We start from the raw sequence: 60,959 nt of genomic DNA on the forward strand, positions 1-60,959 counted from the left end.
AGTGGTGATGCAGTGTTAAAAACTCTTAGTTGTCTGTGCTATTAGAAAAAAATCGTCACTGTCGTGACTGGAGAAGAGTTCTGATACTGAACTCACTGCCTGTAACTCCATGCATTTTTCACAGTATTTTACCAGAAGGTTCCTGGTTTAACTTTGTTAGGTCCATTTCTAGGCTTCCATTTCTTCACCTTTGCAACTGTGAAGGAATGCTGCTTCTGAGTGGCAGTGTAAATAAAGCAAAGCCCCCTGAACATTCAGTAGGTGTCTCTAGCAACTTGCAGGGCAGACTGCCATCACAAACTGGGTAAGGGGAAAAGGTGCCCTTTTCCTTTACTGCTTTGGAAAATGTTTAAGAAGAAATAGTGAGCAGAGGAAGATGCTCTTCAAGTAAAGTTTGAGAATTAAGGCCATTGCCTGAATTCCCAGCACGGGCAGCAGTGGAGGTGGATTCCAGGCTCTGAAAGTGCTGACTGCTTTAGTTCTTCAAAGCTGAGGTGCTTTCTGGCCCTGAACAACTGTAGGACTCTCAGTACTATGTTGGGCTCTATCCATCAAAATCCTTGACCAGACCATTGCTCGCTCACTCTTCCTGCTGGAGCAGCTGGCAACACGTCAGCAGTACAGTGAACACTTCAAGTTGAAGGGAGGGAGGGAGAGGGAAGGACCTGTGAAGAAGAGGACAAAGGGCTGCCCAGGTGAGTTTGTCCAGCTTCATGTGTTACTCTGTATTCCCTTGGCTCCTCTGTGCTCTCTCCCTGAAAACAGCTGGAACCTAGAAGCTCAATTGAACACTATGAGATGGCTCTGGGTGCTGCTGAACAAGTGCTGTCCAGTTCTTGCACCAGAGCCATGGGCTCAGCTAAAGGTTCTGACAAGTGAACAGCAATGCCCATGGCCCTGGTGCAAGAACTGTGCTGAGGCAGCAACAAGGCTTTTGGTGCTTGGTGGGGGGAAAGGGAGTGCAACCCCTTTCTCCTTCTGTGGGAATGTGAGCCAGTGCGTGGCCACAGGGCAATGGGAGGAGGTGGGGAGAAGAGGGAAAGGCAGCCTTCCCTTTAAGTAGTAGCCCAAACCAAAATTATATGCACTGTTGAGTTTACTAACTTAACCCACAGCTGAGCCTGTGCTGCTCCCGTTCTCCCCTGCTGCTATCACAGGCTAGCTTGCAGTTTTACTTGACCTTCACTTCTTTACTACCAGAGCCTAAAAGAAACAGAGGGAAGAGAAAGTGGACTATGGCTCTATGGCAGTGCCAGAGAGGAAGCCAAGTCCTTGGCTGCTACCTCCTGAGCTGTGTTTTTACACTTATTTTTTTCCTCTCTGTTAATAGTAAAACTGAAAGCTGAAAGCCATCATCTCCACTCATCCATCCCTGTCTTCCAGTCGCAACGGGGGAGGGGGGGGAAGAAAAGTTCGGAGCTGCTGAGGTGACTGCAGCTGCCCGCAGGCAGTATAGGGGAGAGCTGGGGTTGAAGGCTGTGGCTCACATGCAAAATACGGCTGCAGTAAGATGCGTGTTATCTGGGGAACAACTGCATCCTTCACCGAGCCCGGAAGGGGGGGGGTGGGGGGGGGGAGCACTGGATGGCTCCTGCCTGAGCTGACGCTGGCTGCTGCTGGAGCAAGGCAGGAGCATCTTTTGCATGTGAATGCCCTGCATTCCTGGGGGGCGGGGAAGGGCAGGGAAGAATATTCTCTATTCAGGGCCTGGGACCACACAGGGAGCATCTTTTAACCTTTTTTGTATTTCATCAGTCAATCTACTTTGACTTGAGGGATGTATCAGGTCCCTTTCTTCCTTCTTTCAGAAAACTGATTTCTACCTATTTTTTACTGATTTTTTTTTTTTTTATTATTCCTACTATTTCTAAATTGCTTGCCCCTAGCTGAGGACAGGGTCTGTGCCACCTCCTGTAGTAATAGAAAAGTTACTGAAAGAGGCAGCTACTTGGTCGTTGCTCTGAAAGGCATGAAAAACAGGGAAGCCAGTTATCTAACAGGAGGGCTAGTAGCAGGTCCCAAGCTTGCTGATGTACTGCTTCCTGCAGGAGACACATCTGTGCTCATTCCACAACTTGCACATTGTTCAGTACTCACTGTTCTGCTTCTGTCAGTTGTGGCTTGTTTCTTCAAGATCAAGGACACAAACCCAAGACTACGCTGCTGCCTTCCTCTGCTGCACACATCTGCACTGCCTCATGCTCGAGACTGAGCACAGAACTTGCAGGCCTCACATCCCAGGTGCTGCTTGGAAAAGTGATTTTCTTGGTGGTGCCTGGAGGCAAAGTACAATGCCAGCAGCACCAGGAGATAAGGTGTTAGCTCAGCTCTATCCTGGAGATTATCAGGGCAAAGGCTCAAATAGCTGGAACAGCACAAAACAGCCCAGGAGAGAATGTGAGGAGAGGTGCTGGGCTCCATGCTGGGCACCAATTATCTTATGCCCGCATTAAGTCCCCAAGGCAGGATGGCTCACTGCTTTGCCTGTGCTTGCAATGAGTAACCAGAGAGTCCTTGATTATCTTACAACCTCTTGGTTTGAGTAAAAGGCAGATTTTATTTTTTCCTGAGAGGTATTCCTCTACAGTGGAAACTGCATTTGAAAAAAAAAACAGAAAACAGAACACCTTTTTCTTACAGCCAAGCACTTTTCCACTGTACCTGCACCATTAACATCTTTCTTTTGGGTGAAGAAAACCAGGGAGAAGAAAACCAACCAAAAAAAAAAGCCAACAGGCCTCCCTCCAGCTAAAGTGCTACTGTTGCCCAGCACTGACAAACCCTTTGCAGGTGCTGATCCATTATTTTGGCAAACAGCCTTTGACTGCTCCTCCTGTCTCTACAGCAACACAGGGGGCAAGAGCTTAGAGTCCCTCCAGTGTGAGAGGGAAGCACTGTTGAAGGGGCATTCACCTAACAGCACAGCCCCCCACCCGGACCCCCCCCCATCCCACCAGTACACTCTCCCTCAGGCATCATCCACCCCCACAGCTGAAGAGGCAGCTTCATCAATGGCAGGGCCCCAACTCCCAGCTTCTGCAGGGTAGAGGACTGTAGCTACATCAAGTTGGGCAAAGGCCTCTTCTTTGAGGAATATCAAGGCTCACAGGTGTTAAAACACAGCAGCCAACACAACAGCTCAACTGGTCTTTCAAGAACTTTAGTTTAAGTAAATGATTTTCTCCTTCCAGTCACTTCCCTCCCCCCCTTCTCTTCAAAAAGAGCTGAATTACACACTTGGTTAACCAATTCTTCTTGGTAAGTAACGTGCCACTCCATTCAAAGCAGATACCCATCTCTCATTGTTCACGAAATAACCTTTAAAACAAGTGGTTTGTTTATATGTTTTATTAAAAATTTACATAAACACACTCCAGCAATTGGGTTATTCAGGTGTCCTAGGTTAAAAAAATATACAAAATCCCAAGCCCTCATGGGCACAGCAGCAGCAAGTTGAAGAACAACCTCACTTCCTTTGAACAGTAGTGAAAGCTGGCATCTGAATGGGCTGGATTGAGTGGACTGGCTGGAAAACAGGCTTTTTCCGCACGTCAGAGAGTGTTTTCACGGAAGGAAGCAGCTGGTTCCTCTTGATGATCTGCAGTGCCAGCTGCGTGTTACCTACAAGACAAATTTGATTTAAAAAAACCAAAATACCATTTTATGACTTATGAATCGCTGTTCTAGGGACAGAGCTGATGCGCCAGCCCTGAGCCTGGCCCACAGACTCCAGCAGTCTTCCTAGTCAGTGAAATGCTGACATGGACGTGAAAAGCATTAGAAAACAGTTAACTTGAAAAAAATACTTCTGCTTGAGTCTACCTATTCTTAGCTGAAGACATCAATTTTTTACCTCAGGGCTGGAAGATGCCAGAGCACCTTCTATATTCCTGAAGGGCACCTCTTCCCTCTCCCAGCTGTGTTGTTAGACTCTAGATCTCACACAAAATGCCCTCACATTGTGACATTGCAGACAGTAATGCAACTGTTGAGGGTGTATATAAAACATTTTTAAAACAAGAAGATTCATTTTCAACTGTATGCATGGCCCATCAACTAAATACCAACATAAATAGAAAACCTATTCTTTGTTAAAAATTAAACCTGTACAATTTAGGAGAAAAGATGCTGAGTTCTGAAGGAATATTTCTCTCTCTTACAAATACTTTTCTTTCACTGAAGTTTTAGTTTCAGAAGAGAGTGTTGTCATTTATAGAACAAAAAATGTCTTCAGACTTTTTTTGTTATATACTTAAAAAGGGGGTGGGAGATGTAAATCCCACTTTCTACTCTCTTCTGCTCCATCCATCTTTTTGCAGAAAGAAAGGTTTCCAAAATTCCAATTTAGAAATATCTTTGTAAGAAAAGCTTTGCAGAAGTCTCAATTCTGAATGCAAATACTCGAGTCCTCTGCCTGCCTGCAATGCAAGACAACTGAAGGAGAACAGAACATTTCACAACACTTGGATATTAAGCCCCAAGGGGCACAGATCTGCAACCATGACAGCTTCAAGCAGCAGCTGCACCAGTCTGCTCACACTGCAGAATTCAGATGCAACCTTTCCAGTTTCCCATTATGTAGAGTTTTTCCCCCATACAAACACAGTGAACCTTCAAAAGGAAGCATTTTGGAAGAGTGAGTTGTCAATATTACAAGCTTTGCTGCTATACTTGCTACATAGGCCTTGACATGGCTTCTTTGGGAAACTGGATTGTGGTTGTCTTTTAATGGAAAGCCTTTCAAACCCTCTTTATAGTATATACCTCATCAAAGGTTTTAATAGGCTATCCAATTCTGCACAAAGCATAGAAGACTTCAGGCAATGAATGTGGAGTGTGTAAGAACAGGACAGCAATAAACTGCAGAAATGAAGGTGTGGATACATAGATCCATAGCAGTCTAAAATGGAGGCAGGGTTCTAAAGGGTATAATCAAAACAACTGGCACATTTCTCTGTAGAGTAGGAATAATGACTACTGCCTCTTCCCTTTGTATCCCAAATTTAGGTTGACAAAACATTTCCAGACTTACATTCTGTAATTCCAGATATACAGCCAGCAGGATAGCTTCTGGAGGGGATCTCTTTGGGGTGGATCAGCGAAGCAGCCTTATTAAAAAAGAAGAGGGTGGGAGAGAAAAGTGCTTAAGAGAAAGATCCAGCACAAAGAAAGTGTCCCTTGACAAGATTGCTACCACCATCTTAGGTAACAAAACCAAGGAAAATAATTCATTAACTAAGATCACATTTTTTCAAACTAATACACTCTATCAGGTTGAAGCATGCAAGGAGAGACCACAAGATTATCTGCACGGCAAGACTGTTTCACACTAATTAGCAAGACCATCTGCTGTATGCTTATGTTCCTATGCATCTGTAATTCTTGGGCCAGCCTACTGTGGTTTCTTGGTGAGATAACAGGTGAAAGAGGTAACCTCCACTGCTCCAAAGCTCAGAATACAATAACAAGGATCATTCATTAGCTTTCCAGATACAACTATTTTTCAGCTATGAAGTCAATGAATTTGTTGTAGATGCAGAGACCTATATTTTACATCCATGGGTGGCCTTGCACTCCTTTGGGCTTTACACAGGTGCTACAGAGCCTGAGCACAGGTAAGAAGCACCAGGAGGAAAAAGAGCTGAACAACTACCTTAAGTAATTGAGAGCCTCACAGAATTCGAATCTGTTCACCTACACAACTAATGTGAAGTAATTTGGAAGACTGCTATTGCTGTGTGTAGCTCAACAATGCATCCGAATAGTCTTCCTGACAGACAGGAGTGGCTGCAGAAAGAGACAAACATCATCACTGAAAGAGGTGAGTCCCAGCCATGAGAAAGACCAAGTGACATGACACAGGCTAAGTGAAGACAGCATTTCAAAAGCAGTACTTGAAAATTCTTGAGACAAGAGGGAGACAAGGAACATACTTCTAGTGGAATTGCAGTTTATTCTCACAGCCCTAAAGATAGTATCTCTGATGGTGAGTTATTAACTAACTAGGGAGGAAAACCGCCTGCAAAATATAATAATTACATTGGACCATTAAAAATCCACAAAAAAATCCAAACAAGCAAACTTAGAAAAAGTGGAAAAGGCTTCCTAGTCATATTCCCCTATTTTGATATGACCTAAGGGGGAAAAAAGCTTCCTATGATGGTGCTGAACTTTTTACACAAGTAAGAAATTTGGAATCCTGCATTTTATGTAACTAATAGAGACTGGTCATAAAGACAGAAGAGAGTCACCACCTCAGCAAAGTCCACAAATAGACCTGGGCTACGAATCACCAGAATTTGCTGTGATCTAAATGGCACTCTGAAGGAAGTACATTTGTCCTAATGCTGCCTTGAGATTTGTTTTTCCCTACCTGATGAAGACACTTTCTAGCTTTGTCATATTCACTTCTCAAACAGTAAGCACTTCCAAGGTTAACTAACATCATTGTTCGTGCAGACGTGACCCGAACTGGGTAGCACTGTGGGGTCGCTTGCCAGCTGCAATAAAAAAAATTTTTTTTTCTTACACTTTTATTCCAAACTGGCCAAGTAAATTCTTGTATTCTGCTGAATACAGTGGTCTGGTACTTACAAGATTCCATTGCCCTCATTCTCTCCTTTGTCAGACCTGCAAAGAAAAAAAAAGAAAAACCAACCACAAAACCCATCATGTTCTGTGAGCTTTTTTAAAGCTTATTACAAAATAATACAAAGATACAAATTTGCTCCTCTCTTCACAGTCTAACATTAAAGAGGGAAAACATATCAATCTGCTCAAGAGTTTATGTCACTTAAGACTTCCTATCTTCAGTGTTGCAGTTTTAGATTTGCAGATGAGTACAGTGAAGTTTAAACTGCAGACATGTCACTGAAATCAGAGCTGTTGTAGACTTCCTTATACAGATGGACTCTGACGTATTTTTCTCTTAAGAATACACACCCATCAAGAAAGCTAAGATGTAGATTAACTAATTCTCCCAACTTCATCTCTCACTAAAGTAGATTTCACTGGTACTCCAAAGCCTGGTTTTGAGACTAAAAGGCTGGAAGAGACAGTATGAAGCCCAAACGTAACCATAACTGCACATTTCTTAAAGCAGCTTTCTGAAGTTCCCTTCAACAAGCCAGAATGCTACAATATACAGTTCTATTTTAAATTACAGACTTAACCACCCTCATAGAACAGGGAAAAGACACACCAAACACAAAGTAGGAACTAAAGCCAGGAAACTGAAAACTCACCCAACACAAACCACAACCAACTCCCCCACCCCGAACAACCTATGGTCTTAAAACAAGTGTCTTAATCATCATGATATTGTGTCTAGAAAGTTACAGCAGTAAGGCAGTTGAAAGCATAACAGTTGTAATGAAGTGTGGATGCATTAACCTTGATCCTGCTCATTTGAAGAGATCCCAAGGGAAACATCAGTGACATTCTCAGGATTCAAGGTGAGTGATAGCATCAGATATTCTGTCTAGAGAGATGAGAGCTTTGCTGCATACAGATGCCCGAGAAACCTACAACAGCAAAGGGCTTAGGTACAAATATCAGCACAGCAATCCCCACAGTTTGTTATGCAAGATAAACTGAATGCAGTTTTTAACATGAGCACATGGAAACTATTACTTGAAACACTTGCATGGAAGTTAACTTGCTTCATAAAATATTGTTATAATATCCAGTTCTACTATTTACTGCTTTAAGGCACTAAAGCTGTAAAAAAAAAAATCTGCACCTCAGTAAAGACAATCCATGCACAGGAATTGCCATTCCACAAAGAAAGTATCTTGGTATGAGTTTATCTCAGAGAATTAAAAAAAGCCACCCCAGCATACAGATATATCTATAATTTAAAGTGTTAAATGACTTCAGATTCAATTAAAAAAGCCTATTTTCCTGAGATCAAGACATATGGCTCTTTGTCTTTGGGAAAAAAACTGTCATTTAGGATTTCTTGCATTACATAATGGTAACATAAAATTATGTGTTACCTTGCAAACTCCTCAAAAATCTTGCTTGTACAATGACTGTGCAAAAAGATGAGCTCCTGCAGTAGTCTGAACCACAGGAGCCAATGAATTTAATTGGCATGGACCATTTTAAAAGCATGCTGCCAGCATATAAAAATAATCAAAAGTTACCTTGCCTTCTACAAGTACATAACCAGTTTTGAAAAATATTACTACCTTAAAACCCCTGCTATATTTTACCCTGTGTATGACATAGGTATTAAATGGACAAACAAGGTCAGAAGGATGGGGCTAAAGTTGCCTTTTTTGAATTTGTAGAGCTGTATGACAACTGGTGGGTAGAAACAGAATAAGCTTTGAATATCCTTCAAAAAATACAGTGTCAAATGAGAGCTGAAGAAGACAAACAGAAGAATGGAACCTATATAAGCAACGGTAGCAGGTGAAGTGACAGTCCTGCACACACAAGATCTGGTACCCAAGTGACTGAGCAAATCTTCCCCTCCAAGGCTGTAGTTTCATAGTGATCTTTCAACAGCATGCTGGTTTGGGCTGGTTTGCCTACTCCCAGCTGCACGTTCCTGCCCCTTGTGCTGTGCCAACACAAGCACGTGCAATCCCACAGTGAATCGCGACAGAGACCTGATGGTCCTGCTGTGGCATGGGACCCAGAGCTGGAAAAACAGCAACAAAAGCAGCAATAGATTCTGAATTACATGGAATTCATACACAAAGAAGGGGATTCATGTTGCTGTGTGTCAATGGACATTCAGTCAGGGCTTCAACAAGAACAGGAGCAGGCCAAGCAATTCTTTGCATCAGATACAGAATTGGCAAGCAACTGCAGACATTTGAAGCTTCAACTCAGAACTCGCCAGCAAAAAGAAGGGCTGAGAAAGAAGGAATTACCCCATCAGACTTACTTAAGAGACCCTGACAGCTTTGGTTGCTGAAGAAGTTTATCTGCGTGATTCAATGCCATAAGGTTATCCCCCAAAGCCAGAGCCACGTAAGCACTACACGCAAGTATTGAGCACCTGGAGGGAAACAGACAAAAAAAAAAAGAAAAAAAAAGGGAAGGGGAGAAAGAAAATATGTTAAATGAAGAATTCTGTGATTCCAAAAGCAGCTGTTCAATTTTCTTTCTTGTTAAGTACTGAAGAAATAAATCACAAACTTTCAATAATCACTTTAATAGTGTTCATTACCTAGGGGCTCAATTGTTCTACAGTATAAACCAAGGATCACCATGGTGTGCTAAATAAGATTTTGCAGTTTTGATCATAAATATCAGATTAAAAAAAGAGGGACTTCACCATGTGTCATTTTTCTCATGGACAGTTTCCCTTTCTTACGCTCTTATTATTGTTTTACCTTGGACTCTCATTTGTACTTCCCTGCCCTCACCTTCTGCTGCAGCAAAGGGTAGCAGATTTTTAGATGTCTGTAAGGCACAACCTACAGACACAGTAGCAATCAGTTAAGCTGTAACATATTTCACTCTTCTATTGTACAGTGTCTTCACAGAGGGAGACACTAAACACTGGAGAATTGGTTTCCAGTTTTGTGTTCACTGAGACCTGTAACCCGGTGCTAAGATTCTGATTGATCCATGCCATTTGTTGCTGTCACAGAAGACTTTTTTGTCTTTCCAAAACCACAAAATCACTGCCAGTTCCTGTAACGAAATCTGAACTACTCACATTTTCCACCTTCAAACAATAACCCAACGTCAGGATGCGATCATTAGGCCAAGCTTCACACTTTGTAATAACTCCCCCCCCTCCCCAAACACAGCACTTGGGGATATTTTCCACTTGGTAAAACATCATTCAGTGCAGGCTGCCTTGTCCTCAGGGCACAAGCCTCTGTCCACAACACCCTGCTGTGAGCAGGACTCTGTTCTTCTCCAGGGAGAACAAGTGGATCCTCTGAGTGGGGTCTCACGTTGGGAGCGATGGGAGGAGAGCCTTCACCTCTCCCGCTGGTAGGCGGGCTATTATTATGCCAACCTTCTGGCAACTGTCAAGCCCACTTTCGGTCCAGCAGTAAGTCATGTAATTCGTGGCAGGACCTGGGGTGTCTTTATTCCCCTTTCCAGGAGGCATGCTCCTTATTATGCACAAGCAGGATAAGAAACTTCTCCAGTGTTTCTCCCTACCCCCCACTTCCTCTCCACTGTGCCCAGATGTCACATCAAATCTGAACACATACAAAAGCTTGAGAGAGGGAGAGGAAAGCTTCCCCAGCTCAAGTCCCAAACCTAAAATATTTCTGAAAGGTTGTGACTGGGGAAGGGGGATGGAACTGGGAAACAAAATCTCTGTAATAACAGCCTGCTTCTAACTAGCCTCTTTTTGTCTTTGCCTCAAGGAAGCACAGTGCAAATCAGCAGAGATGCTGAGTGTCACCAGCAAAATACTCTTAGACAAGTCAGGCCCTGCAGAGTGGGTTGCTACTGCCCTTTACATCAGTGTGTTTTATATTTCCCACAACTTTGTTAAAGTCTATTTTTATTTCTGAAGGTGTAAATTCAATCACAAGACATGCTCCAATCACACCATAGGCAAGTCCAGCAAAACTGAAACCTACTCCTCTGCTCTAAGGCTCATCACTGTTTAAAGCTACATAAGAGCTGGCGAAATTCTTCAGCAACAGCCATCTGAAGAGGGAAATATCCAGGTTTCTTCCCTGCAGTAATGTTCCTGCACACTTGGATCCATTGTTGAGTTGGCTGAACCAAATGCTCAGGAGAGCTGACAGCTAACCGGAGCAGAAGAATTGCACCACAAGGGAAAAGACAAACTAGTTTTTCACCCCGGTCAGGATTCTGACAAAACTCCACAGGTCGCCTTTGAGCACGGCAGACTTCCAGCATCACCGAGCCTCCGCATGCCCTAAATAAAACTGCCTTTGCAGTAGGAAAAAGAAAAATGTTTTTTTAAACTGCCAGATTATGTCAAACAGCCTCTTGTGTAGGTCTAGGCAACAAGATTTGTCAGCCCACACAGACTGCAAGTTTATGGAACCTGAACTCCACATCTGACTTGCCTTATTTCTCAGGAAAAGGGTGAGCCGGAGCCAATCTAGTTCTTCAAAACTTACCAAAAATGACACTTATAAACCATTTGAGAACATCACTAACCTGAAGTAATTTCAAATACCTAACTAAGCACAACAGTGCTATCTACTTTTTATGTTTCAACACACGCAAACAATAGAAAATGCTAAGAAATACAGAATGTAGACTGTGTTTAGTCAATGGGGAAATCCAGCACCAGCAAAGGGGAGATGGGGAAGAACTACAGTGTCTGAGTGAGGAAGAAAAGTGTGAAACAGCTACAGGTGATGATCATTGTAAGCTTTCAGTATTGTGACAGGGCCAAACAGACCACTGCAACCTTTAAACGGAGAAAGAAGGTGAAACTGGGAAGGTATGGAGAAGAGATAATGCATACTGGTGGGCAGTGGTAGTTCTTACAAACTTACCTGTAAAGTTATTAGCAATGTCAGTGATGCTCTTGGAATACCATATACAATACCGGGTATATATGCTTGAAAATATAAGTAAGCAAATGAAATAAATAAAGGATAATGATGAACTTGAAATGGCCAATGGAAGAGTCAAAGAGAAGAAAAAAAGGGTCAAATTGGATCACATGCCTTATAGCAAGGGCTTGCAGATCAAATCTATTCAAGACAAACTGGGTGATCAAATGATTCCTTTATTTCCAGCTGCTTTGAAGGGTAAATTTAACGTTCTCACACAAAGACCTTCAATCTAGGGAGAAAAGATTACAAGAAGTCTGTTGCTGTCCACCTTAACTTTTATAATAAAATCCGAAACATTTTCCAAATGTAGCACTGTGGTCTACCAGAACTCCTTTACTCTCAAAGTACCCTAACAGTGTTGGGTTGTTCTGGTGTGCTGAAACATACACAGGCTGAGAGCAGAACAGGGAGTTGGCTTCTTGGAGGATGAGAAGCAACAAGGAGGAGAATTGTTTAGAAGAAACTCAGAAGAAAAATCTGGAGTTTCTACTTTGAATGCATAAATTCTTAGCAATGTTTGGTGTACTTAGACTTCCGCTTGTTATTTTTAAAAACCCTGCAATTGAATTGCCGCTTATTATGAGAACAGTCCATCAAGGAATTCAGGCACAAGTACCGACACACATATGACATGTAAACTTTTCTAGATGATATTTTTAATTTTTTAAGAACTGTTCAGGGGTAAAGTTAACTCAGTCATTTTGAACTCTTACCAGGATGCGCAACTTCACAAAATCATGAAAAAAGGGCACTTAATTGCCTGTTTCAGTTCTAGAAGCAATAGAGGTTTTCAGTCCAGTGACTTAAGAGGGAAAAACTGAATTCAATAGACACTTATTCCTTAGGATAATCCTTGACAATATCCAGAATTTTTTCTTAATTTTCCCTGACTCGACAAGAATTTAAATTTTCTCACTTAGCTCCTTAATGAGCAAGACTACAGGAACACTCTAACTATATACAATATATACATACAAGTCTACTATTTGAGTGTAACATATTTGCTTTTCACAACTATCTTCAGAAATTTAGAAATAGTTCAGCAGAATCACTTTCTAGGGATGTCAAGTCCTCAAAATTAAACCAAGCAAGTAGTGCAAAAAAATAAATCAATGCTTTCCTTTCCTTATATGATGTTCTTGCATCAAGAAGTGTACTTTTTGCTAAACTGATAGGTTTTTTCTGATATGTTGTCAGACTTCATTGGTAGATAACAAAAGCTGATTGTGAAAGAAAAGACTACGTATTAAAAAAAAAAATAATCACAAAGTGACACCACGTAATTTTGACACATGGCAGCCACATTTTCAACAGTCAGGAGGAGAAAAAAAACACAAAAAGCCCACAAACCCCACAACCAACCCACATCACTGTTTTTTAATCTAGTGCTTTCTATTTCGGGTAGCACACTTGCACCACTTCAGAATAAATAATCAAAGTCTCAGTAGCGTCTCCTCAGAGATTCCTTCTAAGGTGCTTTTAAGTGAACACAAGTAGATTTGCTACACATAGGGAGCAAAGTAAAGGTTAAGCTGGTCATTATGAAATACAAGTTACCTGGAGCTAGGCTGGAACAGAGTGTTTACTCAAGAGTTCAAGTGGGAAATTACTGTATGAAAACCAGTATATAGAAACTTAAAACAGATTTCTTTTTTCTTAACAGGTGCAAGCTTTATCGTAAGAGATTTTCAATGGGCTGGCAGCCACCTGGAATAATTAACATTGTCAGCAAATTATAATCTTGTTGTGGACAAGTAAAGAGGTTCCAGATAATGTCATGCTTATGTAGACACATGCAAGTTACTCTGTTTGGAGAACACTATGACTGCTGAAAAAGTAGTTTGAGGATCTTTGAGAACACAAAAAAATCTACAGTCAAATTTTACCAATGTTGTCCCATGGTAAGAAAGTCAAATGCTGGGATAGAGGCATTTTTGTTTTCTATTTATCCAAACTGCTGAAAGGAACACCATTCTCATTGGTTAAAGTAGCTATGCCGCTTTCCCGCTTTCGTTTCTTTTCCCATCCAACTAGTGTATAAAGTGGGGAATGAATTCCAAACTAGCCTTATCATAGCTTCAAAGGGAAAAAGTACCATACAATACTTTCCATCCCTTCCACCAATGACAACAGCCATTGTCAGGGGTTTAGTTTTGTTCTTTATGGAACGTGATATTAGTTTTGCCCAATATATAGCACCGAACTTCCAATAGTGGGATCAAACAGATTTATCTACCTCCTAAATTGAAATTCTGGATGGCTTCTATTTGTTTAGACTCAAAGCCCAGAAGAAAGGAAGCACACACATTTCAAAAGAGATTATGCTAACAGCTACAATTCAACGTGTCAAGTGCCTACAAAAAAAGCTGGGAATCACAGTTTAGGGGGAGGTTCATTTAGTGGTGAATATTTTATATTATTTACTTGCCTTAAATTCTCTAATTCCTGTTTCTTCAAAGGCGAAGAAGGAGGAGCTGCAATGAATTTATCCCCTTCATGACTTTTATTGCTAGAATAAAAACAGTGTATTAATGATAATGAATGACTTATTATAGTAATTAATTTAAAAATTCTCAGTGTAAAAAGCATTGGTATTTATTCACTACATTTAAAAGGACACAAATTCTGCAGCCTAAAATACAAGGAATTGAGGCAATGCAGAGACTGAGGTATGTACTCTTATTCTAACCACTCTATTTGAGAAGGAAGAAGTGGGACATTTGCTAGAAAGGATTTGACTGACAGACCAAACAACCCACACCATTCTCCACAGCCTTGAGCTATTTTTGAAGTTCAGTGTAGGATAAGCATTTTTAACTGGAGGGACACAGAATTCGCTGCATTTGTAGCCTCTTTTCTTTCAGACTGGAAGAAAAGCAGTAAACTAGTTCTCTCTCTAGACATCTAAAAACTAGTTACATAAATATTCTAGAAAGATAACCCACAAAGTGCTACATCTTTCTTTAGACCTCTAGTTCCCTTTATTTTTGTTTCAAAATGTCTTCTATTTTAAGGGTATGAAACTTCACTTTCCAATAAGCTGAAAGAACCTCCTGGAACGAGAATTGAAGAGATGGATAATAGCTGTACCTTGGCAGAGAGAGACACTAAGGTTTGGAAACTGATTTAAAAAAATTCAGAATTGAAACTGAGTCTATGCACTTAATGAGAACTTCTTCATTGATGAGTTTTATATCTGCCTATTGCAAACAGGTAAGATAACGCCAACTTAGACATTCAAACCAGATAGCAAAAAAACTCCAAGGAAATCTATACTCAGTACTGCTGTAGAGTATATATTTAATGCCTTTGCCAAAAATTAGATTAAAAAATACCCTTAACCACTAAAGTATTCACTGTTTCTTGTGAATAAGAAAAGAATTTGCCTTAAGAGTTGGCCTGCTCAATTAGTGGGATTTGCTTCAAAACCATCCTGTTCAATTAGTGTGATTTTCTTCAAATGCCTTATATGTTTTACTGTTCTCTCACAGAGCTTCCCTTGTCAGAAGAAACAAATCCTTAGAGAACCTTTCAGAATGTGACACACAAATTCAAGAACAGCCTCCTTTGTTGTGGATATTTTGCAATTGGCAGTGACCCCTGGGAGATATGAGGGAGTCCTTTCTTTAACTTTTTTTCAGTTGAAGAAGCATCTGGTTTTGAAAACAGAAGGTAGTAAAGGATCTTCCCATACAAGACATGTTTTCCTTTTTTCACTCCTACAAAAATAAACAAAAACCACCCCAACAAAAAACAAAAAAGGAGGTTTGTCTGAATGAGGGCCACCATTTTGTTTTCATCACTGCTCCTTAGTGAGCCCCATAAGCTTAAAACTGAAGTCACAGTTAAACAAGAGAAGCTGCATCTCAATAGGCTGCATATATACTTGCCAGGGGAAGTCAGTTCACAACCTCCAACCTCAGCAAGGAAAAAATAAAAAACGAAAAACACCACAAAAAAACCCCCAAACCCACCCATCCAACCAACCAAAGAAAAACCACCAAAAAATATTAAAAAACCCAAAAAACCAAAACCAACCAACCAAAAAAAAAAATCCACAAAAACCCAAACCAAAAAAAAAAAAAAAATCCACAGAAACCCAAACCAAAAAAAAAAAAAAATCCACAGAAACCCAAACCAAAAAAAAAAAAAAAAAAATCCACAGAAACCCAAACCAAAAAAAAAAAAAAAAAATCCACAGAAACCCAAACCAAACAAAAACCAAAACCCCCCCCAACAACAACAAACCACAATCCCACCCAGACTTTCATAAATCATTGGTCACTTTAAAAGATAAATTGTAACTGGGAAAATAAAGGGTTACAGAGAATAGCTTTCAATACTGTTGTAGCAGTAACAGCCACTGACCCCAGCCGTACTCTATGTCCAGGCAACTTCTGAATATATAAGGATGCACTTTGTGCCTATGCAATACAGCATGTGTGCAGTAAATCCTGCCATGTGACAAATGGATTTGAACTTCTTAAAATTGATCTGTACTTGGGTCTGACAAAAACATTTTGTTTTTTCATTACTCTCTAAGTAGTTCAAGTTCTAACACACTTTCCAGATTAATTATTGTAACACTTTCCCTTTCAAAATAGTCTGTAATGAAAGTGCAGACTATGCTCAAAGTTACTCTTCAAAAGGAAGTCCAGAACACATCAGGACTGATGCAAAAAATTAAGACATTTTCCTTTGACATACACTGTCTACAAGTTATATTTTCTGAAACTAAGGACAAAAAAAGGTTTTTCTTAAACTCTTTTTTTGTAAAATACGATTTATTAAGCAATAGCTCCATGCTGCTTTCCTTCTTACCTTCTAAATCTCATTTCCCATTTTTAGTCTAAAAAAACCACAACAAAGCATACTAGGGCTGATGAATGTCAAATCTGATCATGGGGAAATGTTTACAACTGAGCTGCTAGACATTTATATATATATATATTGAATCAAGTACATGGTGCACGTGCACACGCACACTAAATCACTGTAACATGTGAAACTTCACTTACAATTAGAGAAATACCAATATGCACAGCGGGAGGGTGTGGGAAAACATAACATTTGCAGCACAGAAAAAAAGATGGTCAGTGAAAAAAATAATTTCACTGTCTAATTTAATAAAGTTGTTCGGAATAGCTGGAATCAACTCAGTATTTTATTCTTAAACTAGCATACCAGCAATTGAACAATGAGCAGCTAAACAATTTCCTTGGAGAGGCCAACACTGCTAAGACAATTTACAAATATGTTATTTTTTTCTGCTAGCCAAACAGGATAAGTAGCAGACACAGACTGTCAGCCCAGAGTTATTCTGGACAAAAAAAAAAAAAAAAAAAAGGTTTATATCCAATTCTGTTTACCTGCATGCTTCACTGCTTTCACTGTTTTCTGCATTTCCCCCAGCTGACTAGTAGTTTTAGATCCATTTTCCTGCTTGGCTCCTGTTGATCTTCTGGCAGTAGCAGTAAGGCATTTCTTAGACAAATTGCTGCAAACTCCATACTGGCTACAGGTATTGCTGAGGACTGCCCATCACTTAAAGAGAGACAGAAGTTTTAACCAGTAAGTAGCAATCCTACTAAATTAAAGATAAAAGCAAAGCTCTGGAAATACCTGAATGCAGAGAAAACTTTATCCTAAAAATGTTAAATAATGTTTTAATATAACAAATTTAACTTATGAGGATGTACGTATCCTGCTATTTTTACATACTGAAAGCACAACACGATGCCCAAATAGATTCAACCACGTAATTCTAAGAAGTTCTCTTGTTTTCCTTGATTTCACTTCCTGAAGTTTTATGGCAGAACAACTAGATTCTTCCTGCACTTTTGTAAAGTGGATTACTAAAAATAAAGATTTAAGTGAGAAAAAGAGGCCAGATTTAGTAAGCAGGAAATATAAATTTCAAATAATCAATTTCAAGCTTTAATGCTCCTCTTACTTACTAGGAACACACAGTTAAGCCCTCTGCTGGCCATCACAGAGGAGGCACAAAATGATGTTTAAGTAGGGACTCACAATGCACTTTAGCACGCCTCTCTCTTCACTACATGAATGAACAGTTATTCCACAACACTTTTAAAACCTCTGATAAACAGATACATATCAAAGCTATAGCAACAAAATATATAACCTGTGGAAAACATACTTACTTATAAACAACATTCTGTATGGACTGGGATGCTAGGACTATCTTACGGTGGTAGCCTTGACCCACTATAGATTGCACAATACCCTTTTTGCTGGGAAGACCTTTAGTCTCTTGCTCTGATGTCTAAAAGGAAAAAGGAAAATGAACTAAAATATCAAGGCTGTTGAATGAGAGTTTGACAAATAAGTGAAAGCTAGAAGACCTTGAACCCTGCTAAAATGTAAGAATTAATAATGGGTACAGTTTTAAATCTTAAGTACAATGGAAGATCAAGCACCTTCTATTGTCTTTGTGTTGCAGAGGGGTTTTACTGCACACAGTGTAAGCACAGATTAGTTCTGACAGCTTGTCTGATAGCCTACTGACCTAGTTTCTCCTCTGTTTTGAAAGCACAAAAACAATGAACCAAGTCATATTAAAAGAACTGACAGGATACCTAAAAAGAAATAATATGATCTGCCAAATAATATTCAGAATTGACACTGCAACGCTTGCCATCTTCTCTCCCTGCTTACACAGCATTGAAAACACTCTCTGAAAAAGCTGGTCTCAAACAGTTCCATGAGGAGCAAGAAGCTGAACAACAACACATGCAAAGATACATTAAATTAACTGGTTTAACAGATTTTTGAGTATGTAGACATTCTGGGGGTCAAATGAACTTAAAACACTCTAATTGTCAGTCCCAAGAATTATCTCTACACCATATTTACTGGGGTTTGTTTGGTTGCTTTAGGATGAGCCATCTTAACTTCACTGGTAAGCAGGATCAGTGATGAAGAGTCACAACTGTAAGGAAAAACTTATGCTAAATCTGCAATTTAAACAGCTATCACTTTTCAGAAAATTTATAAGAATCTACTGTGAAAAAGAATATTGAAACAATGGCATTTGATGTCAAATAAAAATACAATGAGTTTGGATACAAAGCGCATATTTCAAAAAAGGTGTTTAAAATGCAGGCATTTAAGAGGGAATATTCTTCCATCTATATTTTATAAACGAAAATATTAAAGTGGGTGAAAACTAGCTTCAGTGAAATTACTTTTCTACATGGTATTCAGAGCATAAATATGAATCCACACATATATAAAGGAATATTATTGCAAGAAATATTATTGCAAATTGAGTTACAAGGTCAAATTAAGCACAGTATTGACTTTAGAGATTCACTTGTCATATTACAAATCTAATTTATAATTTAAAGACACTTCCTCATTGCCTATAATATTAACAGCATCCAAAGTTAATTTTTTTCTTCTGAGATCATGCATTTAGGAAACAACCAGTTGGTTTTGTGACATGAATTCAAGGCTCTCTGGTACACCACACAAGATCATGACCATAGCAGGAAGAAAGGCTCAGGAGCCTGGCATAATCAACTGCTTTGGCTACTCCGCAGTAAGCAGAGAAGTGCTCCATAATGATCTGTATTTCCCTTTTCCAGACTGCTAAACACTATCCTTGTGAAAGGAATCCTAGCATTGGGGTTTTTTGCCACAAAACCTAAGCTAATCCGCTCTTTCATACTCAGCTTTTCACTAGAGATGATCACATGTGTCTTCTTTATCTATGTGTGACCTGTAACCAGTAGGACAGATGCAGAAAACTGCAAAATGAGCATGAAGAAAGCTGTTCTTCCTGCATTCTCTGTGCTTTATAAAACTTGAGCAATCTGACTACAGCTAGCACATATACGATCAAAGTTAGCCCATTTTTGACCCCACACTCTTGAAACTTCAGTGCCGTGCCTGTGAAATGGGGGTATAAGCAAATCTCTATCAAGCTATAAAGTTATATCTTTCCTAAATTTTCTGAAATAGAGATACCAAAATAATGAGTACCTTTGAAATTCCCAAGAGAAGAGTTACAAATTTTGTATTTGGAAGCATTTTGATAATGTGCTGTAAATAAATGCACAGAGACCACCCAGAGAAAGAAAACAGAATGCAGGGGGTGGGGAAAAATAGAGTGATATAGGTATTTGTTCAATTTAGGTATTTGTTCAATTAATCCCACACATCCTGTGCAGTGAGTGAAATGGGCACACTGTGGAAATAACTGCATAGGATCATGCACTCACAGATTACAACCTCACTCCCCCACACACAAGGGGTGAATTACAGTTTCACAGGGAATCAATTTCACAGACATACTATTTTAGTGCAGTTTTCTCTTCTAAGAGCAAACAATCCTGTCCCCACTTCTGTGAATTTTAACATATGGGTTTATCCTAAATAGACTTGAAACCAAGATGCCCCAGAGGACACGCAGTACGCTGCCATCAGCAGGTTTCCACCAACTTTGCCTGCGGAAGAAGGTGAAGTCTCAGCAGTTAAGACATTCAGTTCCCCATCAGCTGTGATCACAAGAGCTTCAAGATGGAGAAGGCTGATCACTGTTCCCTAAGACTATGCCACTTTCAGGCTACCCACAGTACAGTCTCACCCCTCTCAAATCTCTAGTGGCAAATGAGTGAGGAAACGTTGAAACTTTAGATGAGCTTTGGCTGCATGAAGAGAAGATCACGTGCAAAGATTTCCCTCCACCTGTTGCAGCTTCAGACTAAACATGCAAAACACATACACAAAAAATAATAAATCTGGACTTACACAGAGGTGTTGCAATATTAGGCCTTTAAAATGCATAGCTTAACTCTAGGCATCAATTCTACCCATGACCACATGTCGTTTTTTTAAAAGAAGTTTGCAGAGTTACTTACCCCTTTATTGGCAGCAATGCAGCATTCTGCTATTCTCAGCCACAGACGAGGGTTTGAGTGATATACCTGGACTGCCTCAATCAGGCACTCAAAGGCAGCTAAGGGCCTCCCAATATGCAAGAGCTGAATTCCGCAATTATAGAGCAACTCATACCGCTTGTTAGTCAGTAGTGTACACATGGGTCTCCCTGAAAATTTTTTACCTGCAGAAAAGGATTACATCATATTGGATGTGCAACTCAGGAGAGCAGAAAATATAACTCCAAGAGGAAGAGGGAAACTGTGGGAAACACCCCAAAACTACCAAAAACCCCTTTCATTGCAGAAATTCACCAGGTTCCCTCTATAAACACAATTCTTTCACATCAAAACTGGCATCAAAGATAAATTAATTGTATCGTTAATAAAGACTGAAGTACATTCAATGCTAACCACGAATGTTCCTTGTCACTCAAGATAAATGTTACACAATAATACTGAATCCCAGATATGTGAGAATACACATCTTTGTTACTGATAGAAATTCCAGAAGAAAACCACTTTGCTGCTAACAAGCATGAAACGTTTTCTGTCTTCACGCTGATACCTAAGGCTGCACTTAGGTCCAGGGGAGGAGCAAGAAAAACAGTGAAATGCATGACAGTAAGCAGATTTTAAAGAGAACAAGAAATGAAAAAAGTTATAACTTGATCATGAAATGATGAAGACTGAGTGATGAGGCCCCCTATAGTCAGATGGGAGCAGCCTCACATTCACACGCCCTGGTTCTGCTATCTGTTGAAAGGACAACACAGCCGGGCATGAACTGGTGAACCGTGAAGATGATCGGAGGGCTGGAGCACCTCTCCTATGAGACAGGATGAGAGAGCTGAGGTTGTTCAGCCTGAGGAAAAGAAGGCTGTGGGAAGACCCTTCAGTACCTAAAAGGGGCTTCAAGAAAGCTTGAGAGGGGTTTTTTACAATGGCATGGAGTGATAGGACAAGGGGGAATGCCTTTAAACTGACAAGAGGGTAGGTTTAGATTAGATATTAAGAAGAAATTCTTTACTGTGAGTGGTGACACACTGTAACAGGTTGCTCAGAGAAGCTGTGGATGTCTCATCTTTGGAAGTGCTCAAGGCCAGGTTGGATGGAGTTTTGGGCAACCTGGTCTAGTGGAAGGTATCCCTGCCCAGGGCAGGGAGGTTGGAACTACATGTCTTTAAGGTACCTTTCAACCCAAACCATTTTATGATTTTATGAAATCATTTACTTGGAAAAAAAAAAAAAACAAACTTAGGTATTATTAGTCAAAGCAAGAAAACTTATTATGTTTATTTTCTTGCTTTTGTATCCTTACAACAAAAGCTGACAGATAAAAGCACCCATAAAACTAAACAATAGATAAACATGTGAAATTGTTCAGTAGGAAAGTTTGAGAAACACATCATCTTCCAAATGCTAATTTAACAGTATTATACTCCACATTTTCTATATCTTCCATGTTAAAAAAAAAAAGCAAACAACAAAACACAACAAAACCCCACTCATCCTTCATGCCCTGATGATTCTACCCAGGCAGCAGGACTACAAATAACCTATACAAAATATGTCACAAAAACTCTATTTTGTAATTCCTTTCTAACTTATTGTCAAAGTCTATAAATGAGGGACATAGTTGTCCCAGCCCCTCCAAGGTACATCAAGGAAAACAGGAAAAAACAAAAGAACATATTTCATTATCATCATCATGTATTTCTGGAAATAGCAACTATATTCTGAAATCAAGTTATCATCAAAATTCTCACCCTACTGTCTTCCACAAAGAGATGGAACACAAATTTTGCTGATAACTACTGAAACCTTCTACCCTCTATTTTCTTGATTCACCCACCCCTCTTCCACCACTTATTATAATCTCTTCCTTACCTGGGTCTGAGCTGCCTGTTCCCAGCTGTGCACACGCATTATCATTTTCTTGCAAAGCTTTTTTAAAGTAAAAAATTCCTAAATTGTGCTTTCCCATTGCAAAGTGGATGCAGCCAAGATTGTTCCAGAACATACACCTCAGGCATTCACCTGGGAGAACAAGCAAAGACCATTTCCAGAAACTGAAAATTGTTGCTGAGCCCATGAAATGCTCCAACCACTCTCTCATGGGTCAGCATATTATGGCAGTCTATTAAACATATTCTTCAGTGAGATGCTCATGGATTAAGGAATTATGTCCCAGTGTCACATCAGTTTTAATAACATACATTTCTGCACACCATTCTAGTTCTCTTGGAGAGCTGACCTATATGTAGGCAGTCACAGACTTCCAGATCTTGTGCACCATATTCTAGGAGAGCCAGATATAAAGCCAGTTTGACAGACTGCAAGTTGAAGTGAATTCATCTGGAGGTTTCCATAGAAATTAGCAAGGAAGCACCTCAAGTTTTCTAACAGATGACTCTTGTAAAAGCAAAATTCTCAAGTAATGTTACCTGCCTAAGTTTTATAAAATAAACAAATAAGCCAACCCAACCACACAAGCAGGAAATACACTCTTTCTAAATATATCACATTCAGGTAACACTGTAAAAGGTTCCTTCTAAATAATAAAGGACAAAAATTTAAACTTTAAACTTATTTGCTGGTAACAATCTTTGAAGGGTTACCATTCATAATAAAGAAATAAAGAAAAAAACTCACCCTAAAAATCCAAATAACCAAGAAACAAATCATTAACAAATTCAACAAATGTTATTTTAGCCAAAACACAGGACAAGAAATTAGTAGTACTATCACAAAAACAGCACTGAACAAAGTAGCAGAGAAATTCAGTTAGTTTTACAGCACAAGCACTTTTTTGAATCCTAGCTCTTTACTGACCCAAGACAGCTTTCTCTCTGTATTTTTCAACTGAAGTTTTAAACTGTCAATTCAATCTCAAATTTAAGTACTGTATACAGTGAGTGTATACATACAGAGGATATACTTATAGTATACAAATAACTTTTATGTTCAAAAAATTACATGTTTACATGTTGTTCTGTTTCTGAGCATGTTCACATATACTTTCTAGAGATAAAAGTAATTTAAAATCACATACAATAGAAGCCAAACCTTAACACTTCATGAAACATTTCCCCCACAATCATCATTACAACTGCTACAGTCTCCTCTCCAAGTACAATCTGAGATCTCAATTCTAGATCTAGTAAGTTGCCTTTTGTTTCATTTCTTGATTTAGAGACTCAGTTATCAGCCTTGCAAATATTACACCTTCACAAATCCATTTTCATAGACAATCACAGCATTGTCTACAAGAACATTCAGTGAAAAATACCACAGTGTTAAAAACATATCCAGCATATAAACTCATGACATTCAGGGCCTTCTCAATTAAGTAATCTATTAATGATTGAATTCAATATCAACAAGTAGTCCTATTATACTACACATTTAAGTACTTGCAGGATGAAGGGTTTCTATTTTACCTGTTTTCATGAAGCCTGGATGTTCAGCAATGTTTGCACTGTTTAAAAGTTTGACAGCTTTACGATAATTGCCCCTCAAATATTCAAAATTGCTCTTAAGAAAAAGAGAAGGAGCTGACTGGGAAGGAGAAAACAACAGTTAGTCCTCTTTGGTTTATGGTTTCTACTGCTAGTGTTAAATCACTTCACAAACAGCTTGCCTCTGCTGCCATTTTAAAAATAAATGGGCTTCGGTCCAATTACTTTCAAGAAGTAGCATTTCTTTGTTGAATACATGATTAACAGTCACCTCTGAATTACCAAACTATGTATACTCTTTATGACTGCTCTCAAACCCAGTGTTATGAGAACTCTGTTATGGCAGTGGCTAAGTGCAGAGATCTCCAAACTTTCTTCCACCTGTATTCTAGTACATTCCTCCCCACACTTCCCTCCCTGCAATTACTCCTGGACTGTAATCTTCCTGGTCTGCCAACAGAGACCTCATGATCCAGAAGGATTTCTGTTAAACTAGCAGCTGTTGAAACTGGGAACAAAAAGGAAGTGTTTTCTGTGTACGCCAGAATTAATCTTCTATGAACTGGTTTAAATCACCAATGACATCAAAGTTTGTAATAACCATAACATCTGTAGTAAACTAAAACCTGTTTTGTGCTGTTTCAGTTAAAAAGCAAGCTGAACCTGTTCATTATACACTATTTCACCGTTATTTTTGTATCGCAAACAACACAGGATATTTTTTAGCAATTGAAAACAGCTCAAATAAGAAAATTCTACATTAATTACACTTGTAAAAAGAGATTACAAACCAAACTCACTACATAAAGCATTGCTTCAGACATCTACCCTCAATAAGACTTTTTTTTGGTAAAGAACATTAGCAAATTCAGTTTTAAGATAGAGAACAGATCTAGATGTGAAAAACGATAGTCTTAAGAATACTTACATTCCCAGCTGTATTCATAACAGACTTGATTTCCCTTTTGCATGCTTTTAGTGACTTCATTTGGATATAGGCTCTCACCTTATACTATTAAAAAATGAAATTTGTTAAATAATATACAATAACTTGTGCAGTTTGCAAGATGACCTGTATCTAGGGATTTACTATGGAATATTTTATATACAATTTTGGGTAGTAAAAAGCCGTTCAAAAAGTCTTCGTAAAAAAAATTCTATTCAGACTTTAAACAACACATTTATAGGCCTTGTATTTACAATAAGCAGATGAACATTTTGTTCACTGCTCAACGGCTACTCTATATTCAAACACAGATACTAGCACTTAAAATGACAAACTAATTAAAATCTAACCTCTTAAACCCCAGACATTTATCTACTAAACTGAAAGTACCAGTAAGTGAATGTTGATAGAGAAGCATTCTGTTTCTTCACATGTTTTCCAACGGGACAGTACAATGAAATAAAATGTCAGCTGATTTAGACTGTTGGAGGTCCAACAGATACAAAATCAGTGCAGCCAACTGCAGTTTAAAGAAATTTTCATAAACTGCAGGGACTGAAATGGGGGAAGGGGTTGTGTGTTAGGCCAGTTTTTCCTGTACATGGATCTTACAAAACGGAAGAATTAGATAAATTCATTCCTTTGTTTTACAGCAAGGACAGACAGGGTATCACAATTCATGCTGAACTAGATTTGGAGATGGGACTTCATGTTAAAAAAACCCCTTGAAGTAATGTTCTTGTATAAATAATATACAGACACTAACCTGATGTATCTTAGACTTAGCAACTTCTATCAAAGCTCCACTTTCAGCTTTTTGATTTGAAGAATCTTTATTTGTATTATTACCTGACTGTCAAACAAAAAAATGGAACTGTTACTGTTAGTCACCTTTTGATTTCAGTTGACAGATTCAACTCACACAAAGAAAAATATGTATTTAATAGTATTTCACAGTATTTAACGTCAAAATATACACACACCACCGAAAATTGTAACTTGAGCTTAACAATCAAAATCCACAAACAACCACACCAGTCTATGAAGAGCAGAATTCTATATTAACATTAGTGTTACATTACATTGCTCTGCAGTTGAGAAGAATTCTTTTACCCAGAAGAATGATTTGCACATTCTAGAGTACCTCTTTAATATTTCCTTTAGTAGAATTACTATATACTTAAAATATTTTATCTTAATGTGACATTCCATCAACAGGAAAGACTGAAGTGCCCCTTTTTCACTTCCAAGTCACTACTGATTCTACTGATTTTTCCAAAAGACACATAAAAGATTTCACTTGAAAGTATGCCTCATACTTTCAGATACTGTGCAAGAGAGATACTTGATTTCCCATCCCATGCTACATAGTTGCAATGCCTCTCTGACATGACCCTTCCCTCTAAAATTTAGGGTCTCATATGGTCATAATCCAAGACAAACAAGGAAAACCATGTATATTTGACCCTGAAGACAGTTGTCTTTCCAATGCCCGTCTCTGACTCAAAGACATCTTACCTCCCCCAGTGTAAGAGAAAAGGGTGAAAGAGAAGGAATAAACAACTGCTGTACATAATTAACTCAGTTATCAACAGGTCTAAGTTGGTGTCTAAAGCTACAGATGATCTACCAGTCTTAAAATTCAAAAGTATTTTAAAAGACTAAATTTGGATTGAGTTAAAGCATACTTCTGATAAAGTTTTAGTGGCATTCATATGATTTTAAGCTTACCTCATTTTTTCCATTCTTGCTGTTATTGTTGCCCTGTGAAATCATTTTTTCCAGAACAGCAAGCAGATGCAAGGCTTTCTCAGCTTGGTAAGTTAACAGGTATAAGTCTACAAGCAAGAAGCACACAGCCTGGGCAAACTTCTCTTCTGTATAAAGCAAAGAAGTAAAAATGATTTTACAGCTCTAATACTAATCCTTCCAAACATGACTAAGAAAAAAAAATTTACCACAAAGTGCATTTATGCAACATTATGAGAAAAATCAATATATTACATAAGAAAAAAAATGCAGCCATCTAAATAAATATATATAGTGAAACACATAGATAGGTACATATACTGAAAACAAAGCTCATTCATTCAAACGGCATCAGCATAGAAGCATAGACTAAAGACAGTTTAACAAGTATTTCATGTTCACAGATTCTGAGAATTGATCTAGGCAGATCACCACCAAAGATGCAGCATCTGAATAGAGAGAGTCACATGAAAATGCAGAATCCCACAGAATTTGAAAAGATTCTGTACAAATATATCTGACTTCAACAGAGTAAGTCCCAATTATGCATGCTGAAAACTGTGAGGAACTGAAGGAGAAACACAGTAGCATTTACTTAATTTACTGATACACACACACATTCTTCAGCCTTCTCACTTCTAAAACTCAACAGGGATTATGAAGTTATTTCATACAAGTATGGCAATTCCACTACACAAGGTGTCATAGCTCATAAAAGCTGCAGACTTTATATATATTCACATATGAGCACATAATTCTGTATGACCTAGTGCAGGTATTTAAAAATGTGAGCCCCTTGAAAAATAGACATCAACCCACAATGACTCAAAATACCAGATTTAAAATAATTTCACTAGTTTGTACATATCATTTACATAAATACCTTTTCAAGTTGCAAAAAATCCATTTCAGTTTCCTTATACTTGTCTGCTAAATGTCTCTGAAGTACCTTCCCCCTAAATTTGGTTGTTGTCCTTGATATAAGTAAAACGTTCTTCATTCCAAACCCTATCTACTTTTTAAAAAGCATATTAGGCAAATAAAGAAAAAATACACTCGTCTGACAGTGAGAAAGACTGAATGATCTTTCTGTAGTTATTGTGTGAACAAAGATCTTCTTTCTGTCTACATACCAAAAGGCTCTATAAACTGGTACAGCTTCTCCCCAACTGATATAGCTTCAGTATACTGACGCAGATGATACAGAATAACAGCTTGATTGTAGTACAGCATACTGTTTTCAACATCATCCAAACCATCCATTTCTTCAACAACAGAGTGAACCTGAAAAAAACCCATTCATTTCACCATAAACTTTCAGTACCTATGATTTTAAATCCAAAACTATGAATTTCTCTAAAGATATGTAAGAGTTATAATCTAATAAACTTTATTGTTGTTGCACATAGACCCAGCAAAAAAATATACAATCAAATAGAAAGCTGTCAACTGAGTAGTAAAATAATATTTTCACTTTTTTATTATTTCACAAACTATTCCAGGCTAAGGAACTTTCTACTGAAAGAACACAGCAGGTCTTTCTACTGTTATAACCTCATATCAATTGCAACGATAACTAAAAACATAACTACCAGAAATGTTATAAAAGATTAAACTGACTCAGATATTTAAAAGTAATGTTACTTTCTTATTCTTTTATTAAATCCAAGGGACAAGGGGCAGAAGTTTTACTCCTGTTTCATGGAAGATTTCACCACCATTAGTAGTACTCAAAATCAAATACCATGTCAATATATTTGCATTACCTGGTTTTTCAGCTGGTTAAGGGTTTGTCTCAAATTGTCCGTTGTAGTCTGGTTACTTCTACAGAATTCTGCAACAGCAGTGTTCAAAGTTATTTTGTAGTCATCTTTGTTGATGTCTTGAAGGGTATTTAGGTGTTGTAAGCAAGCATCATAGTTTCCAGCCTGGAAATTGCACACATACCAGAAACATGCATTAGAAGATACAAAGTGTTTCCTTTATCAATAGCAAGTGAAGTGAACTAAATGTCTAAACACACACTTCGTTATTTATGCAGATTAACATGTATGAGAACTAAATATAAATATTGAAGCCATATCCAAACTTCAAAAATAATTTGGTGGAGGAAGGACAAATTATGTACTTGATTATTATAAATAGATGTTTCCATGAGAAGTGTTAAGTTTCAATTCTTATTTCCCCAGTTTTCATAAACTTTTCCCGATTACGTGAACGTTGAGTGGTTGCAGTTGCTTACACAAGTCCCAGCCCAACATTTTATGTTCATCCTTCACTTCATCTGGATATATAGCGAGTTACAATTTAATCTATGTAAGTCAGCTTAAGACAGGTTGGAAAAAAAAGGTTGCCACTTTCCCAGTATAGGTTTAAAAAACATTTTTACAAGCTTCAGCTGTTGGATGAAGTATTCAGTCACCCAGGCACGCCTAAACAGAAACTAGGAGCCAAGCATGATGCTCTGCTGATGTGTGATTTAATCGAAAAATCCCTTTCTTTGACCTCAGGAATAAACAAAGACTTCAGAAAGGCTCACCTCTGCCTGCTTTCAGTTTTGGTCTCTTCTGTGTTGGTACAGGAGGAATTTAGTGGCATCAAGGAATGAAAGAGAATTCCTGACTCTTTCAACTACATTAAGCCTAAATGACGCTTCACTCTGAACTGCTCAATTCCTACACAGTAATAATCACATTCAGCTCTTCCATATCAGGGTTACCTCCAATCTGGTCAGACAGATAAGCAGATTCTTTTCCATCTCTGTCAGTGCTTCACAACCAAAAGTTAAGCTCTTAAGTACCATAACCACCCTCCACTTCCTCCTCCTTTTTAAGTTCTGTTCCACAGAGGTTCTCCTGGGCTCCTGACTAACTTCCTCTATTAAGGAAAGAATACAACAGAGAAGGGCTCTGGGGTCCTTCTGCTCTTCCCAAGAAAGTTGCCATTCTGCAGTTACTCTCAACGGAACCCTTCCAGTTCCTTCAGTCTCCCATGAAAGCACAGTTATACAACCTACAGAGAGATGCAGCAGGACCTTGACAGGCATTTTCACAGCTCTGAGCACCAACAGCATGGATTGCCTAGTGATCATGTGCGCAAACATGGGGACTTGGAACTCAGCTGCTGGTGTGTTCTTAAATTGAGACAGTTCATCTCCCAGTGATTTCTCTTCATCAGGAGTAGCTTTCAGATCTCAGCAACACACCTTCTAATCATGGCTGGACTACAAACCTTGAACCTCTGAATGCTCAGCTTATTTTGTGATAGTTTTTTATCAGCTAAGCATCCTTTATGCCCCTCTACTAGACAAGATCTAGAATACAATAACCAATTTTATGGGAATTCTATCAAGACTGAAATTGGAAGTGTAATATGATAAAGCAGCATGCAAGACAGTCCACAATGCTATTTACAGCTACTCAATAGCAAGAAAACTGGCAAACAAGGCATCAGATTAATTCTGCTCTCATCTGTTGCTACCTCAGAACTCCATGAATTTAGGGAGTTCTTAAAGCAAGAAAAACATCATGAGATAGACCAGATACACTGGACCAGTATAAAAGTAAAAATGAAGTCGATAGTAGATCAAAAGCATTTTAGGCATGTAGATCCGTGGGCAAGGTGGAAAACAAACTACTCTTTCATGTGCCTTCAGTTCTCAGGATCAAATGCCAGGGATAAAAACGTTATTGAAAAAGAATAATTGAGCTAGACAGCATTCAAGAAGACATCGATGAACAGCATCAGCTACAGTCAGTTTAATGACCAACTGCATGCACTTCATATGACAACATTCCAGGCAAAATTAAAGTACTGAGTGACACGTACAAGCAGGAATCTCAAAAGAGAGCATTTAAATTCTTCCCCCCCAATTTATTTCACACATCCAAAACTGAATTAACACAAGGCATTTTGGAGATAGAGATACAACAACTGAAAAGAAAAGCAATTATACTTCCTGTCACACTAAATAAAATTAGGAGACAATATAAGGAAAGAAATAAACCGGAAGTCCGGGTACCTGAATTTTAACACACAAAAAAAAAATAATCTTCTGAGAAACACAAAACAGGCAGTAAATATTTCCTGTAGATGTTATGCATAGAAGAATATGTTTTAATGCGAAGTGACAGAGCAGTATATAATGCTTTATGTGGAAGAATGATGCTAAAACACAAAAAGGTTTGCTTCCTTGCTGTTTTTTAAATACATGTGGTTCCTTTAGACCCTTTAACACAACATTTTTAGCTTGAAGTGATTAATTCTTCAGAGAGATCATGCATTTCCAATGCTGACACAGAATAGCAGCCTGCTTCTTCTAATTAAATCATCATACAGCTTTGAAGGTTACTAAGTTTTTAGAATCAAGGTTAAACATGCTCTTGTTCAAGTATCCCGTTCAGTCTTCTCACATCACATCACACCACACAGAAAATGCATGTGCTGGTTTTACAACCCAACTAATGCTACTTTGATATAATATTCTCTTGATGCATTTGCAACTGTATTAAGAAAACAGCAAAAACAATTATTTAAGCCCACTTAGCAGTTATGTGGTAAATTAGAAGTCTCAGAGTTTGGCTTTGTCTCACCTGAAAAGCTTGTAATGCACTGCTCGACAATTCCTTCTCCTGATCAGTAATCCCAGAAGTACCCGCTCCTTCATGTTTCTCAGTACCTTGATCTGTAAAGTGGACAGAACATTACAAGAAAGTTTGCAAGTGTGATGACACCTATGCAGCTTAAACATTTTGCTTCTTCCAGTTCTCAAGATCCTCCTGCCAGTATAAACAATTTTCCAAATAACTCCAGCAATCTCCCTACTACACTATCTATATCCCGTTACTCTATACTAGTGAATTCCTCTCCATAAAATGTAAATTACTGTCTCAATCAATAACCAAACTCCTCCAAGTTAACTGACAATCCATACATTTTAGATTTCTCTTTAAAGCTGCAACCATACACTAGGATTGTCTTATTTTGCTCAAAAACCAGCAGTGAAGGCCATGCATCATAAAATAGGTACCACGCACTGGGCGAGATGAAAAACCCATGCATCCTGTACACTGCTTCCTAAACAGTAAGTAAGGGACGCTCTAGGGATCAACAAAAACCAGAGTAAAAACTGGAACTTCCACACAGCTCCCTGCTTTGGAAAAGTGTCTCCTTAAACAAGAGGCTGCAATAGAACCATCACTGTTAATAATCATTGACAGACCTGATACATTATTTAAGAAAACTCTCTATACTTTTGTACTCTTCAGTATATTCCATCCAATGCTGTCTGGTGATTATACTGCAAGGCACAAGTAAATGCTGCCTATTCACTCTTTCAGCCTCACTCCAAATCTTACAGAACGTTCTTTGAATCATCTCTCTTTCAAGGTAAGCAGGAGCAGTTTATTCTGTATCTTCCTCACATTTTTTTTCTCAGAATCTCTTCTAGTTCTGCTGTATCCTTTTCCAGACTAAGACAAAAAGAACAACCTGCAGCAGTTGTAATGGTGGACCCTTTATGCATTTATATAGCAATGTAATAAGGTTATAACTGTCTTAAATTTCTTTTAATAGAATTCCTAATAGTTTGTTTCACTCACCATTGAGCATATTTTTCAGAAAGAAGTCAACTAAATCCTTTTCTCATCATGTAATTAAGAATTCACTGAAGTTGCATTAAAAAGCACAGTAAGGATATTCCATGTCAAAGAAGCTGAAAAATACCCCAAATCACTAAGCCCTTCCTTGTGCTGAACACAAACTACTGGAGAAAAATAACCCAACCACACAACCACCACACCAGACAGATTATTTCTAAGAGCGTTAACTAATGTGCCAGAACATACAAAAATCATTTAATGTTTTTCAAACAAAGACTTGATAAAACAGCAATGGTTTCCACTTTTGCAGAAAATTATTTCTTGAATTTCACAGTGGAAGACTTGCTCTAAGCTACCTTTTGCTATCTTAACAGGCTAGGTGGGCTTTGTAAATTTAATGCCTTCTTTCTCTTCCCTAGAATTCAGAGACATAATGCAAACTCTGCTAATTTTGTTTTCACTTTGAACAAATGAAAACACTTAGCTATGAGCTCCTCTGCAAAATCCATTCCCCATCATCACCAATATATCTGGATCGCCTTGCAGCAACTAGGAAACTTTACAAATATAGGACAAACAACAACAGTAAGGGGCAGCCAAAATTCAGAAGATTCATCAATCAATTAACATCCACAGTGATCATAAAACAGACTTACTAATTCTATCAAGTTTGTGCCTGTTGCTGGGAAGATGGTGACATCCCTTCCACTGCCCTCTGCAATAACATATTTGAACGAGAATCATAAACTGGTTGTGCCTTTCATCCTTCATAAAGATGTCAACAAAGTTGAGATTTTAAAATCTCAGCAATCTTACACCTGCAAGCATGACCCACTGTGATTTAGACAAAATTCAGGATTCAGCAACTTCAGTACTCTGGAGGGATGGACCCCCAGGGGCCTACACCTGCTATAAAATCTGACTGTACAAGGCATTGATCAACACCACTTGCACTGCTTTCTCCTTGAAAGGGAAAGGCAGAAGAGAGATTTAAAACACAAAAAAGCACAGAAAATTTTTGATGTGCCAAAGGCTTTCTGCAACAAAAAAGGAAAGGAACAAGAAGCACCTCTCCTTCAAGCTAAATATAGCAGAGATTTAATTCCCATTCTAAACCTTCTAAACCTTCTGGTTTATACAGATGAACAGAAAGCTATCTCCCTCCAAGGATCTCCAGAACAGCAGCAAATAAGCAAATGCAACTTCCCTCAAACTTTCACACTAACAGTGGCAATATCTGCTTTACTTGCTCGGCATGACTTCGACATTGTGCTAATAAAGGTAAACACAGTGCAGAGCCTTGGGACTCCAAAACTTTTGAAGCTGATAACACTCAGTCTGACCAATAGGTTCCTCACATACAAGTTTACATAGCAGAGAGCCATCAACTACCAAGTGCATTACTGATCACTGCCATTGTATGTAGGGTTCGTAAAACCAGCATCTCAAATGAAGTAATCCTGAAGTAAAATGTCTTCAGTTAAGTTACATATAAACCAAGAGACACTTGTCTAAGGTCTGCAATAAAAGCACCACTTACACAGCTGTTTTGTATATTTCCTAGGGAAAAAATCAGGACAGGTCTTCAGATTTCACTGTGTCTGTTAGCCTGCTGGTACATTAAAAAAAAACCCCTACTTTAAGCAAAAGCAGAGCTGTCCCTTCTCCTGTAGAGTCAGTTGTATGGCTGTAATCCAATCAATCACGCCTACTACCACTCAGTAAACAAAGCAGGTTTGTGAAACCTGAACTGGAAGCTTATCAAGAAAATAAAACTAAAGTCCAGCTGACTTATTTCACAGCATAGTTTTGTCCTTTGGAAAAAAAATGCTTTGGATATTCTCTACCCTTTTTGTCCAAACACACCTGAAACATATTAAAGACTTAAAAGTCATTCCAGTCTAATATAATATGGACATTCTTGTTTAGCCTGGGATCTACTGCTTCAGCTCATCTTTATTAGCAAGAGATCCCTCCAGCAGGAGTCACCTGAAAGCTGGCACAAGATACTGAACAGAACCCACCAATTCCACCTAGATGGGTGGGGAAAGTACTCCTCTTGGCTGCAAATGACTATCCCAGCGCTTGCAAATAAAACTATTACTTCCATATTCCTTGAGGCATTTCAAAGTGAAACAGGTAGGAAAATTGTTCCTTGGCAAAAGATACAGCACGCTGCTTGCCTGCTCTGATCTAGAGACACCCGGCGTTCTCACAGAAGCACCCGGTGTGGGTAACACACGGCACCCCAGTCACCTCCGACACGCTCCCATCCGTACGGCAGCTACAGCTATCAGCTGAAACATCCACAACTGTGCAGTCTCTCTGCTTCACAAATGACAGGGCTTGATTTGTGTCTGTAAATTGTATTAACATATGGACCCGTTTGTTTTAACTTTCCGTTCGTCCAACCTTCATGAGTACAGAACAACTCCAAAACTAAAACTTGTCAGGCTCGTGATGAGGGGCAAAAAAGGGCAACCTGGAAAAGTATGTGAAAATCAACCACTCAGATTTTGATCTGGAGGAAGCTGCTGCACTGAGCTGGAAGTCAAAGAATCAAGCCAGGGAATTATCTTCCTAGCTATTGATCCTGGGGCTGAGAAGCAGAAACACTGTGCCACGGGGGCTGGTTTGCTTTGCACAAGCAGGCAGCTGCTCCTAGTGGAGAAGTTACATCATGGTGGACAGCAGAACTTCAGGAAAATTGGCTCTATGAGAGGAGAACAAGGAAAAGCATGAGACTGTCACCTGACATGGGAGATTGCTCTCCTCATGGGCTTGCTGCCACAATATCATAAAAGCAACAAGAAGTCACATCTCCCACATACACATACCTGAAGACACCTGAGAGTGACTGCAATCATTATCCTTCTCATACCTGCTCTCCGTTTCTCCAAGGACTGCTGTTCCTGAGCTCTCTTGTTCCTACGCCCTGTAAATTACATCTTGCATGAACTGTGCTGTTGAACACCAGAGTATCTCTGGAATTATTTTTTTATTTCCAAACTCTACAGGCAGGGGGATAATCTCTTTCTTGAAAGGTGAGGAATCTTTCACATGAGTCTTGCTCCAAAAGCATTTTGAAAGGTATGAAGACCAGCCGGCGTCCAGCCTTTATAAGATAATAACAGTTTGTGGCACCAAGACTTACACTTTAGTTTTTGTATGAAGCCTATACTACCAGTATAGCTATAATAGGCTTCTTTTGTGTTGTGCAATAAAAAGCAAACACTTCTCAGTGGAAAGCTAATTGTAGCTTGCTGTTATGAACAAGTACAGCATGTAGAATATCTTGCCAAAGCTCACATCTCTCAAGGAACTGAAAAGTTCCTTCAACACTTCAAAGAACAGCAATAAAACATATTGAAAAATTAATGCCAATTTTTTTCTTGTAGTTTAAGAGTCACTTACAGTTCTTATAAAATACACATGATAGTTTAGTAAACATCACTCAAGACAGTATACTAATCTTCCCCATAATTATTTTCCAGATACTGAGGTATTTCATATTTAGCATGCAGAGAAAAAAATGCTTAACATGATTTTAAATAATGCACCCATCACATAAAACCAACTGAAAAAAAAACCAAAGAACACAGGTGACCAGTGACAGGACCCAAGGGAACGACATGAAGCTTGTGTCAGGGGAGGTTTACGTTGGATATCAGGAAAAGATTTTTTTACCCAGAGGGTATTCAGGCACTAGAACAGGGTCCCCAGGGAAGTGGTCACAGCATTAAGCCTGAGAGAGTTCAAGAAATGTTTGGACAATGCTCTCAGGCACATGGTGTGATTCTTGGGGATGGTCCTGTGCAGGGCCATGAGTTGGACTTCAATGATCCTTGTGGGTCCCTTCCAACTCAGGATATTCTACAATTCTATTAAGTAGAATTGTGCAATTCCATAAGTAAGGCTTTCCTCCACACGCCCTCTTCTCCAACCCGTCCTGAGCTGCCATCTGAGGGAAGGACCACTCCTGCAACGAAGACTTCTTGCACGATGGGGAATCTTATGGGAGAGGGACAAACAGGAGCTTATCAGTGCTAGGGAGTTACACAGCAACTGTATTTGAAATTTATTTTGCCTGTTTACCAGATGACGACTTATTTTTTAGCGATCTCGGTGATTTCTCTCTACAGGGTCCTTTCGGGCCCGAGTTCAGCGAGGACCGACTCGTGCCCTGGAACCAAAGCAGCATCCCTGAGGGAATCTGACTGAACTCCAGCAGCACCACTAGGAGTTATAATCTCTCTCGCACCTTCCGCATGCCCCAGTTTAACAAAGTAACCCAGAAGCTCGACTTCTGTAGGGGTTATTAAACCCTGGAAAACACCCCCTCCCCGCCAATAAGTCCATAGGGCGCTCTCCACCGAACCCTTCCAGGCCAGGAGGGGACAACAGCCCAGCGCTGCTTGCCGAGGGCACGGAGGGCCCCGTCCGCACACGGGCCGGCCGGTGACCCGGCAGGTGTCAGATGGGCCCCTCACGGCGGCCACCGCGGCCCCGGACAGCGGGGCACTACTTCCTCGGCGGAAGGGCACAGCATACTGCAGTCCCAGCAACCGTTTCTCGCGGCGCTCACCGCCCCCCGCGCGGCCGCGTATCCCTCCGCGCGGGCGGCCCAGGCCCGGGGCGGGCATGGCAGGGCCGCGCCGCTCCCCCCGCACTCACCCGCAGACTTGTCCGCCGCCATCTCCGCTGCCGCTCCGTGCCCGACGACGCAGCCCGAGCGCGCCGGTAGTTGCCGAGAGTCCCCTTCGCGCTGCGCCACAGGCGCTGACCGACCTCAACCACCGCCGCCGCCGACACTCGGCCACTGCCCCCCCGGGACTACTTTGCCGCCGCCGCCCTGCGCGCGCCTGGCCCGCCCCGCCGATGCGCCGTCCCCACCGATTCGCCGCCGCTTCCGGGTTCCCAGCGCGCCCGCGACGTCCGGCCGTTACCGGGGCAGCGCGGACGTGACGTCAAGACGCCGACGGGGAGCGGGGAGGGGCGGGGCCGCCATGTTGGCGTGTGGGGCCCGGGAGCGGCCGGGGGGGGCACTGGCCAGGGCTGCGGCGGCACGAAGCGCCCTGACCCTGCTGTCTCGGACGGGTTTTGTCTTTGCTGCCAGGTTCGGACGTGCCGGATCCTAATCAATGTGTATAAATATCTAAAAGGAGGGTGCCAGTAGGGTGGAGCCAGGCTATTCTCTGTGGTGCCCAGCAATAGGACAAGAGGGGACGGGCAGAAACTGATGCACGAGAACTTCCACCTGAAAAGGAGGAACTTCTTTACTGTGTGGGTGACTGAGCACTGGAACAGGTTGCCCAGCGATGGAGTCTCCCTCACTGAAGATACTTCAGAGCTGTCTGGATGCAATCCTGTGCAATGTGCTCTAGCCCAGGAGCAGGGAGGTTGGACCAGGTGACCCACTGTGGTCCCATCCAGCCCTGCCCATTTGAATCTGTGATTACCTCCGGAGCAGCCAGTTGCTGGTAGTGGTGACCTGGAGGCTTCCGTCAGGTGTCACTGGTTGCTGATGGTGAAACCTTCAACATATTCACTAGTTTATGTGGATTATCAGCCTGACTGTCTAAAGTATTGTAAAGGTGCTCATCACCATAGTAGTTTAAAGAGCCAGTGTGGCCCGGTGTCCGCATCCTATATTCTTTCCTAAGTGGCTGTTTGGGCACCAGAGACCTGAGGAAGCCCAGGTTCACACCAGGAGTTTGAAGTGTCCCTGGAATTCAGTGCTGGGGTGGGGAGGAGGAGAGGGGCAAAGCAACTCCTTTGTCATGTCCAAATAGCATTTGCTGTGGTTGTCATTATCTTTGTCATTAAAGTACCAGGCATGGGATAAATGGCACTGGCAGAGTCATGAATATTAAAGATTTTTAAATGTTTGTGAAATTATTGTACCTCTGTGGCACTGGTGAGGCCACACCTGGAGTACTGTGTTCAGTTCTGGGCCCCTCAGTTCAGGAAGCACATTGAGGTGCTGGAGTGGGTCCTGAGAACAGCAACAAAGCTCGCAAAGGGTCTGGAGCACAAGTCCTATGAGGAGCGGCTGAGGGAGCTGGGGCTGTTTAGCCTGGAGAAGAGGAGGCTCAGGGGTGACCTTATTGCTCTCTACAACTACCTGAAAGGAGTTTGTAGCAAGGTGGGGGTCAGCCTCTTCTCCCTGACAACCAGCAACAGGACAAGAGGACATAGTCTTAAGCTGTGTCAAGGGAGGTTTAGGTGGGACATTAGGAAGAATTTCTTCACTGAAAGGGTGGTTAAACACTGGTACAGGCTGCCACTCCGGGTGGTGGAGTCACCATCCCTGAAGGTGTTCAGGAAATGACTTGGTGCTTTGGTCTAGTTGACATGGTGGTGTTCAGTCACAGGTTGGACTCGATGATCTCAGAGGTCTTCTTCAACCTAATTGATTCTGTGATGACTTGGATATACTATCTACAGCATTTAAGCATTCACCTGTGCTAAGAGGTATCTTTGTGGGCTCAGCAGCCACGTGTTGTTCAGATTCTTGGGTAGGGTCTCTCTGGATGAGTGCAGAGGAGCCAGACAGGGGATTCTTTTTTCAACCCCCATATATATACAATGGGAGGAGGGAGGAGGTAAGAAAAGGCCCCAGGGGTGTCCCCTCTCAGGCACCAAAAGCCTTCGTGTGCATCTGTCCCTTGGAGTCAAGCTCCTGAGACACAGGGACCCTTAATTGCCACCATCATCGTGCTGCGCCTCCATGTGCTTGCTCTGTGTCACAGTGTGGACACTGCTTCCACAATATTGTCACCTCTTATTATGGGAACACTTTCTTGTATTATTTCTCCAGATGTGGTTCTCCAAGACTTCCTCCGCCTCTTCTTCGTTTATTCCTGTTAAACATTGACTTGTTTTTCTACTTGTGACAGCAAGTGTAGATATACCCAGTTCTGATTAACAGGTTTTACATTATGTGATTTTGGCCTTGCTGCCAGCAGACAATGTTTGTCAAGAAAGACCAGACTATCCGAGGCAGACTGCACCTATGGTATGCCTCTGGTACATTAGATAAAGGTTTACTTCAGAGAGGTAAGGTTTGTAGGCAAGGGTAGGTGATGCTTCCTTTAACAGAGGGATACAATTGGAAAAAAAGAAACACGCTTTAAGACACATTAGCTCTGAATACCTTTAAGCCACAGCTTTTAATGAGCCAGGCCCTGTAAAATGAAAGATTCTGAAAAGGTTATTTCAAGAATTTGAACAGCAGTATGATTCTTTCTGTTTTGTAACTGAAGTTCTGAATATTCCAAATTGTGTTTAATAACTTCTATTATCACCACTATTATGTTGTCATTTTATTTATAGGTACATATATATGTAAAAACCATGCCGTTTTGGTAAGAAATAGAGGCAAAAGCACTGTGTTATGAGAGTAGCTGCATATTCTCTCTGACTTTTATCAAAACAACAAAGTCACCAAAAATTCACCCTGAGTGACAGAGCTGGAATGCCCCATGTGGACCTGATGTGCATGTGTGTCCCTCTCCCTTAGGCTTGGTACAGTGTTTACTGCCAGTACCTGAGCAGTAGCCTGTTTGTTCTGGAGCATTCTGCATCAGGATGGGCACCACTGTGAATTTACCGTTCCCTACTGTAGCTTTTCTCTAACAATCCTGTCAAAACTCATTTAGCTTCAAGTGTGGCAGCCCTGGTATCCAGCTGCTTCTCTATTCTACATCATGACATCTAGAGGACAGTTGTATGAGTTTGCTTTTTCCATCTTGCCATTATTTTACCACAGAACTTATTTACCTGAGGGGTACTTACAGCAAGCTTTGGTATATCTTCCCACATCATTTTACCATGTTTGTGACTTGTAGTTCCAAAATAATTTCTTTTTTTTCCATTTCTAAGGGACAGACAAAGCATTTGTGTCAGCTGGCCTTTTTTTCTTTTTTTCAGTATGTATGATTTTAAAAAGGAACTTAATACAAATAAAATCAAGTATTTCCTCCCTTCTTATTAATAATAAAATCTTAATTGTTTATGTTGTGGAGAGTACTAAAGGAAGGGAAGAGACACCTGCCCTTTACTGCAGTTCAAACATACAGTCATGCAATCAAAAATGTTGACATTTTTCCTTCAAAAATATTGTGGTAGCATCACTACCTTCCTCTAAGGACAGGGAAGTGGGTTTCTTGCCTACATGAATGTATAATTTGCATTCTGCTTGGGGTCTCTGGACTCAGGGAGGCAGGCACGCCATCTGCTGTGGAAGGTACAGAATAAAATCAAATACTATTTGAGAGAATAAAAAAGTGGTGGGGGGGAACCCCCCTTCTAAAATATTAGCTCTCCTGGAGTTCTGTTCTTTCAGGAAAGAAATCTCCACAATTCAGGCTTTTAATCCAAAACTCATTTTGAAGAAAACAAATATGGTACAGAGACAGGCAGATTTTTCTAGGTTTCTTTTGCCCATTTCTAGGCTGAATCATAAGAAGCCCAAAGGAGCCAAATGTCATTTGTAATGTGGGAGGGGACGGGGGGAAGTTTCGGGGGAATAAAACAAAGCTGCTCCCAGACAGAGAGTAGTCCCAGCATCTCATTCCTGCCTTGTACAGTACCTTCCTTCAGCAGACTAGATTAAGTAGAAGTAGGCCAGGGTTTCCTCTCTGCTTTTGGCCCCACAAAGCAAACTTTTCAAGGCTCTGCTTTAAGTTCTTGGAGATTCAAAAGCAGCAATACAGCAATCTCCTACCCAGCTTTGCAGCAGTAGATGAGATGTAGATAACCTCTCCACTGATCATATGAGCAAAAGCTGGCTAGTAGAGGAGAAAATCAGGATTTGTGACACCTTCAATCACTGTCAGACTATGGAAGAGAGTATGGCCAGCTCCAGAGGGAACTGTGAAAGTTACAATTCTTTTGCCAGATTCCACAGTATGGAAATCTCAGCAACAATTTGTTTGCCCACATTCCAAAAGACAAATGATTTAATGTAAGAAATACTTTCTCTGTTATTAATAGAGGTCCCTCTCCTTTGCCACTGTAAAGTTTAAAAGCCTTTATCCCCTAGGTGGCACTATACAATAAAGCAAGGCATGTTTAAATACTGTTTTCCCCCTACAGGTGACAGAATCATAGTCACTAATGTTGGAAAAGACCTCCAAGTTCATCGAGTCCAACCTTTGACAAAACACTACCATACAAACTAAACCATAGCACTAGGTGTCACATCCAGTCGTTTCTTGAATACTTCCAGGGACAGTGGCTCCACCACCTGGATCAGCTGTCTGTTGCAATGTTTAACCAGCCTTTCAGTAAAAAAATTATTCCCAGTGTCCCACCTGAACCTCCCCTGGCACAGTTTGAGGCAATTTCCTCTTGTCCTGTCGCTGGTTGCCTGGGAGAAGAGGCTGACCCCCAAATGGCTAGAACCTCCTTTTCAGGTAGTTGGAGAGAGTGATGAAGTTACCCCTGAGCCTCCTTTTCTCCAAGCTAAACAATCCCACCTCCCTCAGCTGCTCCTGATAGGACTTACTCTATAGACCCTTCACCAGTTCCATTGCCCTTTCCTGGACTCGCTCCAGCACCTCAATGTCTTTCTCGTAGAGAGGGGCCCACAGTACTCCAGGTGCGGCCTCACCAGTGCTGAGTACGGGGGGACAATCCCTTCCTGGTCCTGCTGGCCACACTATTCCTGATACAGGCCAGGATTCCCCTGGCCTTTTTGGCCACCTGCGCACACTGTTGGCTCGTGTTCAACTGGCTGTCGACCAGCACCCCCAGGTCCTTTTCTGCTGGGCTGACGGAATTCTTATTTACAATGTAAACTAGTGTAAGTATACTGAATGTAGCTATTAGTCTCAGCTAGGTCATCCTCTTTTTCTGAAACTGTTTCTCTAAGTCAGTAAAACACATTGATGTGAATCTCATCTAAATTCAGTATTTTTGCTTTCAGAATGCTATATTTTCCTGGAAAATTATGGTGCATCACAAGCTATTAGTTTTTGTTCTGTCCGTGTGCAGTGAATAAACCAGCATAGGCTATGTTTACTTTAGGAAGCCACTCAGAGCAGCAGGAGTAGACTGATAGCTGTAAACAGCAGGAGCTGAGGTTCCTCACATCTCCAGTATACCCTCACACAGAAATTATTTTGCATCAGGTGAGAACTGGCACAGTACCACACATCTCTATCACCCATTTTGAAACCACCTGAAATAAAGCGATCTCACAAAACTTCAACCACAGGACTTCTAAGAAGCATCAAGTTCCCCTTTCACCTGTCTCATGTAGATGTTTCACACCAGCCTCTACTGTCTACACAAAGACTTCACAGGCAGAAGGAAGTCCTCTAATTTTTCTCACTCCTGCAGTTTCTGAGTGACACTGTTTTACTTGTTTCAGATCCTGCTTTTCACTCTGATGCTGGAACATGCGTTGCTTGGTGGTGCAGGGGAGGAACAAAAGCCTTTGCCTTGCAGCCACATTGCCAGGAAAATATCTTGAGTAAGGCCTTCTTACCCCTTGCTTTCACATGCAAAAAAAAAAGATAATATTTTTCTGACAGTGTTTACCACTGTGACAGTTTTGCTCACAGTCAAATAGAGATGCTGAGCCTGAGAGACAAGCTTAGACAGACAGGACCTCGCCAATTTTGGAATGTAGAAATAGAACAAGCAGGTGCAAAACTCCTGAGAGCAAGGGGGTACCACTGAGAAACATAGAGAACAGTGGAACATAAGGGATTTAGAGGAATGATGTCATAATATCCTCAATAAATTTCTATGATTCCCTTTTGAAAAGAGGTGCTCTTCTTTTCCTCACATTATAGTACCTGATAAATAACTCATGCCATTATTTACCTCCCCCTTTCCATATTCTAGCTCTGCTCTGATTTTGCTTGTATATGGTATTATGTGTTGTCCCTCCATTTGGTCTCATAATAGCATCATTATATTTTTCTGCTAATGGGTTTAAGTCCAGAGAACACCCAAATTGTGCCAAGGCTTTCCTAGGATAAGAAACAAAACATTGTCTCATATCATCTTTGTCATTTTTCCCTTCCAGTGTCATCCAGAAGAAATCTGTGCACCCACTTACAATGAATCTGGAAACCAAAGAGTTTGTGGGAGGAGAACTATCCCCATGTCACCATACATTTGGGGTTGTTTCCTTTCCTGTACAGAAGGCTAACCCAAAGCTTAGGGGCCTTTGGTTTCCACTTACTCAAATTGACAGAAGTGCCTTTATTTCAACAGAAGGATACTAAGGCCCAATCAATAACTTGCAGAGGGGCAAAATTTCCAGTGTTACACAGTTAGGAGTAAAAGGTCTCTAAAACATTTTGTGATTACATCAGTGCCTTTTAGTGCAAGCAGGAATTGATTTATTTATAACAGGAGGATGTCTGCATGACATAAGTGTTTATGTCCAATGTGTCAAGCGCTACTTTATGCCCTTCCACACTGCAGAGCTTTGACCCTTTCTGAGGCACTGAAATAGAAAGCCAATGTACCTATGTCAAATCAGAGGCTTTGAAGAAACACTGCTTCTTTCAGCACAGTCTTAAGAATTCTTCCTGTGCCGGCCTCAGCTGCTATGTACACTTTGTAGGGAAGTCTAACACTTGCTGTCTTTGGTTTGCAGTTCCTAGGAGGCTGGAGTAAATTGAGAAATTATATTATGTCTCCAGGCAGGAATAATCTTTAAATGGGAAAAGTAAATTCTTACTAATGACTTGTTTATGGTAGTTATTATTCTCAGCATTTTTTCAGACATTCAGAGAGATGACTTCTCTCTTGATAAGTATAAAGCAATTCTTTTTTCACTAAAGATACAAATTATGTTGCCAATAAAGCCTATATAAGATGTTGCAAAAGCCAAAGAATGTGTTCAGTACAATTCTTTTACCTTCACACGGTGCATTACAATCTTTGTGTATGTTCTCATTATTGTTCCTTACTTTTTTAGAGTTCTCACAGGCATTTAAGTAAATTTAAAGTATTTTTTCCTCTAAAACTTGTAGGAACTTATGAACTGTCACACAATTTGTTGAAATATGTTAACACTATTGTGATAGAGGTTTTTTTAGGAGATAGGAGGTTTGTTTACCTATTATTTGCCTAAAATTGTAGGCCTCTCTAAAACTTGCATCTAAATGCCTTCATGTGGCACATCTGCAGATCATATGATAATATCAAATTTGTTGTTTGTAGTGAAAACCAACAGGAAATACCAGTTGACAGATACCATTGTTCTCTCTGTGAGTCTGTGAGCTTCTGACTCAGATGGTCTCCAGTTCAAGTCAAAATCTCAGGTTTTAATGATACATAATTAAATACAAAAGTTTTTGGTTTGGTTTTTTTAAATTAAATTTTAACTTGCCATGTTACATACCAGGAATAAAATACTGGTAGGTGATCCTGGATGAACGCAGGACAAAAATCCCAATCCATATGTTTTCTTTATTTATAAAGATTAATGTAGACTTCATTTTATTTCAATAGTTCATGCTGACTCTTAGAGTGCTGAATATATTTGACTGTAGTAGTAATCTCCAAAAGCTAATTTAGCTTCGTTCTATCAGTCCTTTTTGCCTAATCTAAGTCAGTCAGAAATACATGTGGCTTCAAAGGAAAGAGAAAAAAGCATAATGAAAATAGTCAATGTGTTCCAAAATGTTAAAAAGACAGAAAGCTATTTAAAGAACAAAACATGTCTCAGGAGCTCAAGAATCACTGTGGACTGACATATGGTAATCGTATGTCAGCATATGCCTGTGCTGCATCTACAGCATATATCCATTTGCTAAATTCTATTTGTGTCCAAAGTTGTAGCAAGAAGATCAAGTTTCAATGTAAATGCATGATGATTTGTTTCATTTTTGATTTTCTGCAGAAGTAATCTTGCACATTATTGTTTCCTTGCTCCTTTTCCTGACTTCAGAGACCATCGTGATGCTTAAAAGTAAATTTACCCACCTCACCCCATGTTAATTTCTCAGTGTTGGGAAAGATAGGACCAAACACAGACTTTTTGCCCCTCTGCAAGTTTCAAAAGGTGCAGTGAATACAAGCATGTAGAATTAGGAGAGAGGAAACAGTTTCAGCTTCCTGCTCTAAATCTAATAATTTAATAACCTAATCACTGAGTCATTGTGTGTATTTGTCTCTGGTTTCTAGAACAGAAATCCCATTCTAAACTCGAGAACTCTCCCTTTGGAAAATTTTGCTGAAGTTAATATAATGTTAGTTTCAATTAAATAGAAATATTAGAAAAGTGTTGGGAAATTTCCAGTGCTAGTCAGCTGGAAACTAGCTGTGAGATATAAGCTAACCCAAATTCTCATGTTGTTTCCCAAAGAAACATTTCTTCTTCCATCCCAAAGCTGAAGATAGCTGTTTGTTTCAGTTTTAGTGCCCATGTTAAAACTGAGAAACTACACTTTTGACTGTCCTGGCAACTAGAAAAGTAGGTTATTAGGAGCTGCAAATAATTCTGACAATTAGCAGTAATAACACTGAATATTGTATAATATTTGATGGGTCTAAAATTTCTTCCATTACTCCAGTGTAAATGGCAAGCTAGCATTTTACTTAGGGATACTGCGTGACTCTGAAATAGGCTAGAGTAAGAAAAGAAACCAAGCTGTAGAACTTCCAAGTGTAATACAGTGTTGTCTGAGTTACACAGATGAAGTAAACGGAGCACATATTTCCTTTCTATCTGGAAACAAGCAGTGAAAAATTTCAATTTCCAGTCAGAAGGTCAGGGATCGGATTCTCCTCTCAAGATAAATCCAAAATAACTTTGCCAAAGGAATGTCACTAGACTGACCCTGCTATACTCAAGATGAGAAATTCACCCACGTTTTTGAGTCTCAAGCATGAATGAATGCAGCAAAGCACTCATTTAATTGTTTGGTTCCATTACACGGGACATAAGATAACTATGTGTGTTAAGAGCTAGGGAAAGGAGAGCTACTTCTAACGTGCACAGGTCCTGGCATTAGACAACCACCAGAATTTCTGCCTGAGGATTGCTGCACTGAAATCTACTGAAGGTTTATCATAACCCACCACAGCGGTGGTTGAGGAGAGGCCGTGTGATGTTAACAGCAGTTTCTGCTTCACTGCATTACCTTGTAATGACATTAGCAAATATTTTACATTCTGTGAGGGGAATGCTTCCCTCCTCCTCTCTGCTGCTTAGAAACAGTGAAGAGATGAGATCTGACACTTGAAAATGCTATAGTGCTGTGACCCCAACAGGGTATAAGATGGTCTTAGTGGATGCAGAAAATTCAGCTGCCTGAAGTACTTTTGCTTTGTCCAGCTGGTGTTCTACCGTCCACAAAGCTGCTTCCAGACAGCAGTGCTTTGTTATTCTCTTGACTTTACTAGCCCTTGTCAGAGTTAATTGGATTTGTGACATGGTCAGATGTTTATTTCTTGATTCTGTTGTCCCTTGTCTTACAGGACACACATGCCAGGGGAAACTGCAGTACATCTAGCAAATAGTAAAATATGAAGAGATATGTGGACATGCTTTTTAGGAACTAAAATTTAAGGAAATGTGTGCTTAAAATATTTTTTTTTCACTCGTTATGCCAATAACACTTAGCTCCCGATTTATCAAGATAATTAAAGCAGTTATAAAACTTTTTGTTTAAATATATCCACAGCTCTCCAGACAGTCAAATACCACACTCATTCATTCTGTCATGCATAAATGCCCAACTAAACCTTATTGTATCTGAATGCTATTTTGGGGAAGAATGCACATAAATCACAGAAATACAAGGTTACACTTTTGGTAAAATCTCTTAGTTTATTAAGTATTAGAAAAACTTACATCTTTATGAAAGCCACTGCATACAGTCATAATTTGATTACACTTTCCTTTGTGTAATAACTTGTGGTTTGTATATGAGATTACAATCTCAGGCTATAAAATAGTTCTTACGCAACTCACTTTCTAAATCTTTGCTACTATTACTGGTGTAGTATTTTGCTGTACATGTTTTTAAATACAATTTAAAAATGTTTATCAAGTTATTGATACCTGTGATTTAAATCAAAAGCCACAAAAAGGGGGATTTAATTTAGAACTGCTGCAAAAAGCATGAGTTTTAGAGCAAATTCACAGATAAGGTTTTATTCTGAAATACAATCTACCTGCTTACAGAAGTTTTGGTTAGATGAGAGGCACATACATTGCCTTTGAAAACAGATACACACACACATGCTCACACCCAGAGCACACATGGGTCACACCACCCTGGAAGTCACAGTGGATACAGTCTTTTCTTCAGGCTTGAAACAAGAGTAAATAAATCGATCACGGTCTTGGGTACAAAGAGCATACAGGAATACCTGAACATTCACTCATATGTCAGCATGAGCTAAATTTCATAGATCTTATTTGATAGTAAGAGCCATAAGACAGGAAGAGAGAGACAGACTGACAAAACAGTTAAGCATGGGCTTAACTTTAAGTTTGTATCTAAATCCTTATGAAGTCAACAGCTATGCTGTTGGAGCTATGCCAGTGTGTAGCTGAAGATGTGACCATCCTAGGCTACTTCATGTAAGCATGTTGTTATTCAGTTCGTAAGCAGAAATGGAGTTAGGCAACTATTTGTAAGTGTTGTGAAAAACATACTAGCAAAATTTTTATGTTGGCTAGTGCAAAAGAATAATAAAATCAAAGAGAAACTACTTGTCATCAAGTCAGCAAGAAACAGTGTGCACAATTTATTTCTATTTCATTATAATTTTATTATTAACAGAGCTCCAATGCTTTCAATGCACATAAAGCCAGCATAGCACAGAGGCAAATCAATTGAGCTTGGTTTCATTTTGGACAGCATTGGAAGCATCTGCTAAATGTACAACAAGACCAACTTTCTCTACCCCAACATATAATAGATGAGAAACAGGAGAGGATTTTTTTTTTTTTATTATAATGCTCCCATCTTTTGTACTGATTTTGACAGGCCATTGGACCCATTAAAAAAGACAATGTTTGGTCCTTCACTTCTTGCATTGTAGATACAAGCAAAAAGACTATCCACCTCGATCCTGAAACTGTTATTCTACCCCACTAGGAACTTCAGGAATGAACTTACTAACTTTAGTGGGGAAAGGTATGAAGTTAAATCACTAAGTTTCTGAAAAAGTTACCAAGCTGGAGAAATTTTATCAGAATATTATCTTCTATGGTATCAGTGTTTCTGTTTGACAAATTAATTATAAGAAGCATTATCTTATGCTGTAGTGTATTATGTTAATTAAAAGTTCTTAATTAAATTTCACTGAGGGCAATAATAGAAAAAGGTATCATCTCCAGACAACAGTCTATAAAATATTTGGTGTATCATAGTTGCTTTATTTCATTAACATGTGTCTTTCAATATCATTATTTAGCTTCAATAAAGCTGAGATTTATTTATTTATATGGCATCTAGTAGCAATCTACAAGCAATAGCTGGAGCAGAAAAAATGGTTCTTCTCCAACCACGCCTATTATTGTGAATTGATTTATTTTTGGAGTAGAGCTCCATTAGGAAAGATAACTTTTCTAGCAAGCTATTCGAAATGCAGTAAAATATTAAAGAACAATCAGGAAAAGAAAGAAAAATTGCTTTGTGCTTTTATTATTTATTAACCTGTTTGAGTTAGCACTTACTTTATACAAACATGAAGAGTTACAAGCCCTATAATACTCTGTGCTATTAAACTGTACTGTTCTCAGCCCTAAAAAGATAGGAGAAAAACTATTAAGGTCAACAACCATGTACACACCAACATAAAGCTTATCAGCTTTTATTTATTCTTACAATTCTTTCACAATACATTATTAATACCAAAGCTGTATCAACTACCATGAATATCTAACTGATTAAAAACTTGCATGTAAGTCCACAAGATACTGCTGAGGTCTGATTCAATCTAAAACAAGATTAGATATTTGTAGGAGAACCAAGAATGTCTGTTAAGAAAAACCGAAAGCACAAAACCTCAACGAAACCCAATGCTCTGTCGGAAGCCAAATTCCAACTTAAAAAGCAGCATTCCTCTAGACATGCTGTTGGATTTTGTGTCATTTCTACATGAACCTTGGAAGCAGGACTGCCACAAAATGACGTGTTAAAGGCATACATCCCTCTTTTCAGATACAAGGCCTTCCTTAGTGACAGGAATAGGATGTCCACGTACAAAATAATTTATTAGAAAACTACCAAAAGCTGGCACAAGAGAAAACATTTCCAGACCTGAAAGTTCCTTAGCTCTCCACCCTGCCAGGAGACAGGCTGCACATGCAGCACATTACCCCACGATGACAGGGACCCTTTGAGTGGTACCTGAGAGGAAGTCCATCTGGCCACCTGCTTTGGAGCCGGCAGCCCTGGAAGTGCTGCTATCCCTGACGCAGAGGCAGCTGCAGCTCTTGGAAGGCTGGGCCACCTGCCAAGTGGATGGGTAGATAAGCTGGCAGGCAACCAGCAAGTTTCTGACAAAAATCTGACAAGCTTCGGTTCCACATGATTTTTTTATTTTTAAAACATAAGAATGCTAGTTTCTATTCATACCAAAGTTCCAAGTAGTTTATGTTAGGAAGTCCATTTCCTGTCTCCAAAATGTATGTTGAGTAAAATTTAACTTGACAGTTTGCCATGAAGGTCAGATAAAAACAAACATTAAGCAATATATGCCTAATTAGAAAAATTAGTATTGAAATAAGTAGAACTGTACAATATACCTAAAAAGTCAGTGTCATCTATTGCCAGAGTAGTGCAATACTTTAGAAGTTCTGCAAATAGTTCTAAGAAACACTGCTGAAGTATCAGAGGCAACGAAGCTGCTTTACTGTGGCAACTCCTCAGGCATGCTAGGGCCACACATGGGCAGACATTGACTATAATGATGATTTAAAATGTTGTAACTCTCCCAAGTTTTTGTTAACTTCCCTTAGCAAGAATTAGTAAAAGGATAATGTAATCTACTGATACAGCTCAGTATGAAGTTGTCTCAGCACAAATTTTAATCAGTATTTTAAACATAAAGTAGCACATGTTAACGGAGTTACAGTGAATGTTGTGTCTGAGCTAGAACCTTCGGCTTGGATTGTGCAGTTTGCTTACCTATTTAGAAGAGAAGGAAAATCTACAGACCTCCCATTACTGAACAGAAGAATAATTAAGTAGCAACAACTTAGCTCTTGCAGTAGCTAAACTAAAGAATTTTAGCAGCCTTCAGCCGTGTAAAATATTATTTGGGGATTGAAGGTTGAATCCACACTGATCAATCCAATATTCCTTCTGCACTTGTGTCAGTGCTTTACACCCTGACAGGGTGACTGGCAAGCCACAACCCAAGTTCATGTTGCTTTGCAGTCAGGAGTTCACTAGAAAGGAATACTGACGGAGTCGTCCCTTTTGAGTACCTACATCTCCCTGCATTTGGTTTTCAGTATTTCCCCTTCACCATCTGAAACAAATGCAGGTTTCATGCAGCCCCTTTAGTATTAATTAGCCCGAGGCCTAGCACTTGGGACCAAAATAGCTTTATGCTACGTTATATTCCTTCAGCTTTTAAAAGTGTGAGAACCAGTTTCAGCTCTTCTACTTTTTTTTTTTTTTGCCAGAACCTAAAGAATCTGTTAAGGAAAGCAGGAGTCACTGAAGCAAAGAAGGATCCACATCAGGCATTCTGTCCTTTGACAACAAGAAAATACCAGCATCCCTTTTGCAATTTGGAATTTCTGCTGTATCAGTACAAAGACTTCAGAGAGAAAATATCTGGCAAAAGGAAAAGTGAAAAGCCTTGTCTCAAAGCTTCCATTTTATATATTACACAATTTAACTTCTCTGACCAAGGAAGGTGGTGACTGCCAACTCTTCTTCCCTGAGAGCCAGAAGGAATAGCAGAGCACAGAGGTAGTCAGTACACATTTTAATGTACTGCTGTCTCATGCACTCTGGACCATCAAGAGAAAAACTGTGTGTTACTTGTAAGGCTTCCACTCTAGTGAATCTCATCTGTTTGGCTCTCCTCCTAATAATACCAACCAGCACCCCACAAACATGCTCATACTGTATTAGAATATAACAATTTTGTAAATGTGGAAAAGAGACACATTTTTTGAAGTCAATGACTGCAGCTAGCAAAAGCCACCTCATACACTGCAGACCACTTGTGCAAGTCGAGGCCTTTTCGTCAGAGAATACCTTTATTTCATGAACTGATATTAAGCTGAATTTTTTTTTTCCACCTTGCACGTCCTTGGTCACCGGTATTTTTCATGTGACAAAGCAAATGCTAATTCTCTATGGGCTGTAAGGGAAAACAGCTGCTAGTTATAATGGGGGTTTTGAGAGCGCTTGGTCAACCAAACTCCATAGGTTTAAGTACCTCCAGACTGTATTACATCTGTCAAAGCAGCAGCAAATACAACATAAAATGTAGAGTAGGTCCCATTTTTAGTGTGTCAGTAGAATCAGCCTGCAGTTATTTTTAACTGCCTTGGAAAGCTTAGCAGGCAGATACAGTTAATCCTTTAAAGGATTTGCAGGTATTCATAGCTTAATAAGTAAGCAGAGTGGATTAAACCAATAGAAGATTGTAGACAGTCAAAGACAACCTTTACATGCTAACATTCAAAACATAAAAAGAACAGTTTCTTTTGTATACTTTTTTTCCTGACAATTGCTCTCAATTGTCAGTATGGGCCAGAATCCCATACAGTGATGAAATAAAAACGTTAATTAGAGTCATTAAAGTCAACATGTGTGATATTTAAATCATCAGAAAGCAGTGAACTTCTGTTGTCTTCTTTTCCCATTATCCTATAAAACACTTTGAAAAGCAGAACTGCACCATGAAAATTAATTAAAAATACATCTACTTATGCAATAAATAAATAATAAAACTAAAATGGTAAGATTCATTTTAGGAAGAAAGAAAGGCTGAGTGATTTTTACAGGTCAGATTTTATATTGGTGGTATTCTTTCTCAGGATTCACTGACATAGGCTTGACTGAGAGATGAGGGCCCTTCAATATATTCATAAACAATGTGGAAAAGTACACCCATAATAAGACAAAGAAAAAAAAATCAGATGACACAAAACTATTAGGCTGAGAAAATCTAGGGCTGGCTATGAAAAGCTTTAGAGTTTGGTTCAATACTGAATGGGTGATAAAATGCCAGAGGCTATTTGGTGCCATTAAGTGCAACGCAGATCAAGAGAGGAAGAGAAAGTACACACATATGTATATTTGTAAGGTGCTAGTATCACCAGGAAAGAAATCTGAAAACATCTGGTGCTTAAAGAAGCAAACAAACTTAGAAATTATTTAAAAATAAATAGAGAAAAACATGACAAATCTGCCCTGTAAACGCTCTGGCCACAGGCACATTATGAATACTCTATGCAGTTTTAGTCATTCCATTATCAAAAAGGTTATTATGGTAGAATTAGAAAAATATGTAAAGAAGAATATGACAGCAATGTGTTAAGTTGTGGATTTTAGTAAAAAGGTAAGCTGGGAATTGTTATTCACTAGTTTTCATAATATAAATACTGGAAGGCATGCATTTTTTTGGTAGTAATAAATTAAACTAATTTTCATTAGATATTGTGAGGCAGAAACTGTACATGGATCAAAAAAAATCATGGCTTCATTGATTCAGCAGTTCTATTCAGTAGGTCAGCAGTAACTATTAAACAAAAGAGTCTCCTAGCCACTGAAGGCTAGAAGAGCATGATGGAAAAATCACTGTAAGCATGACTGCTTCCAGACATGTTTTTCTATAAGTATCTAGTTACTAGGTTAGGGAGACTTGTCATCTGGCTGAATTCAGCAGTTCTTAAAACCTAATAACCAAAATGACTGAAATCACAATGTATATTGTTTGGTGTATTTTTACAAGAAATCTGACCAGGACCTCCCTAGTTCTATCATTGCTATTTGAAAAGAACCAAGATGAAACAAAATTGTTTCATTAAATGTACAGCTGAAGAAGCCTAATTCTCTACACATTTTTAAGGTTATATACTCTGGCTACCAGACAAATCACTCCTTTCACACCTCAACTGTGTTAACTGAAATACATATATATATACACATACACACAAAAGTTGAAAATAGTTGAAATATACGCAGATAATAAATATATGAAAGATAAAAGAAGAATACAACTCCACAAGGTTATAATTAGGACCCTGCTCTTCCCAGATGATTCAATAGTGGAATATATTGTTGACTGTGCCACTTGAACAGAATTGTGAGACATTGGAACACAGGACTAGAAGGGAACTCCTGAATGACTGCAAATAATCAACTCTTACACTTGCAGTCATATCACTCAATCCCTTTCAGAAGCTGACCAAAGCCCCTTTCATAACTCGATCAGATGGCAGTCTCAAGATGTCTCTGCCCTGACTGAAAATTCATTTTGATTTTTAGACTTCATTTATTCCTAGTCAGTCAACGACTTACACTCTTGCCTAACACAGTCCCTTAATTTAAACAGAGCTTTACCTCTTTGGTGGTACATTCAGAGAAAGGAATCGTATCATCTGTTAATATTCATTTTGCTTGGCTCATCAAGTCAAGCTCTGTTACAGCACAGCTCTCTTACAACATGGAATGCAATGTGAAGAGGTCCAAGCTGACTGGGACACCACGCCAGTCAGTGCAGACACTGTGGACATTCTATACCCGCACGCCCCTTGTTCTAAGAGCGGTACAGATATGTTAGCACATTCCTTTCAAACCAATGTGCCCTGTCACCAAGACAGCCAGTCTTCTTCAACATGTATTCAAAGCCAAACTAACGTGGCTGTACTAATTCACTTCTGGAAATAGTCTAGTGGTGGTTAGATCAATTATTTCTATACCATACTTCACTGTGTAGTGTAATTATGCTCCCAGACTCACACTGTACACTTCTAATCCCATGGATCACCATGCTCTTTCTCCTCACTGATTTTGTACTGATTTGCCTTTCTGGAATGCAGAAATTCCATGGAACAGACTCCAATTTTTTCATACTTCTCAAAGTCTATGATAATCTTTGGCATGCAAACTGAAAAGATTTTCAGTTTGCACCGATGGCTTTGCTGGAATGCTGAGCCCTACGAGTCACTACAATGATTCTGAAGCTTAGTGACAACTCTATTATGAGAATGACATCACTTCTTATCATTTTGGAAGAAACCTCTCCCTAATATAGAAGTGGCAGATAACTGGTATCACTATCACTGACTTCCTAAGAGATGCCTGAGAAAGGAAGAAATGATGTTAAAGCAGTAGGAAATTAAGATTGACAGAACCCTTGACCATGGTTCTGCACTTTTTAAGAGCAGTCTATCTTAATTTCTCACACATTCCAATCTTTCCCCTGTACAAGCCAATTTGCTTAGTTAACCTGGACATCTTTCATTCCTCGTGGTTTCTCTGGCTCTGTTCCACACTGCAGATTTGTTGCTGCAAGTCACTCCTACTAACAGACACTGCACAGAGAACACAGTTTCAGGAAGTCTACCACTTATCTGTCTGAATGCTTCACTGTCATATCAGCACTTTTTATGAATTCAGGAAGGGCAGGGACTAGGAGTGGGAATGAGAGCAATTGCTCTCATGGAATGGAGCAATGGATTCTATCCTGACACAAGCACAAAGGGAAGACCAGCACAAAGAGCAAAAGTCTTAAAGAAGGATTTGAAGGCATAAAAGGGCTCCAAAACGCAGGAATACAGTAAGAAAAGTTTTATCACAAAACAAATGAAATATAGTATCACATAATCATTTAGGTTGAAAAAGACCTCTAAGATCACTGAGTCCAACCATTAACCTAACACTGACAGGTCCACCACTAAACCATGTCCCTAAGCACCACAACATGTGAAGCTCCAGGACCCTAATGGCCTAGAGCAACTTGGTAGATGGGAGTAGGAGGGGCATTCATGTTTTATAGATTAATTAGAAAGGGGCTGTGAAAAACAAAGTGGCTTAAGAGAAAGGACATACTGAAAAACATTCAAAATGGAGATTTTATACTTTTAAATGTGTGGCCTTCTGCACAAATTTAAATTTAGTTATTGAATATCACCACATAACAGTAATAGCTGTGTACACATATTTAATCTTACAAAAGCAAGCAAAATATTACTGAAGTTGAATATGAAGACTGTATGTATTTACCCCAATACGAAACCACAAAATGTTCGATGTAATTTATACCTTAACATATATTTTGGAAATATATAACACATATCTGAAATCAGACTATGTAATTAGAAAGATCTGTATTTGCTTAGCAGAGGAAGCAGGACAGTGGTACATCCTCATTCCCTTTCTGCCATCATAATGTCCTATTGCCACCGTACCTGACTCCTGTGTTCCTCACACACTGAAGAAATGAATGAATAAGAGGAAAGCCTGCAGGAAGTCTCTGTGCTGCACTATCCTTTCACGCTTGTTTTGCGTTGCGGCAATACCTCTGGCTTAATAGAGGTTTCACTTGATTTAGTTCAAGTCAAGAGAAGAATCAGCCTCACCACCACTGAGCCCATATACCTGTGCAACACGGCCTTAACATTCCTGACTAGCATTCTGAATGCCTGTCCAAAGGCAAAACAAAGCGATCAGAGATTCCAGATGCAATCTGAATGTAATGTGATGTGAGCCAGACAAACCTTCAACTGAAGCGCCACCGTTAATCTCTTTCCAAAACACAGAACATTGCATTAATAAATATCCATACTCACTTCAAAACCTTCAGAGTATCTAGCTAGAATATTTTCACTTTAGTCCTACAGTAGAGGGTCAGCGAATTTTCACCATAAATCATCACCTTAAAGACAGATGCTGCATTGGCAGTTTGCAAATAATTTGGAAAAAAAAAATTAAACCAAATCCAGCAGCCCCTAACGCAAAACAGGATGTTGGACAACTATATATTTGGTTTTGACAAAAAAGAATTCCGATTGTCTTATAAAGTGTGTCACATTGAATAAACCTAGAATTTTTCTTTCCTTTATTTTCTTTGGTACTCTTTCTCACCTAGGTATCCTTGCTGTGAATCAGTTTCATAGGACGGTACTTCTCTGAATTCAGATTTGATCCTTTTTCTTTACTCTGTCAAGATTCTTACCAAAGTAATGAGAAATTGTTTTTATTATCCACAAGATGCAAGATTTATTCCTTTATTATGAGTAAATAAATATATAAAATAATCAGTTAATCCTCAGCTACATCCATAGACCTGCTCCCATCACACAGAGATTAAGAATTAAACAGAGGCCTTTCCCTTGACTGTAGCATCACTCAGCCAAGGGCAGGGATAAGAACCTGGGAGGGTGCCATGAAAGGGACAAGAACAGAGCATCTGTTCTGTGTGGATTTTTCTCTCCTCCCACACACTGAAGGGAGAGATGCATATGAAATGTGTGCAGTGTTTATTTTTAACCAGTTAGGCAAAGGGCCATGATGGCCCTGTCCCATTACTCTGTTTATCTCAAGGACAGCTACAAATGCCTCCTGCCGAGTTCTCATGTACTCCAGTCATGACATGATATCCCCATCCCTATTTTTTAACTGTTGCCTTATATGTTAAAAATGTGTCTCAGCAATACATATTCTTGGCACTCTGGGTGCAGTTCTGCTAATTGTTTTTGTGCATCACATCTCTTAACACAACATATGGATAGGTTTTATCAGGACTTAAACAAACGCCAAAAAACCCCAAAACAGGCCTCCTTCCCTCCAAAGAACCTTTTTAATTCTGTTTACTGAATATATAATTTCTCTAAGGTTGGCTTTCAAGTGAGAACTCTTATTGCCAGTGTTTCCCCTCTCACCTCATTAATAACTTTTTTATTTGGTTTTCTGTTAATCATTCTAAGACACTGTGAGGCTATTCTAGGGCAATTCTCCCTATTGCCAATTTTTGTTTAATATTTTGTTTGGGCTGCATGTTTTCTATCAATTCACAGAAAGTAAGAGTACAGGTTGGTCTTACATTCATAACTTGATTATAATAATCAAAGTCATCCATTTATGGAGTTGTGAGGATCAAGATGATTTTAGCATGTAATTTTATTTAAAAGGACATCATCCTTATCAGAGATACTATGCACAATTCACAGAAAGAGTCATATGGGAAAGAATATCCTCCTCCAACACATGAAACAACACAAGAAACAATATACTACTTAGCTAAAATAGCAATTTCTAACCCAGTAGTTTAAGGAAGTATATATATCTCTGAACTCTGTAGGCTTTCAACGACTAGACTTTGAAAGCAAAAAATGGAGAGACTCACATCGGTTTGTGTAACTAAATAAAACGTATTGCAAAATTTTTGCTTTTTAACGGGTAGCAAACTGAAGAGAGACAACAAAAGCTGTAACAAAAAATGTAAACTCTCCTGTGCAGAGGCAGCATAAAACAGGAGTATGTCTCGAGATGATTAAGCCACTGAGATGACGAAAACCTAACCCGAACATATTTAATACTCACATAACCACAATATTTCTTTTCAAGCTAAGTACTCTAGAATGCTTACTTAGGTGGTAGCTAAAAATGTTCAGTGTCTTCAAAGGACTCCAGATTTTGTAACATTAGCCCCTTTTACAGTTTTTATACACAGTTTTGGAAATACTACCCAAGGACTGGGCCAGAGGGAAATGAACAATTAGAAACCAAGTCCAGTAGATGAGATTCTCGGACCACACAACAGAGCAGTTGGGTGACTGTTCAGCATTCCCTGCTTAGAACAGCATGTTTACATAAATCATTGCAAGGTAGCCTGATTAGAGGTTTACACTACTTTAGCTACTCTGCAGTAATTGCCTCTGTGAACACTCTTATTTTGCAGTTAATGTCTTACTTTATACCTACTGAAGACAGAGCAAACACAAATTTTCACTTTGGGACAACTTGCATGAAGCAGCTACTACACCACAAACACACATCCTTCCTTGTTTTATGGTAGCCTATCCAAGTAGCCATGCCATGGGACAAACAAAAAGCCAGTATAAAGCAAGCCAGCTACTTGAGAAGCAGTCACTCAGCTCCCCGAGGTAAACAACTGACTAAAGGAATAGAATTGTAAATAATGCACAAGAAAAGTGCCTGCTGCTGACTGCCTCTCCAGTAATCTGGGAAATATTAATTCATATATATTTTTTTCTGAATAAACAGTATTGTATTGAAAACAAACAAAACCAACAACATTTCTTTCTTCGAAGAAATGATCCTGCTAAAACCAGTGGAACAGTTTTACACCATGTGGCCCTGAAAGAACTGAATGTGTCTTGAGAGGGAATATACCTTGTCTTCCAATGGATTTAAACCATAAGCACATATTTTTAATCAACCAGACGTAGAGCACATTTTAAATCCCATAGATTCCAAGTAAGGGTGTACTTAAACATATGTTTAAGGTTCTGCATCTGCTGCAGAATGGTAACCAATTTAGGTTAAATAAATGAAACACTGTCTCTGTGAAATAGAACAGTCTCTGCCTCCTTTGCAGCAGGCACACTACTTCATAAAGTTAGTTAGCCATGCACATTCTTAAAAATTTACAGTGCAGTATGCAGAAAATAAATTTAGAAATAAGTGGGACATTGCTGCATGGTCTGCAGAGCTTATGGTACCCACCAGCACAAACCATAACTAGATGAATTACAAGATTTATACGTGATCAAATGAAAAACAGAAATGCAATACACAAAGCTGGTCATAGTCTAATAATATCTTATGGATTCTTCCCATTAAGACTTCTGAGGCATATTTGCTATTCTTATTATCTAGTCAGTTTATATTAACAAATTTCAGCATATAGATTGAAATATTAATTCTGTGCTGAAGTTACCCATTTGTAATTTGTTTTATTGCAACTATTCAGCTAAAGCATACACTATTTTCTCATTTCCCGACAGAATAACTTGAATGTTGTAAACAAGAAAATAATCAGTAGTTCACTTTCAAGATTAAATTTCAGATGACTGTTAATACTACAAAAAAGGCACTTTCAAAAATCATTACCATCTTCATGAATGCTTTCTGAATATTAATTGCACACAAATTCAGACCCACAAATAATGACAAATAACCTTATCTTTCTCTTTTAAAGGTTTAGTTTTACACTTTTGAATACACTACAGCCAAAGGCAACAAAACATCTTGTTGGAAATTTTGTGTATTCTGCTTCTTCATTGCTGCCTTTTCAAGGAGATGCTTTCTGCACAGTGAACTCCAAGTATGTATTGAGCACTGTGACCTTTATAATTTTGATTTCAACAACAAGGTCAACATTGCTAAGAAGCCAGTTTTGCCTTTAAGGCAAAATCTCTGGAAGAACCCAAACCAGATCTTTTAAATGTAATTGAACTACAACAATTCATTTCCATAGGCTTAAGAAAAAAGAAAGCCTTCTAAATTTGCAACCAATTTTATAGTATTTGGCCACTGACAATAGATGCAGACAGAGAAGATGGACCATCACTTTTTGGATTTCATACAATGCTAACTCAGACAAAAGTTTTTATGTGAAGAAAGACAACAAGGAGCCCCACGCTAAGAACAAGCAGAGGAGTACAGAATAATCAAAGCACATCAGAAAGTGAAGAGGCACAGAATGCGAGAGAAACCAAGACTCCATTCCTGCGATTGCCGACCAGTTGTGCTGAGGAGGCTCCTTTCCCTGTTGGTGCCTCCTTGGACAGCACAGCATAGCTGACTCAAAGCTAGAGTTGACTCCCTCTCAGGGTCTGCACTTTGGCACCACCCCAGGGCAGCAGAGGGATGTAGATCTTGCCTGTATTAGGAAATTACATTATTTTGCCAATGAGATGTTGTCTTTGCCCTTGTGTGTACATGTAGTTAAGCTGTTGGCAACGCTTTTTCAAGTTAGAACTGTTGTAACAATCAACAGCTGAAACAATGTTATTTCTCATCATAGTTGATGGACTTGATTCTTCATTGTCTTTGTCTTGTATAGTCATACCTACCTCTGAAAGCATAACAGCCACTGGATATAAGATGCTATCAAATCAGAATGGTACTTTTAGGTAAGAGAACATACTTTTAACTTTAAAACTTACAATTTGATAGTTAGGGAAGACCTTATATTTAAGTTGCTTAGATAAACATCTACAGGTTGGGTGAGGTAGGAGAAAATGAGGCTTTTAAGTTTGCTGGGCATCATTAACATCAGCTTCTATTCACAGTTACATTTTGGAAAACACTGCAGGGAATGACTGTTCCCATACATTGACAAGATCATTTTGCCAGGTAGAAATTTATTTCACAGGGTAAGAAAGGAAAGAATGTCTTACTGATTCCTCCCTCCTTTTTCCATGGTTGCTTCATTATAGCTTTTCCTAAATTTCTTCTTCCTATCATGCTGTATAGCTAACACTGTGAATAATTTGAGATACTATATCAGCACACTACAGTTGATGAAGGCTTGATTCTCTCAACATTTTTGCTTCCATTCTGATTTTTTTGTAACCTAACCTAAGAGTATGATGACCAAGCATTTCCATTTTCACTTTCTCCTCTATAGCTCCTGAGACAGAAATAAAATCGAGAGGAGGCAGAATAGGAGGGAGGGATGGCTTCTGCTAAAGGTAGAAAACACACCACACAACCATCATCAGAACTGTCAGATGTGATAATCTGGTAAGTGAATCCTCAGAGAATTTTAACTGTACACATCTCTTTCACAGGTACACAGCAAAATCCTCCATTACAAGAGGATGAGGCAGTGAAAGCCAC

General features: G+C 39.4%; 1 protein-coding gene and 2 long non-coding RNA genes across 3 annotated transcripts; 1 reads left to right on the top strand and 2 right to left on the bottom strand.

The window, feature by feature from the left end:
* Positions 1 to 3,333: 3,333 nt before the first annotated feature.
* On the bottom strand, positions 3,334 to 37,076 carry CNOT10 (CCR4-NOT transcription complex subunit 10). Its single transcript, XM_032687462.1, is given in 25 exon segments — positions 3,334 to 3,621; position 4,747; positions 5,033 to 5,077; positions 5,079 to 5,108; positions 6,374 to 6,500; positions 6,595 to 6,630; positions 7,365 to 7,453; positions 7,455 to 7,498; positions 7,501 to 7,523; positions 8,900 to 9,013; positions 13,957 to 14,037; positions 16,898 to 16,940; positions 16,943 to 16,972; positions 16,975 to 17,072; positions 17,693 to 17,814; positions 20,414 to 20,616; positions 22,322 to 22,471; positions 23,875 to 23,992; positions 24,821 to 24,904; positions 25,605 to 25,691; positions 26,570 to 26,715; positions 27,721 to 27,871; positions 28,354 to 28,515; positions 31,180 to 31,271; positions 36,862 to 37,076. Coding segments are annotated over 25 exon segments (2,253 nt in total). The 5' UTR covers positions 36,884 to 37,076; the 3' UTR covers positions 3,334 to 3,466.
* LOC116786667 lies at positions 32,844 to 36,671 on the bottom strand. Its single transcript, XR_004357039.1, has 3 exons — positions 36,561 to 36,671; positions 35,069 to 35,122; positions 32,844 to 32,902 (listed from the first exon to the last, which is right to left on the bottom strand). It is a non-coding gene; the product is annotated as an uncharacterized LOC116786667 (long non-coding RNA).
* LOC116786668 lies at positions 36,822 to 51,862 on the top strand. The gene is made up of 4 exons (XR_004357040.1): positions 36,822 to 37,303; positions 42,119 to 42,323; positions 48,159 to 48,308; positions 50,810 to 51,862. It is a non-coding gene; the product is annotated as an uncharacterized LOC116786668 (long non-coding RNA).
* Positions 51,863 to 60,959: the final 9,097 nt, after the last annotated feature.

The sequence above is a fragment of the Chiroxiphia lanceolata genome, chromosome 1, assembly GCF_009829145.1.
Source record: "Chiroxiphia lanceolata isolate bChiLan1 chromosome 1, bChiLan1.pri, whole genome shotgun sequence".
Taxonomy (NCBI): Eukaryota; Metazoa; Chordata; class Aves; order Passeriformes; family Pipridae; genus Chiroxiphia; species Chiroxiphia lanceolata.